The 59,907-nt window shown below is 44.6% G+C and overlaps 4 protein-coding genes across 11 annotated transcripts in view; all 4 read left to right on the forward strand.

The window, feature by feature from the left end:
• The window catches only part of LOC118231307 (tryptophan 2,3-dioxygenase A-like), a 4,767-nt gene extending 3,935 nt beyond the window's left edge, over positions 1 to 832 (forward strand). The window contains exons 11-12 of the mRNA XM_035425001.1: positions 1 to 64; positions 362 to 832. The exon at positions 1 to 64 is cut by the window's left edge and continues 27 nt beyond it. Coding sequence (XP_035280892.1) covers positions 1 to 64; positions 362 to 521 — 224 coding nt within the window. The 3' untranslated portion in view covers positions 522 to 832. The remainder of the gene's footprint in view (positions 65 to 361) is intronic.
• Positions 833 to 10,111: 9,279 nt separating this feature from the next.
• Positions 10,112 to 19,998, forward strand: svopl (SVOP-like). Its single transcript, XM_035425015.1, has 16 exons — positions 10,112 to 10,224; positions 10,933 to 11,067; positions 11,366 to 11,457; positions 12,274 to 12,372; positions 12,478 to 12,549; positions 12,783 to 12,907; positions 13,231 to 13,294; positions 13,809 to 13,934; positions 14,491 to 14,619; positions 14,712 to 14,785; positions 15,126 to 15,322; positions 16,245 to 16,356; positions 17,019 to 17,100; positions 17,635 to 17,724; positions 18,171 to 18,284; positions 18,844 to 19,998. Exons 2-16 carry the CDS (start codon positions 10,980 to 10,982, stop codon positions 18,853 to 18,855), a joined length of 1,476 nt encoding a protein of 491 aa, XP_035280906.1. The 5' UTR covers positions 10,112 to 10,224; positions 10,933 to 10,979; the 3' UTR covers positions 18,856 to 19,998.
• Positions 19,999 to 24,714: 4,716 nt separating this feature from the next.
• On the forward strand, positions 24,715 to 47,926 carry mical3b (microtubule associated monooxygenase, calponin and LIM domain containing 3b). Of its 8 annotated transcripts, none has more exons than XM_035425404.1 (26): positions 24,715 to 25,189; positions 32,511 to 32,843; positions 33,141 to 33,348; positions 33,690 to 33,806; positions 33,989 to 34,090; positions 34,411 to 34,566; positions 34,931 to 35,031; positions 35,514 to 35,771; positions 36,288 to 36,403; positions 36,858 to 36,984; positions 37,179 to 37,272; positions 37,601 to 37,748; positions 38,302 to 38,498; positions 38,582 to 38,694; positions 39,191 to 39,262; positions 39,504 to 39,677; positions 40,096 to 40,231; positions 40,317 to 40,367; positions 42,093 to 42,187; positions 42,485 to 42,569; positions 45,341 to 45,536; positions 45,903 to 46,090; positions 46,359 to 46,442; positions 46,627 to 46,667; positions 47,067 to 47,150; positions 47,861 to 47,926. In XM_035425404.1, exons 2-26 carry the CDS (start codon positions 32,574 to 32,576, stop codon positions 47,894 to 47,896), a joined length of 3,249 nt encoding a protein of 1,082 aa, XP_035281295.1. In that variant the 5' UTR covers positions 24,715 to 25,189; positions 32,511 to 32,573; the 3' UTR covers positions 47,897 to 47,926. The 8 variants fall into 8 exon arrangements, with proteins under 8 accessions (XP_035281295.1, XP_035281296.1, XP_035281291.1 ...); XM_035425400.1 differs by having other exon boundaries at positions 24,716 to 25,189; positions 42,485 to 42,581; XM_035425402.1 differs by having other exon boundaries at positions 24,716 to 25,189; positions 42,485 to 42,581; positions 45,906 to 46,090.
• Positions 47,927 to 48,019: 93 nt separating this feature from the next.
• On the forward strand, positions 48,020 to 59,378 carry LOC118232565 (protein-methionine sulfoxide oxidase mical3a-like). Its single transcript, XM_035427629.1, has 11 exons — positions 48,020 to 48,125; positions 48,518 to 48,600; positions 48,982 to 50,272; positions 50,555 to 50,646; positions 52,455 to 52,505; positions 53,707 to 53,952; positions 54,170 to 54,263; positions 55,795 to 55,845; positions 58,024 to 58,123; positions 58,247 to 58,320; positions 58,439 to 59,378. The coding sequence occupies exons 1-11, from the start codon at positions 48,020 to 48,022 to the stop codon at positions 58,621 to 58,623; spliced, it is 2,373 nt and encodes a 790-aa protein (XP_035283520.1). The 3' UTR covers positions 58,624 to 59,378.
• The last annotated feature ends 529 nt before the right edge of the window (positions 59,379 to 59,907 follow it).

Below are 59,907 nucleotides of genomic sequence, written 5' to 3' on the forward strand. Positions count from 1 at the left end.
TGATTGGCAGCAAAGCTGGAACTGGAGGATCATCTGGCTACCACTACCTGCGTTCCACTGTCAGGTATGGTGTTGTCTCTTTAAATATCCATTACTTTCTAACTCAAGTCTCCATTTGTTGTACACGCAAGTATGAAGGTGGCTATAGATTTGGTATCATCGCTTACAGTGTGGTAGTTAGTAAATGAAATTCTGAACAAGTTAACCAGTTAAAATATACAGTCAAGGTCATTTTCAAAATAAAAAAATACAAAAAAAATGCTAATAGAAATTTTAATAGATTTTTATGTTATAATGCCATAATTTTGACTTTTGAAATTCACTATATTGTTGTTCCCGCTTGGTTCTTTTTTTCCTGCAGTGACCGTTACAAGGTCTTTGTGGATTTGTTCAACCTGGCCACCTTCCTGGTGCCTCGTAAGTGGGTTCCTAAACTGAATCCCAACGTCCACACGTTCCTCTACACCGCTGAGTGTTGTGACAGCTCTTACTGCAGCAGTGAGGACTCTGACTCAAACTAGGACGCAATTGGCCAAAAACACTGATTCTTTCTTGCGGTCTCCTTTCAAAAAATAAATGCAAACACATAATGCATCTTCCCACGCATTTTACATGGAATATATGTAAATACTATTTATATAATGTATATGCAGCATTAAGTTGATCTGTGTGACTATGTAATTTATGTACATAGGCTGATTTATGATATAAATAGGCATCCTTGATTGATTTTTACTTTTGACATTTAGAAAATCTGCATGTTTAGCTAATGTATTTGTCTGTGTAAAATAATTAAAGTGCAAAATAAAGAGATTTCTGTATATGTTTTGTAGCTGGGGCTCCAGCTTGCATTAACTTGCATTGATATTCGTCAGCTTCTGCATGAAACCTAACTAATTAAACACCATTTTAATGCGCAAAAACAAGAATTCTTTTTTTCATAATCATTTGTGTTATAAATTAGAGCAGTTACAAAAAAAAAAACAACATTTACCTAAATTCATGAGATGAAATGTTGTGGCAATCGTGTTCATTTCTGTATATTGCTAATATTGTTTAAGATAATATGTGTCACTTGATAAAAAGGAAACCTACGTGCAGGTTTGCATGCCCGATGACATTTAGAGCTGTAGCTCCCTGCAGATTTAGTTAAATATAAATATTTAGTTTTGTATGCCATCTGTTCCAAGATATTATTGGGAACAGCTACCAACCTCCTCCAACATTGGACTGGTGACATTCTGTCGCCTCATCATCACATTTTGTTTTATTTGATTGCTCATATTCATCCTTTCCGAACAAAACAAAAATAATGGCTGGATAAAGAACAAACAACAACATGGGCCAAGAGGTCTGGAGGCAGCGCTAGTCAATCATGTACAGGGTTATCTTCCTCTCAACGGGTAAGGGAGGGTGTTTGGGTGGGGGGGGGGGGGCGACCATGTATACCCCGCAACATGCACTGTGTTAGGGTACAAATCTTTAGCCAAAGATTCTAGGTTTAACTTTTTAGTTATACCTAAATAGTTAAGTGGCAGGCTGGGTTAACTGGGTAAACTGGATGTCTGAACTTTTGCAGCTCATAAAAAATATATAGGGAAATATACAAATTGTTTCTGTTTAGATCTTTTAGATCTTGCTATTTATAAAAATTGATAATAATATAAATTTAACATATGATTTTAACATTCTCCAAAAAGTCCTCGTAGAATGTTTTGCAATATATTCCCTTTTAAGGGTTATTGCTTTTTGCTCTCTATGTAAGTCATTACTAACCACAGCACAAAGAACTTCCACAAATCACATGATGCCACTTCCTGACAATAAGCAATTTTGAAACCCTAAATTTGGAACTCATGGTGGGTGTAAAAACAGTTGTAGCTCTCCAAGGCTCATTTGCTGTGGTATTCAAAGGAAAGAAAACAGGGCTTTTTTGGGTCACTGGAGTTTTATCCGCAAGCGGAACTCCCTCAGTAAAACTACCCAGCTGTAAATGCATACACTTTCACTTAAATTCAGCAACAAATACAAGGCGCATAAACAGGATTGCTATCATGTTATTTCATATAAATTTCTATTATTACATTTTTCACAATTCTTCAAGTAGTCAAATTTTAAATAAATAAATAATGATCCAAAACAGGAACGAATATAACTACAATCATCCATTCTGGAAGCCAGTGCAATATTCCACTGTAATTCTGCAATGTCTATGTAACAAAAGACCAAGAATTATGGTTATGGCCTTGTAGTCTGGAGCCAACCAAGGCACAAACCTGATTGGCTACACAAACAACAGTGCTAAAGAAAAAACATTCTTCTAGGGGCCTAATGAGCACCAAGAATACCCCCACACTATTACACCACCTCCACCAGTCTGCACTGTTGACACAACACAGGATATATCCAGGATTCATGCTATTTACACCGAATTGGGACCCTACCTTCTGCATCTGATTAATCAGACCAGGCAACAGGCAACATTTTTCCGATCTTCAATCATCTGGTTTTGGTGATGATGTACCCATTGGTCTTGGCCAACATCCAATTATGTATAATTTGCATATGTTTTTTAGGTAAATGAGTAAAAGTTTGGTTCTTTGACTAGTCTCCCCCAAGCTAAGTAGGTAAATAGGAAAAGCACAGGATAACCTTTTGGGGGAAAGAAAAGTACATGCTCATTGATGAGTCTTTAAATTCTTGAAACAAAGTATCAATATGATTGCACCGCGAGCTGAAGCTAGTTACATTTTTTTGGCTTGTTTTTGTACTTATTTCAAAGGTGTGTTCAGGGAGTCCAGAGAGAGTGTTGAGGTATGTACACTCCCAAATGGTCATCTGAAACAAACAGTTGGACACCTATACTGAGACTCAATGCATTTTTGTCCTTAACAATAGCCACATTTTCCCATCTGTGCCAATGCTGACCTAGGTACAGCATACCAGAGCTTCCTGCTTTGCCAAGGTCACCTCAGGACTTTGGCAGTGCTTTAGTTTCACCTTTTGTCGGGTTGCCGACCCTCAAGCGTTTTGCATGAGTCACACACTTTGTGTAATGCTCTCATGCTGCCTAAACACATCTCACGCCAAATACAGAGACCGCAATGGAAAACAAAGCCGCTCCCTGATTAAACAAATTATTAGAGTTGCAAAGTGAGATTGGCCCATAAGAGAGAAAGACTTTGAATTGGCTAACAATTTTCAACGGCACACACCCACCCCCATCCTTTGGTCATGAACATGAACAAAGGTAGCGTTGGTATTTAACACTGCAGCAACGCTATGTCTTTAACAAATAAATGAATCAACTTTAATTAATGCCATTTCGCGGTAGGATGGAGTATGACATTAACGCCAAGCTTATGACAAATACGAGGGTTTTAGAGAGCTATTGGCACCTCCAGGGCACAAGCAAATGGATCACCAATCACAGGGCCTCAGGCACAAACCTACTCAAGCTTTTGGCTGGGCCTGGCTGGCCTGCCTGGACTGGGGTCTGTAACCATCCTGCTTTTCTCCATCCATTATTGATACCTGCTTATCCTGGGCAGGCTCGTGGGGGGGTGCTGGAGCCTATCCCTGTGTGCATTCAGAAAAAGGAAGGAATACACCCTGGACAGGCTCTTCACTCTAATCTCTTTCACCAATCTGACAGTCTATTAGTCCTCTGTCTTTCAACATAATTCAGCACTGCTTAATTAATTCATGATGAAACATCCCTGGAGTAGATTGCAGCATCCCCCAAAACTGTCTTGAAATAAGGAAGAGCTCAACAGTCTCGCACAATTAGTCAAGCCAGTAGTCTGGAAGTTATTTTTTGGCTCACCTACTTTTAAAATTCTAATGGAACCGACTAAGCAATTCACTATTGCTTTGAAAGTAGTTAGTGCACAATGCTGTCTGCTATCCTCATATGTGCATTTGCACGAATTCACAGACCTAGACCAAACTGCCATGCCATACAGTTGAGCAGAATTTTTTTCTGCTTTCTATTTGATTCTTTCTTTTAAGAATGATTTTTTGATTAAATCTATAGCTAAACAGGTTAACTTTCTCATTAGTATTAGCAGAGGTTGCAGTACTGTAATCCTTGTTAAAATTAAATGAATTAGAAGATTAATAAACTTACAAAGGCATACATAGGTCCACTAACTTGAATGTGCTTGTAAGTAATGTCTTCTGGAGAATAACAGTAAGCTATTTTAAATGTAAAAAATCAAGAACAAATAATTTGCTGATTGGATTTGCAGAATATTTATGGCAAACATTTAAGGATGCCATTTTTCATGTATCCACCAGAGAGCACTAAAAAACCACTAAAACTTGATGGAGTACATCAAGTTGACATGGAGTACATTTTTGCTGAGCACACTGTAACGTGTATTGTTTGTACACTTCATATGTGCATGCATGCATGTAAAGCATATGTATGTATATGCATATTAATGATGTTAACATTTTAAAATCTAACCCTAATGAAGATTTTACCAGCTGGTTTGTTAAGTGTACACATAACCACTTGGGGAAACAATTTTTTTCTCTCTCTCATATACTGGTACTAAGCAAATTAATTCAGTTATATAAACTGAATTGGACATTCATATAGCAAGAGTAAAAGTGAAAAAATAATAAAATAATAAATCTATAGGAACTATTTTTTTTAGCAGAACACATTTAACTGATTGTGAATGTGATAATAAAAATGCATACTGAATTCCTTTTGTTGTATGGCATGGATATTAAATCAACTTATTGATTACATTAATCATGTACATCAATTTCTATTTCATTAACTTGGTTCTCTTGAGTAAATATGGTAATCTGTTTGCTCTGCAAGTCTGCATATGTAGATAAATTCCTTTTGTAGCCTGTGTAATACAAGTCTTGTCTGTCTTGTAGGGAAGCAGAGGAGTTTTCATGTGTTATTTTCTTTATATAGGTAATTGAAATGCAATATCAACACAACACTCACTCACACAATAAGTTCCCGGTTATCACCCAAGCAATAAATTCCCGGTTATTAGTATGTCATACCACTAGGGCCCCTTTTGGCCATTTTGAGTACGTCAGCCCCACCTAATGCACAACAATAACAATAAGACATATAGTAATAGCAAACCATTCAAGCGGGAGGGAAACTGCAGCCAAATGTGATGCTGAATGTGAAACTATTTAATGTACTGCACTGTAGCATGTTATTTTTAGTGGCTGCAATAACCACAAGTGCACCAGGTGAATTCAAGGACCCCACTGCTTATTTTTTATGACTGCAGTTCTCAAAAAATCACCTAGAGGGCAATATTGGCAACAATATCCACACAAGGCACTCGTCCATCTATTACAGTTGTATGTGAGTCAATGGTGGGTCGTGGTGGATTTTTCTGAGCCAGGGGCTTTCAGTGAAGGTGCAGATCAGTTTCTTAAATATTCTTTTTTTTAAAAATATTATTATTTGGAAAACATCCTTTTTTTAACATTAAAAATAAATGTGTTTTGGTATGAATGTAATAGATTCTTGGGGCCCTATTTACTAAGCATTTTATTTACTAAGTATTTACTATGGCTGGTTATGTAAATGAGCACAGCCGAAGGGAGGTCATTTAAATGCACTGCCGGTATTTAAATCTCTTCCGCGTGGCAGGAAAGCATCATTGTAGCGCCGCTCCATCTCTGGTGAAGTCGGGTTTCTGCGCTGGTGTCAGGATCCACAGATGCAGTGGATAGGCACGGTCACCTTTAAATTTTAACAAGCCTCAATAGTAAAAAAAAAATTAAAATAAAAAAGATTCAAAACATAGTCTTAATAATTCAAGCTGTTTTATTCCATACCGGATAGCCAACCAACTCCAGAGTCACCATCTCTAAACTTTGATAATAGGCCTAAGTAACTGTTCGTAAGGATAAATGAAATGGGTTTTTAAATTATTTAAAATATTCTATCCTTTTGCAAACGTAGGGGAGACTCGCCATAAATGTAACGTTTAATTTATGTAATACAGTAAAATTTGCGGGAAAACTGTTTTGACCGAGCTAAGTAAAAAAATATGTTTCGGGAGTAATTTTCGGGTAGAAGGCTTTATTTTTATTTGCTATCAAATCATACATCATTTTAAAAAAGTTAACTGTCCTTGGAAAGTACTATGTTTCTGGGAGTGTATTCTAGAGGGAATTGGATGCTAGGTGCCCAAAAAACGTGATTGTCTGTATAACTGTAACAGTTATTACAGTTACAAGGTGCAGCGTTCCTTTTGCTGTGTTACATGTTTACAGAATGCCATCTAAAGACCAAAAGAGAGGATTGGTGCCGGTTGGTACCCAGGGCAGTCATGGACGGGGCTTCAGATTTGGAGCTAAAGCTACTTTATATATAGTGTCCTTTTGGGGGAAACTTAGGTATTGAAAATTGGGTTTAATATTTATGAAAGAAATAATTTTTACTAATCAACGTGTTTGACTTTTTGAGTTAGTTCAGAGTTTAATGTTAAATGTGTTCAGCTAATTTGCTTGCTGTGTTGAAATAGCCTCGTCTTCTGGATGCTTCAAGTGATTAATGGGAAAGAAACAGCAACCTGGTCACAGGCATGTTTAATAAACACACAGCTGATTGGTCCATCTGGTTGGCTATTTGCATTGTAAAAGCTTACCTGGATAAGAAACGAACAAAAGAACAGCTTATCTCATCTATTTGGATGTTACCACAACTCACGTCACAGTAAGCCAAGTTGCTTGTGCGTTAATGTTTACACAGTCTTTTTCCGTGAATAAAGCCCCATGCTTCAAAATCTGAGGATGCGGCTGGTTTCATGTTGCCATTAGAAATGTGTTTCATTGATTAACCTTACTGTGTGTAGAAAGTCAGTTGTATTAGTCTGTTGTATTTTTTCTACATTTACACCTTTGCATGCAGCTCAGCACGGCAACATGCACACATTACCTGCTGATGACCAATCCGCAGGATCCCAGCCAAAGGAACTAACCTCACTCTTACCGTTTCCCCTGGGAGCGTCATTTACATGCACACTAATGTATCTCAGTTGCCTTATTCAGGTGTGCTCCTCTACAGCGATTTTTCATCTCAAAATGTAATGGAATTCATGCCATCATCTGTGCATTGTTGAAAATACTGGCTCTCAATACATTCAATACAGTTAATATGCTTATCTCTATGGAGGGTTAAGGTGGTAGGTAATGCACATGGGACACAATTACTATATGTGCTAGTTGTGTGGGTGTCACACAGCCACCATGGTGACAGTGCTGTTATGCAGTAGGTGTTTGCAGAATAACATCTAGAATGCAAGCAGAAGAATTGGATTATCATGTTTTTACTTCAAATTAAATTTAAAAAACTGCCATTGAGCATTTCTGTTTAGGGTAAATAGTTGTTTTGTTTTGTTTGTTTTGTTTTGTTTTGTTTTTTGTTTTGTTTTGTTTTGTTTTGTTTTGTTTTGTTTTGTTTTGTTTTGTTTTGTTTTGTTTTGTTTTGTTTTGTTTTGTTTTGTTCTGTTCTGTTTTGTTTTGTACCCAAAATCCCATTCCTTGTGGTTTTACATGGATGACACTTAATGACTCTATTTTAAAAAACTGAACCTAAAATATCAGGTAACTGGATTTGGCAAGACAGAGAATTAGGCCTACACAGCAGACCAAGAGCCCAGGACTAAGCATACATTCTATCCCTCCCCCACCCTCTCCTGATGTTTCTAAATCATCTACCTGACTCCTCCTTGCTACCTGATACCACCTTGCTCTCTCCCACGAGCTGGCCCTCGAGGCCGTCTGTTTACGAGAGAAGCCTTCACAGGAACACAGAAGAGAGACCCATTGTCGCTGCCCTAATTCCTTCCAGACCTATCTCGAGTTACAAAAGTGAAATATTAAATCTTAGTATCTCCCCAACATGCATTCTGTTGTTAATAAAGCAAGCTTAAATCAGGCAGCTGTTTCATAGGTTACTTACTGTCTTAACGACTACTTGTATTTTTATTTATTTTTATTTTTCCATAGATTGCGTTGTTGCCGTTCTCGTTGTTAGTGTTAATCAGTTTAACCATCAGGGTCCAAGTTGAACTATGCGGTTGTTCCCTGTACTTGGACCGGTACTTCTCTCTAGGGATTTCGTCATACTTGTTCCTGGTTATGGTTATACACTTTGTTGTACGTCGCTCTGGATAAGAGCGTCTGCCAAATGCCTGTAATGTAATGTAATGTAAAACAAAGCAAGCTGGAAAGCCATTTATTCCAAAGTTTTGCAAGGGTGTATGTAATTCTAACACTCAAAATCCTGCCTTTGTTCAACCATTTTGCATTGTTGTGCAGTAAATCCCCAGCATTTGCACTGATTTCTCACTGAGACTCTCTTAGCTTAAGGAATGAGCCTGCCTTTAGAAACCGGATCAGTGTCATTGTTGCCATGATGTCAGCATATTTCTCTCCCAAACTGGGACACTACAGATTTTTCTGTGTATGAGACGGGTAAGATGTAAGTTCAGGGCACTCCTCTTTCATACATGCAACCACTCCCTTCTCTTTTCCTATCAAGCCACTGACTTCAGATCTATCCCGATCATCAGTGATATTGGTTTATTCATCAATAGCTAAAACGATGTACGGTGAATTCTTTATGGTGAATTCTGAATGGCCTCAGCAACTTGTGAAATGACATCTTCAGCAAATACCTCTGTTCACTGCAGCAGGCCCTGGGCACAGTGGCCATATGTTTGGGTGCTAGATACAGACTATGCATTAACATCATCACCATGTGTTTATGTCATCTAACTATAATACTCTTCTTAGAATAACCAGGCACAACAAGGTATATCCAAGAAATAGGCTTTATTTCTGCAAAAAGAGTTCGGTACCTACACATAAACAAGATGGATAAGCCCAAACCGAAGAAATATTAAGCATAATTATATGTCTGATTGGTACATGGTACATACAAAAACATAAAGTAAGATTTAACAAAGAAAATGATTGGCTGTGTCTAGCCATATAACACGAATACTGAATAAACACATGGTGAACTTTTAGTCTTAAACCTGAAATAATTGTTTAGTCTTTATCTATCAGTTGCTTTCAGAGCCCTGGGCAGCATGGCGTCATAGCAGTTCTTCCCTGGCATAATGGCAGGAGGAAGGATAAGGAGGAAGGCCAAGCTCACCAGTTTGGACTTCTAGAAATGTATAAGAGACAGAGAAAAAGACAACACACATACACACACACACACACGTACATGTAATATGTCTAACTTTTTGTTGTCCTTGGGAGGTTCGGGGCCTGGAGACAGAGGGGCCCTGTTGTAAGGCCTAGGAAATTAATGTTGCACAGACTTCTAGTTATGCTAAAGAAGGCCTAAGAATTTAGTGTTGTACAGGCTTCTAATTATGCTAGAGAAAACACTCCTCCCTTCATGTGTTTACATCATCTAACTTTAAAACTAAAATGAAGAATACTGATTCCTGCAAACATGTCCCACAAGAAATCTTGGAACTGTTATTTTCCCACTACATTGATTACCCCTGCTAACTTTTGTGCAGAAGTGAACAGGAAGTACAAATTTTGGACTCCAACTGGTGGGCATATTGCTTCATCTTTCATTTATATTTATTCAGCACTTTGGATTTATGTACGTATTTATGTATACATTTTGGTAGGAAGAGCCCCACTGAGACCAAGGTCTCATTCACAGGGGAAATGAAACACGGACAACAGGTACAGAGATAAGGTCAGAGACATGGACAAGGCTTATAAGGCTGAATAGATATTCATAGGTTATAATAATAATAATAATTATTATTATTATTATTATTATTATTGTTGTTGTTGTTGTTGTTGTTGTTTCTATTAAAAATATTAAAAGCATGAGCACTCATTAGTCACCCTTCAGTGATTCTATTAATAACACAGTGAAAAAACTCCATACATGTCCATGATCACCAAAGGAAAAATAGGCGTTTTCTAGTATTTCAGGAACCTTACATTAAAAAATGAAATGGATCAAACATAATAGGAGGGTTAAAAATAATTCCAGTCAGAATTTCAGGTTTTGCTCAACTGCTTTGAGCTTCACAATATGCACCACACCCCTTTAAGAACACTACTAACTTCCTGGTTGTGTACAGGTGCATATTACCTTGAACGGCTTGAAAATCAGTAACCTCTTTGCCATGCCTCAAATATACACGATTTAACGAACGGATTTTGGGTTACTTGGGAATGCCGGTAAGTTTGCGCTTTCTATAGGCTACTCGGAAATATAATTTAAATATTTCACGTTTGCGTTTGCATTTACGTAGGGTAAAATTAATTAATTAACACATTTAGTTTTGAATTGACTGTTAGAGTACATTTGAACCCTCTTTGACTCATATAAACTTTTCACAGTTAAATTAACTCTAAAATGTTACTGTCTTGCCTACAATTATCCAAAGTCACTAGGCTACAATGACAATTCGAAGGATTATGATAAATGCATAGAAAAAGGCAGAAAACACGTTATTAAAACGTAGATTTGTAGTCAACGTTTTCTTTATTAAAAGCGAACACAACGGCTCTTTGAATATGAATGTTTGTCACCACGAATCTATTCACGCGAAATGTCTGTATGTACTTTATCTTGTATGATAGATATTTCAGTGAGAACTGTAGGGCATAGCTTTTGCGATTTCATTTTTAATGCTAGCCTGCGTGGCAGGTTAAGCAACATACCGGTGCCTACATGTCCACCGTAACTTCCCTGTAATTAAATATTACATGTTGTTGACAATCGTAGCCTAGTATTACTGTTCAGTTGAGAAAAGACGGAAACGAGACAACTGAAGTTTTATTTAAGCATAAGGACGTATTTCTGCCAATAGATGTGGACCAGCAAACAGTTTAATATCGTTAAGTTGCGTGTTCATCGATGTGAAGTCAGGATGGATTTTGTAGCCTAGGCAACGGGACCACCTTTCAACGTGGACAGAGAGAGTTCCATCATGAAGGAGCAGCTCGTGAGCGCCATACATCTGCAGGAAGTAGAACTGGAATATGTCAACGAAAATGCAACACCTGAGGAGCCGAAAGGTGATATTAAAAAGGACCGTCGCTAGAGGGGTGAAAGGTGTTGACGATTCTAGGGTCCCACAATATTCTTTCACGGGCCCAGAGCTCCTAGCCACGCCCCTGATATTAAATATTATATTGTTACATTATACTGATGGCCAATATGAAATCCGAATTTAGCGAGTAATGTTAGTCCTTTGCTGAAATTAACATGCCAACTATTTTACGTTACAGTGTTTATTGAAAGATTATTTCCACATTGATTATAGTTTTAAAATGTCCTTCTTGTGTGTGTTTTTATTAATGGGTCACTTTTCAGAGCGTAAAACGTACAGCGTTGAAGAAGCAGTTGAGACCATTGGCTTTGGGTGGTTTCACGTTCTCCTCTTCGTCATCATGGGCAGCGCCAATGTAAGTGCGACAGCCCAGACTAGGCTAATTAAATAAACCGCAGTTAATCTCGAAAAATTTTATTAGGCCTACAAGTTTTAAAGTGTGAATCTGTGGTATCTTGCCATTGTTGCATATTACTGGCATACAGTTATATATTACAATTATGCATTAGTTATTGTTATAAAGTGCTTCTAAGTAAGTGGAGACGTCAGGTATAACACATCCTGTGTGAAACTCATGTATTGTGCCATTTTAAGGCTTAGTTGTTTTACTTAAGGAATTAGGCTTTCTGAAACCTGGGATCTGTGTAAAAGAACGTAATGCAGCTGTTGCTTAGTTTTTTTTCAACACTATCTGCTTTGTTACTTTGGTTCTGACAAAAAAGTGATTCCACATTTACACTCTAACAGGAAGTGCCTGGAATTCGTGTGCAGACCTACTGTACATACATACATGCGTGCGTGCGTGCGTGCGTGCGTGTGTGTGTGAGTAAGTGAGTGTACGTGTGTTTGCATGTGTTTGTGAGTGTACAAGATGTTTGCATAAGTCTGCTCTTACAGCATGAAGAGCTGTCTGATTGTGTATTGTGTGTATGTGTGTTGTATAGAATGTAAAGGCCTTTTGAGTGTGTGTATTTGTGTGCTTGATTGTGTGTGAGTTTTATAGGTTGTAGAGGCCCCTTGTGTGTGTGTGTGTGTGTGTGTTTTATTGTATGTGTCTGTTTTGTGTATTTGTGTGTTGTGTACAGTAGATTGCAGAGGCTATTTGAGTGTGCATATGTGACTATGTGTGTGTCTGAGTGTGAGGATTTGACTGTGTTTGTATCTTATATAGATTATAGAGGCCATGGAGATCATGCTACTGGCTGTGCTGTCACCAGAAATCCGTTGTGAATGGCGTCTGCAGGACTGGCAGGTGGCGCTGGTTTCCACGGTGAGAAATGTGTCCAATTGAAGCTCAGATACAGTGAGCTCCATAATGTTTGGAACAAAGAGTAGCCATAATAGTGAGCTGATTTGTGCTAGTTTATTCTTTTAGATGGTGTTCCTTGGGTTCATGGTCTGTGGGGCGTTCAGTGGATATATAGCTGACCGATATGGACGCTGGAAGGTTAGTGTTCCACTATTCACCTGTAATTCTTGTTTTATCCACTGGGTGTCAGTGTAGATCACAGACATGCATGGAAATGTGTTTCCTTACAGATATACTGTTTGAGGTGCACACTCTTCTGCCCGTCTGTGTGTACTCTAACAGAATGACATGAATAATATGAAATGCATGTCATACATTTTAAAAGAAAAGTTTTTTTTTAATTTTGCAATGTTGTCATTGATGTGGAACAGGTGGTGTTTGGCGGTTTTGTGTGGTCCGCGTACTTCTCCCTGCTCACTTCTTTCTCACCGTCCTATGGCTGGTTCATCTTCCTCCGCAGCATGGTTGGCTGTGGGATAGCTGGGGCCTCGCAAGGGTGAGAGTGTGTTAGCTGCACTGAACTGTTCATTGTTTAGCGGTCTTATCCTTACCCTTAGATTAGCCCAGTGCTAAGACCGTTTGCACTATCCTCAGGCTGTTAGCATTGCGATCAGGCTGTTGGACCAGCACTAAAACCATTAGCATTATGCTCAGGTCGTTAGAATTTTGCTCAGGCTGTTAGACCAGAGCTAAAACTGTTAGCACTGCACTGAAGCCATTAGCCTATTATACACCTTTATACATCCTTAGCCCACTTGGACTACATGATATTCCCCTTGGTACTGACATGTCCCTGAATAATTTCTCTTTTTCCTTCAGATATATTTTAAAAACAGAATTCATTCCTGCGAAGTATAGAGCTTATTTACTCCCACTGGCCTCGGTGAGTGAGAACAATCAGCATTGAAAGGCACAGATTTGTGTGTGTGTGTGTGTGTGTGTGTGTGTGTGTGTGTGTGTTTGTGTTAGTGTGTATGTGCGTAGGTATATGCCTCTTTGTGCATGTATGCATACGTACATGTATCTGTGTGTCTGTGGCTAGTTTGTGTATGTGTGTGTGTTTTTAGCTGTGCATGTTTGCATGGATATATGTTTGTGCGCTCTAGTGTGAGTGTGTGTATTAGTATGAGAGTAGATGTGCGTATGCTTAATTGTGTTACAGTGTGTTGCTCTGAATGTCGATAAGTCAATGAAGACTGCGAATATAAAGCATATCTCAATTTCTGAGATTTTTACTATATCTGTAATTAGATGTCATGTGGAGAGTATATAATGCGTCTTTTTTTTTGTGTGTCTTCGTTTTGAATTTTTTGAGGGCTGGATTATGGTTTATATAAGAGGTCAATGAGCAGTTGAAAGTAGCCGGGGCTTGTGGGTAACAGCCTGTCTCCTCACAGATCTTCTGGATGGCGGGCTCCATGCTGATCATCATCCTGGGCATGACCGTGGTGCCCGTCCTGGGCTGGCGGTGGATGATCCGGCTGTCAGTCCTCCCCAGCCTCATTCTCATCGTGCTCTTCCAGGTCTAACCGCTCAGGGACGCACTTGCACACATTTTTGCCTTTAAATTTGTTTAACCTTGTTGACCTTATTTTATCCTGAGAGCCCATAGGAGTAAAATTGCATTTTTAACAGAAACTGCAAATACGTACAACAACAAAAAAAAATACACAGAGAAGGATTCTGTCATTAGAACAGTGCACCTGATGATTTAAGACAATGACATTCCTCGGAGTGGTTTGTGCACTGATTTATTATTATTATTATTATTATTATTATTATTATTATTATTATCAATAACAATAATAGTACTACTCTGGCCTCTGAACTAGCATGTTTTTCCCAGGAGCACGTGGGTTCCCAAATTTAGGAGCATACTAATGTAGCCCAATTAGTAGGTGTGCTCTTAAATGATTTATTCTAGTTGGCACACATCAATTTTCAGGAGCAGGTGCTAGTACGACGATAGCACTGTAGAGCTCCGCTACTGCCAATAATAATAATAATAATAATAATAATAATAATAATAATCTAGTGGCCAGCAGCGATGTTTATGCCTGCGTCCGTCTGTCCCTCCAGTTCATCCCCGAGTCGGCCCGCTTCAACGTGTCGGCGGGGAACGTGGCGGGCGCGGTGGCGACGCTCCAGCGCATCGCCAAGATGAACCGCTCCTCCCTGCCGGAGGGGGACCTGGCGGAGCCCGTCCTGGTGCGCCATTAAAACTCCGCCGAGCGCCGAAGGCTTCCGCTGGCCGTTTGAGAACCTAGAACCTGATGTGTGCTCTCGCTGTTTGTTTGCAGAACGACAGGGGAAGCTTTTACGTTCTCGTGAGCTCCACGTTCAGAAGGACGTCGGTTCTCATGTGGTATTCATGGTATTCACCTGCTTTTTCCTCTACATAAACAAATGGCATTATGAAACTTTGCGTTTAACCTTTTGTAATGGGCAGCAGACAGTCCACCATCCTTTCATTCACCATACTTTTGCTTTAATCAGACTGGTAGTGCTGTATTGAGGCTGTATCTGAGCAGTGTAGACCGTAAATGCATTTTACAAACTAGAGTCAACTGAACTGATATTGGAAAGTGTTTATAACTAAATTACTAAAAAAAAAAAAACGACTTATTTTGAAAGTTAAAGACCTCAGCTGGTCTCGGTTTTTACGTGAAGTTTTTGTCAGCGTTTTGTTTAACCCGGTCCTCTGCTGGCCCAAGGTTCGTGGCATCCTTCGCCTACTACGGCTCCGTCCTGAGCAGCTCGGAGCTCCTGGAGAAGAACCTGCTGTGCATCAGGGACCCAGACCCGGAGCACCACGTCAAGCATGTCCAGGAGGGGGCGCGGTGCTACTGCATCCCGTTCGGCATGGCCGATTACCAGACCCTGCTCATCAGCTGCTTGGGAGAGGTGGCACGTGAGTAACAAGAACCACAAACCCACTGCATATTACTGCTGAGCCTAGTCAATACTGCTATTGCAACTGTTATTACATAAATACCACTTCTTATTACTGCTAAGGGCTGTCATAAAGCCTAGTCACTACTGTTGTTACATAAATACCACTGAGTATTACTGCTGAGGGCTGTCATTGAGCCTAGTCATTAATGTCATTACTACTGTTATTACATAAGTACCACTGCGTATTACTGCTGAGGGCTGTCATAAAGCCAAGTCATTACTGTCATTACTACAGTTAAAATACCACTGCTTATTGCTGCCGAGGACAGTCATTGAGCATAGTCATTACTGTTATTACCAGTGTTATTGCATAAATCCCACTGTCTGTTGTTATCGTTGTGGGCTGTGAGCTGTCATAGAGGGTTGTGAGCTGTCATAGAGCCTAGTCACATCAAGACTACCATAAAATATACTTGATTTTTATTTTTTTTTTTGGGGGGGGGGTGAGGTGAGGTTGGTGCCTCATTGTGTTTAGGGTTAGACAAGGTAGTGCTTAATTCATGGTCTTGTATTAACTCCTTATTGTGACAGTGCAGCCCCTACAGTATGCCACATGAGCGGCTGTAGGTTCGCCCAGAAAGGGAGGGGTATAGTCAACAGGATTGTCCTCGTCTCCTTGTGCACCAGCATTATGGTTGACCAGAGACCTGCAGTTTATCTGATGCCAGCTGCGCATGCTGTGCATTCCTCTGGTGCAGTGGCTGTGCAGCTCAGCTCGGAGTTTGAAACCATGAAAATAATTACTCCAGACAAACTGAGAGAATACAGGATTTCAATGATATTGAAGCAGAGCTTAAACAGCTATTTTGAATGGAGTTTCTGTTGTTTTGTACATGTGATCTGTGAACACAGAAGACTCTGTGATTTTCGTTTTGCAGTCATTCCACTGAACATAGCCTTACTGAACGTTGTGGGGCGGAAATACAGCTTGGTCATCTTACAGCTCAGCTCAGGGGTCTTCTTCATGCTGGTCAACATCTGCTCTACCATGTAAGCACTGCATCACCCACACAATGCTATTAACCGATTTGACAACAGTCTTCGTACTGACGGTAGAGTGTAATACAGGTGAACACCAGGCAAGCTGTGTCTGTACTGACAGTAGAGTGTAACGCAGGTGAACATCAGGCAGCCTGTGTCAGTACTGACAGTAGAGTGTAACGCAGGTGAACATCAGGCAGCCTGTGTCAGTACTGACAGTAGAGTGTAATACAGGTGAACAGCAGGCAGGCTGTGTCAATACTGACAGTAGAGTGTGATACAAGTGAACAGCAGGCAGGCTGTCTGTACTGACAGTAGAACGGAAGACTGTGTCAGTACTGACTTTAAAATGTGATACATGTGAATATCAGGCAGGCTGTGTCAGTACTGACAGTAGAGTGTAATTCAGGCGAACAACAGGCAACCTGTGTCAGTACTGGTGGGTAGGGGCAACATAGCTCAGGAGGTAAGAGCGGTTGTCTGGCAGTCGGAGGGTTGCTGGTTCGATCCCCGCTCTGGGCGTGCCAAAGTGTCCCTGAGCAAGACACCTAACCCCTAAATGCTCTGGTGAATGAGAGGCATCAATTGTAAAGCGCTTTGGATAAAAGCGCTATATAAATGCAGTCAATTTACCAATAAAGTACTGACGGAAGAGGCTTCCTCCTCCCCAGGTTTGGCTTCACAGTGCTGCTCTTCCTGATCCGGTCCCTGGTCTCCATGAATTTCAGTGTTGTTTATCTTTATACTGCGGAGGTGGGTGCCCAAGTGCAGTAGAGCTACCTGTGCACAGACACACTCAGAGTCCTTACCTCTGTACAGACCCACTCAGAGTCTTTACCTGTGCACAGACACACTCAGAGTCTTTACCTGTGCACAGACACACTCAGAGTCCTTACCTCTGTACAGACCCACTCAGAGTCTTTACCTGTGCACAGACACACTCAGAGTCTTTACCTGTGCACAGACACACTCAGAGTCCTTACCTCTGTACAGACCCACTCAGAGTCTTTACCTGTGCACAGACCCACTCAGAGTCTTTACCTGTGCACAGACACACTCAGAGTCCTTACCTGTGCACAGACACACTCAGAGTCCTTACCTCTGTACAGACCCAATCAGAGTCTTTACCTGTGCACAGACACACTCAGAGTCCTTACCTCTGTACAGACCCACTCAGAGTCTTTACCTGTGCACATACATACTCTTAGTCTTTACCTGCGTGCAGACACACTCAGAGCCTTTACCTGTGCACAGACACACATAGAGCTTTTCTCCTGACTTTTGCAGGTGTATCCCACTGCCGTGCGATCCATAGGACTGGGCGTCTGCACTTCCTTTAGCCGAATTGGGGGCATGATCGCACCTTTCATTGCTCAGGTATGCACATCTTTTCATTTCACCAACACATCTACACCTCGCCAATTCACCTCACTCCCGCTGAATACTGCTTCCAGAACACAACTACATCTCGCAGCTGCCGCCCATTAAATGCAGGCTACTTCCAAACACCCTGACCTGATGAAGCTCCCCAAGGATCGAAAAGTTGTCTGTTTCGCACAATGGAAGTATGTGGGTCGAAGCTACGGGAGTTGCGAGTTCTGCTTGTATTTACTTTCAAACAGCTGCCAAACCACTGCCTTCACAGGCTGCACTGCTGGAATGCACATCACAGAGTAGTTCTTTTAATTCCACGAAAAGACTTTTGAGTGCCTGTTTCATTCAGGGGGGTGTGTCTTTCTGTCTGATGCACATGTCTGCCGGGCATGTCTCGCAGTCTGATATGGGTAGGTCTGAGGGGCGTGTCTGATGGTTGTGTTTTCCAGGTGTTGATGTCCAGGTCAGTGCTGCTGGCCCTGTTGCCATTCTCCATATCCTGCTTCCTGTGTGCAGGAGGAGCCCTCCTGTTGCCCATAGAAACCAGAGGACGAGCCCTACTGGTAGGTCAAAGGCCAACACCCCAGCAGGAAAATGTGTGGGCTACAATCAGCATTTAGGCTTATCTTAGGTTGTTATTAACCTGCGGACACACAGGAAAAATTCAGAGCTGTGCTTATTTATTCCATGTGCATTTACTCCTATAGCAATGCATTTACACATATTGCAATGCATTTACACATATAGCAATGCATTTACTCCTATAACAATGCATTTATATATATAGCTGTGTTCCCTCCTATAGCAATGTCTCTACACATATAGCAATGCATTTCCTCCTACAGAAATGCATCTACAGATATAGCAATGGATTTAGTCCTATTGCAGTACATCTGCATATAGTAATGCATTTACTCTTATAGCCAGGCATTTACTCCTATTCCAGTGAATTTACACATAGCAATGTAATTAAGCCTACAGCAATTAACACCATGATACAAGGCTTGCAACTAAGATTTTGACTTCATGTGAGGCTTTTTAAAAATATTTTTTGTGTTTGTATGCTGGTGTGAATAGGTCTTGTCTTGGAGATAAATTTGCTTGTTATTTTTATTTTTCTAGCAAAGCTCATGACCCGAACCAAATCAACAAAGAGGACGGAATACTTCTTCAGCCATAAATACAGCATAATTGAAAGTTTATTAATTTAAGCAAAAGCATCCATTGTCTGAGCAGTTGGACATTTGTTTACAAGTGGAAACTGAACATCGAAGACGGACTTCACCTCAGAGGTCCTTGGCACTTTAATATTGGTGTTGGTGCACTGCATAGGAGGGTATATGTGTCCTGTAAGAATCCTGGAAGCTAACACAGGCTAACTGCAATTTCAAAAATTCACACGTGCCTGTTCTAGTTTTGATTTTATTGGCATGGAACTGCATGACTTCGAGCTGCATGTTCGCAGGAAGTGATGTCATGCCATGCCATAGTTTTCTTCAGTGTGCATATGAAACACAAAATATGAGGCATTATGCAGACATGAATGTGTGACAGGCTAACTATGAACCTTCTCTGCCTCTTTAAAGGGGTTATTGGAACAAAGGACCCAAGGCGTATGTACAACAATGCAACAGTGGGTTGCTTCACAGTCCCAATGGCAAGAACAAATCATTTGAAATAAAGAGAAATGCACAGAGAAATTAACATTCGGAATACCATACCTACTCAAATCGTAAAGAGAAATAAAAATTATTTTAAAAAAAAAGTGTACTCTGAGATGACTGATGAATGGTTGTGACTGATTAATATCATAAATGTGAAGATCATGTGATCTTGCATTTATGTATCTTTAATTATATTTTTATTTCCATGTTTTATGTATGTATATGTCTTTAAGCATCTATACATGCGCTGTATTTTATTCTGTTTTGTGTTCTTTGTGGACCCCTGAAAAAATTGCTGTAGCAGGTAATGGGGATGCGAACAAACAAACAAAAAAGGGTTATGCATTAATATACGCAAATGTAACCCATGGGTATGTTTAAACACACAACCATACATGGTGCTACTTGACCTCATCTATCTGTAAAAATGAAAGGTTTGAAACAAAATCTTGCAGAATATTCACAGTGTGATTTCATTGCTGTTTCTGATATCTTAGACAGTCAAGTCAACTTGGATGTGTACCAATGTGACTATACAACAAACTGTTCAAACTGGGATTTCTCAAAGATTTGATTTATTATTTGAAAATAATAAAATTAAATGGTATTCCTATGTTTTGGAAAGCAGACTATTATTGCAGTTATATTTTGAGGCTAGGATTGGACTACAGTTAAGGTTGGAGGAGTTAGGGTTAGATTACAGTTTGGGTTGGGGGTTAGGTCTAGAGTACAGTTTGGGTTTGGGGATTAGGGTCAGATTACAATTTGGGAGAGGAGGTTTACATTAGATTACAGTTTTGGTTGGGAGTTATGGTTAGATTACAGTTTGGGTTGGGGGTTTGGGTTGATTACAATTTGGGTTGGTGGGTTTGGATTAGATTACAGTTTGGATTGGGGGGTTAGGGATAAAGCGGGGTGTTGGCTGAGCCCATTTTGAAGAGGGACAGAGCGCACTAGCAGGGGGAGGAGCCAAAGGCCTCTCTCACAATGAGTGACAGATCTCTGATCTCCTCACTGCTCATAAGCTCTTTAACTCTGGCTCCTTTCCCCAGCATTTTTCAGCAGGCAGGATTATGCCGGTGTGTGACTTTGAACCCAACTGTGCTAGTGCAGCACTTACAATATGGCTGTCTAGTTGTGTTTTAATCAGTGGACAAGGTAAAACTGCATGGCTTTACACCTCGTGTACATTCTGTGGGATGTATTATACCTCTGTTTTTCATTTAGGTTGTTTATTTGCTTGCCTTCAAATACCTTCGACTATTATTCAATGTAATTTATATGAATTAATACTATAATCAGTTCCGCTTTATGATTACTCCTTTCTGGGGAAAAAATTAAGTCACAGAAGTTACTTTCTCACTTGAGTCAAAGGCAGAAGGTTGGTGATCCTGGTGTGTGTGTCATAATGCGCTCGGTGATGCTGGTAGGTACTGGCTGTTAACCCTCTGTTCCAGTGTCCAGGTCAGGGAGTTGAAAGAGATCCACAGGTGGTACCTCACCCCCAGGTAATAATCCTTCCTGTGTGTCTCGTTGGCCTGGCAGCACGAGGGTTAATCTGGCTTACAGAGGTAGGGGGAGGAGTCTCATATGACTAGGGAGGTCCTCCTTCTGATCTTAGAGAAAAGAAGGAGAGAGACAGAGAGAAGCATGGAGAAAAGAGTGAGGGGGGACAGATGGAGAGAAGCGGAGATGTCAGTGTTCTGCTGCAGCCCCTGGGCTGCAGACCTCCTTACGGCTCCTTGTTGCTTCGGTGAAAAGGGAGAACAGGTTGTGAGACAGCCATGAAAGACAAACACGAGTCCTCTGAGTAAGTAGCATTAACCTAACCCCAAACCTTAACCCATTCCCCTCTGTGTACTATGAAACAGACACACTGCGTGTGCATGTGTGTGTGTGTGTTTCTGTTAATGTCTGTGTGTGATGGTGTATGTCTGAGCATGTGTGTTGGCGGGTGTGTATGATAGTGTCAGCATGAAGGTGTATTTTGCTGTACACTACTGTGGCTGGATGAGTTATTTGCATTCTCTGGCTCTCTCAGCTCTACAGGTGTGCAGCAGGTTGTTTATAGGGCCTATAAGGAATGCTGCTACACAGAGAAAGTTTGTTATTGCTGGATGGTGAATTACTTTCCCAAGTTTTTCATGAGGCTGTAAGCAGAACCATTAAAACCATGTGACAGAGCAGAAAGCATGTGGGGCCCATAGTATGACACTGTGTGATTTTTACAGCGTGTCCTGCTTTGGACAGGTTTCAGTCATCCTCCTCCTAGTATCAGATGTTCCACATTCCTTTGCTGCGTTTTCCTTTATCTCCTCTGCCATGTTCACTAAGGAATGTAGATTCTCAAATGCTGAGGTCAGTAGCTGAAAACACTGAATATCTGGCTTGGTGCTGCTGCACTGGGTCACATGAAACCCTTGTAGTCTTCAGTGTTGTTGGATTGTGGCTGCTTACATTTTGGAGATCATGAGTAAATGAGTCAGACAAGGCAAAAAAAAAACCTGCTGTACTTGTTTTTGTTTGCCTTCCTTTACTGTGAAGTCAAAGAGCATCTGAGCCGGGCACAGGTGTTCTTTAATGAGCCAAGGCTTAAGCATCCCAATAAAGCCTGCAAGTCACATGGGCTAATGTCACACACACACACACACACACACACCGATAGTTGACAGCTGACCTCACAACACAAAGCAATGGGCCATGGGACCCACTCTTCGGAACCCACTCTTGGGACCCAACCCCTTGGACCCAACCCCTGGGAACAGAGACCCCTGTGAGCCAGGCTGTGACAATGGTGATATGAATTACATGCCTCCATTATATTCCAGAGTTGGCTGGAGGTGGGGGGGAGTTGTGGTCAATTTGTGCTGAATTCAAATGCCTCAACTTATTTGTTGCAAGTTTTATTAAATGCTTGGTGATCTGCATTGTCCCAAATAAGCTGGTAAAATCTGTAAAACATGACATTTGGCAAGATTTGCTCCCAGAAAAAAAATCATTGGATAAACAAAGCAAGTCAGACTTTGCTCCAGATCTGATGTAGTTCTGGATTTCATTCAAAGCAGCCAATCATCTTTGATCTACTCTTTGCATAAACAGATCCTACAGCATATATTTTCCTATTCAGTGGGCACTCTTCAACAAAAATTCAGATTGATGTTCAGTATGGTGTGATCCCTGCAGCATAACTTTCAGACACCATGTTCACTTTTAGAACAAGAATTTTATGGACAGGAGATGGAAGGGGTGCTCCTGTCATTCCCGGTCAGATAACCAATCAAGGCATGTGAAAAAAAATTTCACCACCCAACCAAAGTGGCCTATTCAGTTAGGAGTCTGAAGGTTTCTTGATTGTGTGTTGATTGCCCTTGAATTTAAATAATGTCATCCTCTTGGCATGGACTAGCACTGAGGTTTTCTCAACATCATGATGTGCAAAGAAAATACCGTAGGCCCAGAGTGCTGGAAGCTACTTCTGATGATATTAACATCAAACAGGTCACAACTGATCAGAATTATTGTCTGTATACTCAAGCCTCATCCGTCAAGGGTATGTTTCAAAAAAGGAATTTTTCTCTGTTTTTGGACCAACTACTTCTGAAATGATTCCAGCACACTTGAGTAAGATAATATATTAAAATATGCTTTTCTTATTTTTGCATAATGTTTTCTCGAGTTTGAAAAAGTACATCACTTTCATTGAACTTTTTCTATACACACTGGCCCATGATGGATATGATGTGCTCAGCATCACTGTCTGCTCTTTTATGAGGTCATAATGGGTCTGTAGCTGTGCTCATTATTTCAGCTTTTATGAGGTCATGACAGGTCTGCTCACTGTGTGGGACTGTTAATCACCTCAAAGGGGACTTCAGCCAATGAGACCATTCGAAACGCAGACAGCTGGCAGCTTCCATGTGTTTAATCACCCCTGCTAAACACAGGCTTACGCACACAGGGCTGCAAGCAAGCTTTCAATTCCTCACAGTGAGCTGAGTATACATGCATCAGCCATCGTTCCTGAAGTAGCCAATCAAAAATCTGTGTTGGGTTGCTATGGCCCTCCTGGGCTTACTGTGCCTTCCAGAACTTTGGGACTTGTTAGGGAATTTGCATTTGAGATCAAATGATGAATGTGAGACGAGAGTACAGACAACCAATTTTTCTTTCGTGGAATTTACATGATACGTTTTTTTTTTTTTTACCGAAACAGCTGTTTTTGTTGAGCGCCTTTTTAGTCCGATATCTACTCATCTTCATTGTTGATTATCTAGTTAGCAAAATCTGCTTTTTGGAAACTAAGTTCAACCACCCTTCCAGCCAGTTGGTTTGCTAGCTTGGGGTTTACACACCTGTAATTTCATAGGCTAGTTTTCCGGTCATGGAGAACATGGGTGGAAAAGTTTTTAAAAATTAAAAATGAATGATGCATTCCAGCTTCATTGTGTGTGCGCCCAGGTAGCACCAATGACTGCCTCTTCTTTGTGAGAAAGTATAAGGGTGGTACAGCCTTGGTTGCTTACCTTTCTGTGCTCAGCTACCAAATCACCTGAGCATTCACCCCCCAGTTCTCATGACAATGTGTGTTAGTCCACACTACTTCCTGCAAGGGTGAGAGGAGGAAAGGAGGAAAGGAGCGGGGGATGTACTCTGCATTCACCCTCCCTGTTGTGAACTGCACGTTGTCAGACAAATTGCGTACTGAAAAGGGGATGACATCATTCTCTGCTCCATCGTCAGGTGGTGGATATTTGTGCATTAAGAATGAGTTTTTAAATTTGCTTCATGCTATGTGTATTTGTGAGATATTATGAAACACAAATTCGATCAAGAAACACAAAGTCACGTGAGTGTGATTAAGGCTCTTTCCTGATGGATGCATGAAGGTCATGAGCTGCAGTAACAATGTCAGGTCCTGTTTTGATAGCCAATCACATCTCAGCTTGCTGCAACATGAGCATGTTATTTTCTCCCTCATTCCCTGTCCTCTGGTCCCTTTGTGGTACTCTACTTCAACATGTTATACAAAAGCAAGGATGTACAGAGACTACCTTGAGGAGAATATTTAAAGGATCAGAAAAGGTTGGATGTGGCTTGAATTTACAAAATGTCGTTTTTAACTGGTTAACAGAGATGCACTCCTTATTTGGCAAAGGTTGGTTGCGTCAGCGAATAATTATTTATTGATGTAACACCGGAGATAATGAGTACGACTTCAATGCACTGCAGTTACTACCGTATTTTGGTTTTACTGTACTGCCGCCTATTAGTACGTCACTGCTGTGGAACGCCTATAAATGCGTCACCACCATGGGAACCAATCAGATCAAAGTGTGCGAAAACACTGTGAATTTAGGAAAGGGTGCAACGTACATATAACAGTTAATTTCAAACATAATTTGACTGGTATATACTGGTTTAAAAAATTCGTGTGTGATTATGGTAGTTTACTTTATGATTTCAATGACTACTTACAGTTTGGAGCCTGCCAATTTCAACTGAGGTTATCGTGTTTTGTACGGTACCCCTTATATTCCAAAGAAATGCACCCTACCTTTGCCGTGTGAAGCTCGAAGCAACGCCTGTGGTATGAACACGCCTGTTGGAAACGGGACAGACCAAGGACTTGAAATAAGATGTATAAGGAATAACCTCACGACTGTCCATTTTCTACCGCCCTTTTCTCCAAAATGTGGACTCTGGTAAATGTGTCACAACGTGGATTATACTTTGTGGAATTTCAGTAAACACGGACGCTTTTCAGGACTAATTAATACATTTCAGGATTGACTCGGTAGAACCAGGTAAGGGTTGTCGGAATGTGAAGTCGTGTCAGTAAAGCGGTACGATTCTCTGTGGAAATACTCTCAAAGTTACATCCCCACTGGCAACTAGCGTTAGCTACCTTTCTAGCAACTTTTTTTAACGTTACTTTGGTAACATTACGTTAATCTATTCATATTTTGCAGTTGATGTCCAGAAATACACAGCTAAGGCGAGCCAGTTTGACATGCTATTAAAGGCACATGTTTGATGTTTCATAAATTGGATGTGTGACAGCACGGAGCTGTTTTGGCTCAATTAGCCTGAATGGTAACTGTGCTGCATCTGGGAATCTGCTGCAGATTTCTCTGCTGTATAAGTCCTAGTTACCTGCGTGTGTGTTTTAACGTGGTGTATTAGTCCGGTCTCAGGACTAGTGGCACGTTTCGTATAATTGCGAGTTGTAAAGCAACGATAGCAGTTTTGAAACGACAAGTTAGCATAATGTGTGGTACGTACGCTGTGGCCTGATTGTGTCAAAGTAAACAAGAACACTTTGCAAATCGCTGCTCTGCATACAATGATTGTGCGGTGTATGTGATCACTGCGTTCATTTCACTGCAGGAGGAGTTAAACACTGCAAAGCCCAGTCACGCTTTATAAGGAAATACTGCAGCATGCGGCTCCGCCGCCTTGCCCTTCATAAAATTTCATTTTGTTTTCTCTGAAATGCGTGTCATCTTCGGACCTCAGGCATATGCAAGATGATCCATACAGGAATCCTTCTGCTCTGTTTCATATGGTATGGACTGCAGTGAATAACAAGAAATTCTTTCCCCCACTTTACTTGTATAGAGACCTGTCGGTGCAGTATATATTATTCAAAATATTACTTCGCTACCTGTGTCTTGCCACCATCTTGTTTGACCTCTTTAGTTATGTCCAGCTGTGTTGGTTCACATTTTGATTAAAAAAATAATCTATTCATAGAGTAAGTTTATGGAGACATTTTATTGTACAACTTTTATTGCAAATTTAGCATTGCCATTGAGTAGAAACGGGAAATATAATTTAATGCTGAGTGTGCCTTTGATATGCTGTTGCATGCATTGTGCAGCTGAGTAGAATTGTTTTCCTTTTTGAGTGTTGACAGGTCCCTGGGAAACTCTTGGTAGGTCAGCTGACATCTGACAGCCATCTGTCGCTCGTATGCATACCTTTTTGATTATTATGCAGCAAGACTGGAAGCCTCTGCAGGCCCCTGGTTGGACCATTAAAACCTGTACAACTGCAGGCTCTGGAAACCTCCTAACCTCCAGATGAGATGTCTGATTTGTTGATTTGTTATTCATTCCTTTTGATCTGTTCTAAACCATTATGGGGGGGTTGAGGCCTGGCTATCTAGGGAAGTGTTTGGTTGAGGAGTGGGTGGAGATAGAGAGAGGGAGGGGGTCTCTGTGCTGACTCAGCAGGAACTCCTCTCATGATAAACTATGTGAATGGAAACAGAAGGAAGTCCTGTTCAGTCCAGTTTTCCAGGCATTAGGAGAGCACTTGAGCTGGGACACAGGAACTCCAGGATGGCTGGAGGGAACCTCTGGACATTAATAAAGGGAAGCAACACAAACAAGTACCAGCACCAAACCATCACACTGCCTCTCCACTATGGGGCATGCTACACTTAGGGCTGGGCGATATGGCTTAAAGGTTATATCGCAATATATTTTGAATTTTGGATGGTAACAATATATATCCGATATATTTATTTCTCCTAATTTTAACAGAACATGAGTGCAAAAAATGAAAATGAGTACAAGACTCAGGGCTAGTAACTGTTCCCTGGAGTTGACTGTAAGGTTATTATTTGTTAACCATTATTGTTTTCATGTAAAAGGGAAGCATACACCCTCATGTTTTTATTGGCCTATGAATGATAATGCCTGAAGTAGCAGCCACAAGGGTTAGCAAGCAGTGATGCAGTCGGTGTGAACATTATCTTTTCCGGGGCTCAACATTAGGGATTTTATCATCAGTGTTCTGTTAGCCCCAGGTACATTTCCACTAGCACAGCTGCCAAATGAAATACAACCACTTTTTAAAGGAGATTGTACATACAGTAGCGAAGTTTCAAGTTTCAGTAGCGAAAGGACGCAGCATCTTTGGACCGTAGAACATTTCAAAATCTGTGTTTTTACACCAATTCCCTGTGTTCTGTTAAAAATAACAATTTTGCCATATAGCCTACGTGCCATATACCATATACATGCCACCCTAAACATGAACCCACCCCCCCCGCCCCCAACAAAAAAAAAAGAGAAAAAAAAACACATCCACTTTCCTCCTCCGTCTGCACTGAGGTGCAGTGACACATTGAAGGCGGCTTTGTTTCCTCCTGTTGCTATAACGAGAGTCTTTTGGGAACATTCCGGAGCTGCTTTCACATTCGTGTCATTGCGTTCAGGGAGGGCCGTCTCTGCCGTGCCTCTCCAGCCAGTCTTTTCATGGGCAATTTCATATCAGCCTGTCGGAACGGGTTGTGTAAGAGTCGTGTCAGTGCCGTGTAAGAGCTGTTATTCAGGGGGAACTTGGGCGCCATAACATTCTTATGTCGAGAGAAGAGAACGGGGGGGGGGGTTGAAGAGGCCTAGGCTAATGCTCATAGCCAGACTGCTGTGTTTGAATAGGAAAGTGACACTTGCATGATACATGCATGTGCTGTTTGTAAGGCAATCCTCGGGGGTGAAATAAGGATTCTGGTAGCAGCTTATGAAATTACCATGTGTCAGCGTGCCTCACTCAGATGCCGGGTGGAAATGCATTCTTCAGACTTGCAGACTGCGTGACTTCCTGGCATTGTCAGATCCAGGGAAGGAATGTGTTTGGCAAGGTGCGGGTTGAGTAAAACGTGTTTGGTAGAACGCGTTGGGTAAATGCCACACAGGACGCACATGGCCCCACAAGCCCGAGCTTCAGTTCCTGTGATGAGCTTTTCCTGAACTGTAACTGGGTTTATTTTTTGAGTGGACTGTTATGCATGGCCTGTTATAAACCCTGTTAGGGATGGGCTAAACAGCTAAATAGTGCAAAAAAAAAAAAAAATGCATTTACACTACTTGGTTTTAACTGATGAGCATTATATTTATGTATAGTATATTATGTATTATGTATGTAGCCTATATATACATATACATATATATGTAGGCTATATGCACACACGCGCACAAGGGTTTCTCCAGCACTTTATAGGAGAGTTGGTATGACTGTCCTAAATTTCCACGCACCTCCCCTATCGTTGAGGGTAAAACACTGAAATTGGTACTTGCTCCTTTTCATTCAATTAAAAAAAATTAAAAAAATAGGCTTACAGGTAAATTTATGACTCAGCAACAACCTCCTGTTTCTTAAAGACTTTTAACATCGTTACCAATCACTAACCTAATCACACTAACCTAATCGCTAACCTATGTCTTTAACATAGCAGCACGTTGCCCCTGTACCATACTATCACGTAGCTAATTAGAGTGTCAAGGAATTAACATTTTGAAGATGATACAATAATACCCACCTAGCTAAATATTTTCCACTGGTGCCTTATCCTGAATAATTAATATTGAATACCACATGAGTTAAATAAACAAGAAATTAGCTAATTTTTTAGAGTCAACAAGTGGGGGGGGGGACTTTTCTATTTTAAAGGAGTAACTTAACATTGCTAACATAGGACAAAATGGGATTTTTGAATAACTCAGTCGATAGCACGTCGGCTGTCAGTTATCAGAGTACGTTAAATTAAAGAAGTGGCCTAAAATTGGTATTAAAGTAGGCCTAAGTTTTTCTGACCATTTTGCACAACCCCACTTCCTCAAATATGCCTTGGGTGGGACTAGCATCACGTAGGCCTATCCTGTTTCAGCTACAAGTCTTCACAACAAACTGATATTGTGGTTACCTAGTTCTAGTCATCAGATTAATTATTATAGCCCATTAAACATGCCAGTTGCAAGCCAGTTGCCTACTCTGAGAGAAGAGCCAGTGTTAGGCTATATAGAAACCTGACCCCATGGAAAACTGACCAGAGGGTCACTTTTCTATATAAATAAATGGCCCTGGGTCATTTTGCTAGTATAGAAAAGTGACCCCCTTATGGAAAAAATCAGCCCCCTCCCCACCGAAAGACTTAACCAGAACGGTAACCAGCTCCCTCTTGAACCTGTGTGGATTAAGCCATAGCCACAACCGTAGGCTTACGATTCATTTGTATCAAGAGCTTCAGTAGGGAGTCTGGAGCAGCAGCAGCCAGTAGCAGCCATGAGAGGAGGAAGAGGGTGATTATAGTGAGGAGGAATAGGGTGATGATGAGGAATAGGGTGATGATGGTGTGGAGGAAGAGGGTAATGATGGTGTGTAGGAAGAGGGTGATGATGATGAGGAGGAAGAGGCTAATGATTATGTTCTGTGGGGTCTAGAGGCTCCTGCTGGAAAGGGTGGCTCCAAAAAGAAATAGAGCAGAAAACTTGGTTTACAGAGGAGAGACAGCCCAGGCAAGGGGAAGTATCTGCATAGCAGGAGGGAGGGTGTTTTTCTAGAAGGAACACTGGTGTCTAATTATAAACCAGGCAGGATCTGATTATTAATAATGGAGCTGATCGTCTAGATTTCCTGTCAGCGCTGTCCAGGGAACTGCCTGCCTCCATTTGAACGCTTACAGTACACAAATAAAGTTTTTTGAAACTGCGTGTCCTTGGTCTCTGTGTTGAGCGAACATTTAATTTGGTTTTATGTAAGGTAACATTTATTTGGAGGCCACGCCCCCGCCTCTGGGACTGAGCGGAGTGAGTCAGGCAGACACAGACGCTTGCGGAGCTGGGACATCTATTTATACCTCAGCAGCCCAGCCCCGTTGTCAGGGGTAAAGTGACCTGGCCTGTTTTAAATTACCCTGAAAAACACTGCATCTCGCTGTCGGGAAAACTAACGTGGTTTAAATTTAAACCTGCACGTTCCGGTCGGTTTATAAAGAATTTTATTTTATCTGGACTTGAACACTGACTCGTTTATTGGTGAAATCTTTAATCGCAATTTCTTTTTTTATCCTGTTTCCGAGGTGGGTTTTTAGTTTCCTGTGGTGTGACCTCTGTTAGCACGAGAAAATAAACAAGCCCCGCCCCCCCAGAGCCCCACTTTTTATGGAAAAGATATTGCGCACACTGTGCAGCCGAGTTCTGATGCAAGTCCTCTTTTTGCCCGTTCTTCACAATCCTCATATTCAGTGAAGAATTCAAATGAACAAGCCCCTACTCATAGTCGCCTCTGTATTTGGCAATGCCTCGACATTCCATTACGTTACCTGACATTGGGAGGTTATGATACAGTTGTGTGTATGTGTGTTATAAGCACTTTGGGACAGGTAGGTTATAATGCAGGTGTGTGTGTGTTATGAGCACTATGGGACATGTAAGTTATGATACAGGTGTGTTTTATAAGCACTGGTAGGGTTAGATGACAGATACAGATATGTATGCTGGTGTGTTTTTTCACATCTAGTTCTTTTATGTGAACCAAAGTTTTAAGTTAACCAAAAAAATGCACCTTTTTTTGTGTTCACATTTTAAGCGGACTTGAAATAGGACTCCACTCTCTTTCTGGTCCTTTTAAACATTGATGAGCTCTCAGACCACTTGTTGTTCACACAAAAGCTCCTTTAGAACCCAGATCCCACTGCTGTAACATTGGATTATGGGCAGGGGTTGATGTTAGTGGTACGCAAAAAGATTGAAATGCTTGGCAATTTAATGTCCCAATGGAATGCATACCTAAAAATAGGCTGGCATTTGCACTGTTATGACATGAAATTGCTGTGTATTTTAGTCTTTTCTTTCTCTTAATGCATACTTGTGTACCACTTTGGCTAACCGCTGATTATGGGTAATTTTCTTCAAGATGGCCCCTGCAGATGTGTTTGTCATTTGGTTGCGCTACATTTTGAGGTAGCTGATGCAAGAAGAGCACAGTCACTGCTGCCGCGTAGAATCAGTGTCCGGGAAGTCTCAAGGTGTCCAGCAAATCGCAAAACAGACCGCAAAACAACCGCAAATGGACTGTGCTGAGACCGCCACCTGAGGCGGTCTGAGTTTGGTTTGTTTCAGAGGGGTCTGAGTTTGTCTGACGTGTTCACGTATGCACACAAACTGCTGAGTCGCTGGTCTGAGTCCGCTTATGAGGCTGAAACAGCTGAAACGTGTCCATCTAGTGTGTGTCCATCTAGAGTGTGAAGTAGGCTACATGGGTGGGGTCACATTACAGAGTTATGCAGCATGGTCAGTATTATTCACACTGTATATTCAAGTCTGCTACTGAGCCTGCTTCTGTAACACCGATATGCACACTCAATAGTGTGTATTTTATTGCTTTGTTTTCTTTTGCATCTTCACTTACTCTTGCTGGTGTATTTATTGACTCGCCTCAATTGCAGCAAAGTTTTATATGTGAATGGTCTACACTTGGCTTTTAGCCTATTTATTTACGTTCTTTTATATTTTGAATTCATACCATATGCTATGTGAAATTTTTCATGAAGTCTGAGTGTTTATACAGTAGGCCTTCAAATAACCTTGAAGGCTGGCACAGCTTATATTTACCTTTTTAATTTTAATTTAGGCCTTTGTTTGATGCTCTGAGATTTCATGCAGTTGCACTTCTGTTCTATTTCAGTTTAATACTTTATTTCAGTAAAAAAAAATTACCTCACTACATTGTTTCATGGTTCATGAGCACATTACAGGGCACATTAACATTGTTATGAAGGTCTCCGAAAATAAAGATTTTTAATAGTCTAGATTATTATGAAAACGAAGCAGGCTTCGGAGCTCTGCAGAAAATTTTCCAAGGAAGCTTTGAAGTATGAAGAATGGCATTTGGGCCAGCCTGGTCCTGTTCCAAACCAGCATTTATCATGCCTGCATCAGACTTCCTGTTTGCAGCTCATGGATATTAGAGAGTAGAGGCACATTTTCACCTACTCTCAGGCATTGATGGATATTTCCCAGACTGTTTATAGCTGTAAATATAGGCTAGGCCTTTTCATTTAAAAAAATTAGTTTCGATAAGGTTGTTTTGTCTGTTTGGCATTTCCTGTATCAGGCTCTGAAACATTCTGTGAACATGTTACTTGCATTTTTAAACGATCTTATTTTTATTAGTGTGGTATGCCTGGTTGTATTCGCAGGCTTTCATCAAAGCTGAAGCTTAAACTCATTGCTCGGAAACACACTACGCCACTCTGCAGGCCTGGTCTCACTCTCTCACTCCTTTTTCCCTGTTTATCTCTCACTCTCACTCTCTCTTTCCTGTTTTCCCTCACAGAATGAACATGTCAGAAGGGGAAAGTTAAGAGCGATTCAGATAGAAGGGTGATAGCGGAGGGGTATGGGGGATGGGGGCGTGGCCACTGGAGGAGGGAACCAATCCCACGTCCTGTTTGACCGCTTCACCCAGGCGACCACCTGTAAGGGCACGTTGAAGGCCTTTCAGGAGCTCTGTGACTTCCTGGACCTCCGGCCTACTGACTCCCGCATCTTCTACCACAAGCTCAAGTCTCGGCTCAACTACTGGAAGGCCAAGGCCCTGTGGGCCAAGCTAGACAAGAGGGCATGCCACAAGGAATACAAGAAAGGCCGCGCATGTGCCAACTCCAAGGTTTGTCCCGCAAGCCCACCAGAAGTAGCACACTCAAAAACTCCACCCACAGAACAGACACACTCAAAAACTCCACCCACAGAACCGACATACTGGAAAACTCCACGCACAGGACTGACACACTCAAAAACTCCACCCACAGAACCGACACATTCAAAAACTCCTCCCACAGAACCGACACATTCAAAAACTCCACCCACAGAACCGACACATTCAAAAGGTCCACCCACGGAACATACCGGAAGGTGTTGCACATTGCATATGGGCAGGCCCTATGGTTGTCGTTTCTGCCCGCAGTGTCTGATCATCGGGGCGGGGCCATGCGGGCTGCGTACGGCCATCGAGCTGGCCTTCCTGGGGGCCAAGGTGGTGCTGCTGGAGAAACGCGATGCCTTTTCCCGGAACAACGTGCTCCACCTCTGGCCCTTCACCATCCAGGACCTGCGCGGCCTCGGCGCCAAGAAGTTCTACGGGAAGTTCTGCGCTGGAGCCATCGACCACATCAGTGAGCGCTGCATGTCCTCACGTCATGTTCTGTACGGTTATTTGGGTGTGAGGTTAGCTTGTTTGGGGTCAGCAGTTGGGTTTGGGTGGGGTTTGGGTGGTGACGTGCTGTAGCCCCTCTCTCAGGGTCAGGGTGGGTTCAGGATGGGGTGGGGTTTGGGGTGTGGGTTCAGGATAGGGTTTGGTTTGGATGATGTCGTGATGTCACCCTTCTCTCAGGGTCAGGGTGGGTTCAGGATGGGGTGGGGTTTTGGGTGTGGGTTCAGGATGGGGTTTGGTTTGGGGTGTAGGTTCAGGATGGGGTTTGGTTCGGTGGATGACGTACTGCTTCCCCTCTCTCAGGTATTCGGCAGCTGCAGCTTATCCTGCTGAAGATGGCTTTGCTCTTGGGCATCGAGGTCCACGTTAATGTGGAGTTCAAGAAGCTGGTGGAGCCGCCTGAGGACCAGGAGAATGAGAGTAAGACCCCTGCCTCCGCCCACCTGCTGCAAGGAACCATGGGATTAGGGCTGGGGGACATCTGACACAAACATCTCTGGGGATTTATTTTTTTCCTCAATAATAATAATAATAATAATCACTCAGAGAATGAGCTGGTGTTCTTGTTACATGTCTTAGTGTTTTGGCTCTGTGTGTTTCAGGGATTGGGTGGCGGGCGGAAGTTCTTCCCCAGACGCATCCGGTCAATGAGTTCGAGTTTGACGTCATCATTGGAGCAGATGGCCGGAGGAACACTCTGCCAGGTGAGAGTAGAGCCATTCGAAACCAGATCAAACCGGATCAAACCAGATCCACAGTTGTGGAATTTTTCACACCACATCTCACTAAGGATGCCCCCCAAAATCCAGTTAAATGGGGACCGGTTCCAAGTGAGTCAAACCTGTATCAATAAGGTCTAACGTTACCGGTGCTGCTATCGGTACTGGAGAAATTAGGGAGAGAGATCTCCATAGCGCCAAAAAATTTCAAGGAATTTATAGAAATGTTGCAAACATTATCTTTCTCTGTCTGACCTCGTTTTGCTGAGATCGTGTTCTGACATCATTTCCGGTCCCTGCTCTAGGATTCCGCAGGAAGGAGTTCCGGGGCAAACTGGCCATCGCCATAACAGCCAACTTCATCAACCGGCACACCTCGGCCGAGGCCAAGGTGGAGGAGATCAGCGGCGTGGCCTTCATCTTCAACCAGAAGTTCTTCCAGGACCTGCGGGAAGCCACAGGTCTGTTACAACCATACTATTTACCGGATAATACCGCTTTACATATTATAACTTTACTATGAAAGGGCTGTTCCTGCTATATCATGTCATAACATTATTAGTTCTGAGCTGTTACTGCTATATTGTGTAAGAGCACTACTATTACACGTGTAACGTAAGGAATTCCAGTCTGGCCTGGATTCATTCATCCGTGGGATTGGCGGTCTGTGATTGTTGTTTGCCATTTCTGGCACTGTTGGTCCTATAAATGAGGTCACGTTAATTAATGTATTAGCTGAAGAATAGCGTGAGTGGCACTGCACGCCTGTGGGCATTTTGTAAATAAAATTCTTTCTCAAAATAACAAGTTTTTCTTGATTCCCAGGTGTCGACCTGGAGAACATTGTGTACTACAAGGATGACACGCACTACTTTGTGATGACGGCGAAGAAACAGAGCCTTCTAGAGAAGGGGGTCATCCTGCATGTGAGTGATCAGTCTCCATGGAGATGAGGTGGTGGAGGGGGCTCTCTGTCAACTTTATGAGAATCATAAAACAGTCCTCTCCCCCACAGCTATGAGCTGGGGTACAGCTGTCTATGTTCTTACCACAAACCTCTCTTCTGCTTCTGCCTGTTCACGTGCAACACATAGCAGATATTCACTTACATAATACGCTATACTCCATACTCCCACAGTTAGGCCAGTAGTCAACATCAGATATCATTCCTGTGGAAAGAATGCTGATTTCAGTAGAATGTTCACTGTAGATGTGCTGCATTATAAATGTGCTGCAATTTATATGTGCTTTAACTTAAATGTACTGTATTTTAAATGTGTAGGATTCTGGAGGCACTGCTAATGCCTCTCTGTCACCCCCTGCAGGACTCTGTAGAAATGAATACTTTTCTGTCACCCCCTGCAGGACTCCACAGAAACTGCTAATGCCTCTCTGTCGCCCCCTGCAGGACTACGGGGACACAGAGCGGCTGCTCTCGCGCGGGAACGTGGACCAGGCGGCCCTGCTCTCTTACGCCTGCGAGGCGGCCGACTTCTCCACCAACCACCAGCTGCCCTCGCTGGACTTCGCCATCAACCACTACGGCCAGCCGGACGTGGCCATGTTCGACTTCACCTGCATGTACGCCTCGGAGAACGCCGCCCTGGTGCGCCAGCGCAACGGACACCAGCTGCTGCTCACCCTGGTGGGGGACAGCCTGCTGGAGGTGAGAGAGGGGGCGGGAGAGGAGGAGGAGGAGGAGGAGGAAAGAGCGGTGACTGGAGAGGGGGAGGAGAAGGAGGAGGGGGAAGGAAGGGGGGGGGCGGGAGAGGAGGAGGAGGAGGAGGAGGGAAGGGGGGGAGAGAAGGGGAAGAGAGGTAGCAGGAGAGGAGGAGGAGGGAAGAGAAGGGGTGGGAGAGGAGGTGGAAGACGAGGAGGTGGAGGGAAGGGGGAGGGGGTTGTGAGTTTTTGGGGCGTTTTGGACGATTTTCTTGGGTGTAGGGCACCAGTGTAGTATAATGGGTTAAGGGACTGGTCTTGTAACCTAAAGGTCTCAGGTTTGATTCCTAAGTAGGACCCTACCATAGTTCCCTTGAGCAAGGTACTTAACCTGCATTGCTTCAGTATATATCCAGCTGTATAAATGGATGCAATGTAAACGCTATGTAAAAGTTGTTCAAGTTGCTCCGGATAAGAGCGTCTGCTAAATGCCTGTAATGTAATGTAATATGTCATCTTTCAGCCGTTTTGGCCCATGGGCACTGGGATTGCACGTGGGTTTCTGGCAGCGATGGACTCAGCCTGGATGGTGCGGAGCTGGGCACAGGGGAGGGGTGCGCTGGACGTCCTCTCTGAGAGGTGAGGCATTATCACACCGCATGCTCATAATAATATGGGGGAATCTATTCATACTGCACATTCCATAAGAATATTCATAAGTACGGCACATTTCAAACAAGCAGGTGCTGCCTGAGGTGCTTTACACTATTTGTGAAGCATTTGAAAAAATAAAATAAAATGAACTGTTATGTATAACCCTGTAGCATTACAACTGCAATGACATTACTGACCAGAGATTTAAGTAATGAAGTGTAAAGAGCAGTCATTGTTGGCCACTGTTTGGAAGACTGGTGAAAAGGCCTTCTCATGTCCCTGAGAGCTGTGGCAGGACTGCTCTGGTGTGTGGCTCTTGTCATTGGGGTCAAAGAATTAAGATTTAATGGGAAGCAAAATGTCAGTCGTGTGATTTCAGTCCTGAGGGCTGGGCGGGATCTGTGTGATTCATGACCTCGGGTCTCTCGTTTCCGGACAGAGAGAGCATTTACCGTCTGCTGCCCCAGACCACCCCGGAGAACATCAGCAAGAACTTCGGCCAGTACAGCCTGGACCCCACTACCCGCTACCCCAACATCAACCTCAGCATCCTCCGCCACAATCAGGTTTGTCTCCTTTCACCGCCAACCAATGAGTGCCTAGGGCTGTATCTGTATCCAATGAGCTAGGAGAGACTGACATATCAGGCTCTGCAAGCTAGCGATGAAGATGACAATGACGAGGATGTTAAATATAGTTATGGTAATAATGATGATGATGATAGTGTTGGGAAATTGACGTGTTTGCATCTTGTACGCAGGTGCGTCACCTCATAGACACAGGGGAGTCTGGGGATTTGCACGTTGACGTAGAAAATGCGGTCAACTCGTCAACATCCAAACTGACGCGACATGGTGAGCACCCTTTCTATTGGCTGTAGTGTGTGTGTCCATGAAAAGAGCCACTGGTCTCTGCGTTCATGGAAACATCTTCGCCATGAAACCTCGTGTTCATATTTCTAATAAGATTTAAAACTTCTTTATTAATGTTATGGTTTTCCTATTTGGAATCAGCGGTTTCCATACAAATGTTTACAACCATGGCAGTGCGGCAAGTTTTGCCGTTGCTGGTTTGATCATGTGACCAACAGTGGGCATTGTGATTGGTTAGACTGATGCAGTTAGACTGATGCAGATCGGTAAATGGCCCATTTGGCTCATCATGCCGTTCCGTGTTTCCCAGAATCCATTGTACGCTCCAGCAAGCTGCTGAGCTGGTGCCAGAAGCAGACGGAGGGCTACCGGCATGTCGCTGTAACCGATCTCACCATGTCCTGGAAGAGCGGTCTCGCACTATGTGCCATCATCCACCGCTTCCGCCCTGACCTCATGTGAGCCCCGCCCACACCAGAGTCACACCCACATCATAGCCTCGCCCACACCAGAGTCTCACCCACACCGTAGCCCCGCCCACACCAGTGTCACACCCACACCATAGCCCTGCCTAAACCAGAGTCACACCCACATCATAGCCCCGCCTAAACCAGAGTCACACCCACACCGTAGCCCTGCCTAAACCAGAGTCACACCCACACCATAGTCCCGCCCAAACCAGTCACACCCACATCATAGCCCCGCCTAAACCAGAGTCACACCCACACCATAGCCCCGCCCACACCAGAGTCACACCCACATCATAGCCCCGCCTAAACCAGAGTCACACCCACACCATAGCCCCGCCCAAACCAGAGTCACACCCACGCCATAGCCCCGCCCCCACCAGGACCAGGTCCGTACCAGGGTCCCGCAAAAACATGCTGGTGACGTGCTGATGTGTTCAGTGTCAGTGCTGATGTGCTGAGTGTCAGTGCTGATGTGTTCAGTGTCAGTGCTGATGTGCTGATTGTTAGTGCTGATTTGCTAGTATTTGGCTGTTCCTTGCAGAGACTTTGATTCCCTCAACGAGAAAGATGTGGAGAAGAACAACCAGTTGGCTTTCGACGTGTCCGAGCGAGAGTTCGGCATTTCGCCCATCCTGACAGGGAAGGAGATGTCCTCTGTTGCTGCGCCTGACAAGCTGTCCATGGTCATGTACCTCACACAGTTCTACGACATGTTCAAGGATATGGTGCCCACTAGTGGTGAGTGCTGGGAGTGCCCTCAGCATTGGCCCTCTCTCCTGCTCCTGAGCATAGTCAGAGTGCCCTTCTCTGTCTCTCTCTAGATAATCAAAACCTGAATCCTGAGGAAAAGGCGGCCTTCATCGCCAGCACCAAGTCACCCATCTCCTTCCTGAGCAGGCTTGGGCAAACCCTCTCCCGCAAGCGCAACCCTAAGGCAAGCTCACCACCCCTGTGCAGCCTCTGTTGGCCTCTAATTAGCACAACATGCTAACAGACTATCCAGAAAACAGGTTAAATTAGCACAACGTCCTAACGAGTTATCCAGCGAACAGGTTCTGTTAGCATAGCATGCTTACAGTGTAGCCGGTAGATATGCTCTATTAGCACAGCAGGCTAACAGTGGATTCAGCAAACAGGCTTTATTAGCTCAGCCGGCTAACAGAGTACCCAGAAAATGGGCTATATTTGCACAGCAGGCCAATAGAGTATCCAGTACGTGTGGTTTATTGGCACAGCAGGCTAACAGGGTATCCAGAGTAAACAAGCTCTGTTTACATTGTAGTGCTGTCATAGCTTTGTTTTAAAAGACACTATAAAACCTTTCCAGCGAAAATGGCAATAAAATATTGTATCATAATTATGCCCTCAATATTTTGAGTTCAGTTGAATTGAATTACAGGAAACTATATGTGTTCCTTTTCCTCCTGCAGGACCAGAAAGAGAAGGATGTTGATGGTGTGAGGAAGAGGAGGAAGACAAACCAGTCAGGCCAGTCTCAGGAAGTGAGAGAGCATGATCAAACTCAAATCAATCACTCAGTCAGAGCCCTGAATATCAAACACACACACAGAACAGTGATCAATCACTCAGTCAGAGCCCTGAATATCAAACATACATCCATAACACTGATCAATCACTCTGGCATTTTCAGGCTGTTGAGTTTGACTCCCTCTGGTGCTCAGCGATGTAATGAGATGAGCTCCACCTTTCCTTCTCCACCTTTTCCACCTTTCCTTCTCCCAGGAGGAAGTTCCACGCCGCGGCCGCGAGGACCAGCCGCCGCCGGTCTCCGCCCTAACCGAGCGGAGGGTGGAAGTGTCGGCCGATGCCAATCACAAGGTCAAATCTATGGCCAATCAGCTGCTGGCCAAGTTTGAGGAAAACGCCCCTGTCCCGCCCTCTGGACTCAAACGACAGGTACCCCGAAACACCGTGCTGGGGGGTACTCTTTGCCAAATGGTCCACCACCATTATTTCAGTTGGCATAAGGTGCATTTACTTGCGTGTATCTTTCTTCTGATGCCAAACATGCCGGCAGTGTATGGCCAAAAAGTTTGGTTCTTATGTGACTATACAAATCTTTTGCAGTCACAGTTCCAATGATGTTTGGCAGAGAATAAGGGCTTTCTTTGTGCAACCATTCTAAAGAGCCTGTAGGTATAACTGTGGTGTTTCATCACTGATTTTGTGTGGTTAACAGCCTCTGAGCAGAGCCAGAACGCTCCTTTCTAAGAGAGGAGCTGTGACTGAAGCGTGTTTTTTGTTTGCGGAACGTCCCGTTCTGAGGGAGAAGCCGTTTTTTTTTTGAGACGCGTCGTTTTTTCGAACCCCGCAGAACTCGGTGCGTAAGGAGTTCCCCCAGTGCGTCGGCGGGAGCGACGTGTGCTTCTTCTGCCAGCGGCGCGTGTACGTGATGGAGCGCCTGAGCGCCGAGGGCAAGTTCTTCCACCGCAGCTGCTTCAAGTGCGACCACTGCGGCACCACCCTCCGGCTCTCCTCCTACGCCTTCGATGTGTGCGACGGTGAGTGTGTGTGTGTGTGTGTGAGAGTGTGACTACTGCGGCACCACCCTCCGGCTCTCCTCCTACGCCTTCGACGTGCAGGACGGTGAGTGTGTGTGTGTGTGTGTGAGAGTGTGACTACTGCGGCACCACCCTCCGGCTCTCCTCCTACGCCTTCGACGTGCAGGACGGTGAGTGTGTGTGTGTGTGTGTGTGTGTGTGAGAGTGTGTGTGTGTGTGTGTGTGTGTGTGTGTGTGAGAGTGTGACTACTGCGGCACCACCCTCCGGCTCTCCTCCTACGCCTTCGACGTGTGCGACGGTGAGTGTGTGTGTGTGTGTGTGTGTGTGTGTGTGTGTGTGTGAGAGTGTGACTACTGCGGCACCACCCTCCGGCTCTCCTCCTACGCCTTCGACGTGCAGGACGGTGAGTGTGTGTGTGTGTGTGTGTGTGTGTGTGTGAGAGTGTGACTACTGCGGCACCACCCTCCGGCTCTCCTCCTACGCCTTCGACGTGCAGGACGGTGAGTGTGTGTGTGTGTGTGTGTGTGTGTGAGAGTGCGACCACTGCGGCACCACCCTCCGGCTCTCCTCCTACGCCTTCGACGTGCAGGACGGTGAGTGTGTGTGTGTGTGTGTGTGTGTGTGTGTGTGTGTGTGAGAGTGTGACTACTGCGGCACCACCCTCCGGCTCTCCTCCTACGCCTTCGACGTGCAGGACGGTGAGTGTGTGTGTGTGTGTGAGAGTGTGACTACTGCGGCACCACCCTCCGGCTCTCCTCCTACGCCTTCGACGTGCAGGACGGTGAGTGTGTGTGTGTGTGTGTGTGTGTGTGTGTGAGAGTGTGACTACTGCGGCACCACCCTCCGGCTCTCCTCCTACGCCTTCGACGTGCAGGACGGTGAGTGTGTGTGTGTGTGTGTGTGTGTGTGTGAGAGTGTGACTACTGCGGCACCACCCTCCGGCTCTCCTCCTACGCCTTCGACGTGCAGGACGGTGAGTGTGTGTGTGTGTGTGTGTGTGTGTGTGTGTGTGTGTGTGTGTGTGTGTGTGACTACTGCGGCACCACCCTCCGGCTCTCCTCCTACGCCTTCGACGTGCAGGACGGTGAGTGTGTGTGTGTGTGTGTGTGTGTGTGTGTGTGTGTGTGTGTGTGTGTGTGTGTGTGACTACTGCGGCACCACCCTCCGGCTCTCCTCCTACGCCTTCGACGTGCAGGACGGTGAGTCAGTAGAGCCAATCAGCATTCAGCCATCGCTATATCTGTATGACATCGGAGTGACGTATGCCCAGTAACTTATAAACCCATAATGTATATCTGTGAGTAAGAATACCAACATAAATGACAATTACAATAAGTAACCAGCATAAATGACTGCTTTTTAGTTACTGTTCCATTGGTGTCTCGCTCCCCGTTTGATGTTTGTAACTTGTTTGTCAACTGTATTGTTGTGTACCTTTGTGTTTTCTGTCAGGACCCCTTGCAAAAGAGATTTCTATGTCTTCCTGGTTAAATAAATTAATAAAATAAGAAATGAATTGTAAATCAGTGACCCTCCCTGTAAGGAAAAATGGCTGCCAGCCTGGAATCTGGCACAGGATAGAGGGATGTTGTGCGACTTATGCTTCTTCCAAATCAGCTCTGTGCTCTGAACTGCTGTAAAAGCAACTTGAGTGACTGGGAGTGTCCTAATAGTTCACCTGAGCTGATTGTAACAGTAACTGGCTTCTGATTGGTCCATTCCTCACAATGGAGAGGTGTTCTGGCTTGGGTCCTGGTGGAGGGACTGGAGATATTGTAGGTGAGCAGGACAGTCCTTTTGTTTTCTCAGGGAAGTTTTACTGCAAGCCTCACTACTGCTACCGACAGTCTGGCCACACCCAGCGGAAGAGACCCGCCCCCACTGTGGCTCCTCCCACCGCTAAGGTACCAACCCAGTCAGCACTCACTCCTGCTTCAGCTCTCATTCTGACTCAGTTAGAACATGAGAGGAGTGATTGCTAATGGACACCAAATGCTCTGCGTGTATGTAGTCTAAGATTAAAGCAGTTTCTTACTGGTTTTGTCTTTGGATATGGTCCCTGTTCTCACATTTGAACACTGCTATTTTATTCAAAGTGGATTTATTTTTATGTGAGAGTTATGTGTAGGTAAGGTCCTCGTTGATATGCTTTATCTGTGACAGTTGTGTGCAGGTAAGGTCCTTATTTGTCCCCCCCCCAGGAGAACCAGGCCCCCATTCCCAGCCCTGTGGATGTTCCAGTACAGGCAGTGGTGGGTGTGCCTCCAGCAGAGCGTTGGCCCTCAGGTACCCCCACAGGTACCATCGTGCACTCCCTGCACCGTGCATTATCCTGGACCTGCCAGCAGGTGGTGCTGCACCCTTTCGACTCTCCCTTCCTGTGTACATACTGCCTGTACCTCTTCTCCTGTTTCACTCTGAACATGCTCCTCAGCTTCCTGTAACTGGCCAGCACTAACCCTGTCTGTGATGCGTGTGTGCGTGTTTGCTTGTGTGTGTGTGCGTGTGCGTGCGTGTACGTGTTTGTGCTAGTATGAGTAACACCCTCTGAGCTGCTGTTGTCCTGTAATGTGACTCTTGTTAGTCTGTTCCTTTTGAGTTTCTCTCTCCTGAGGATGCAGCCTTCTGGAGTCTTTGACAGCCAATCGGAGGCCCTGAAGGAGCCTTTCCCATTCTCATTGGGCTATGTTTTAAAAACAGCCTTGCCAATGGCTGAAGATCGTTGCATCCTCTTCTCTTGTGTGCCCTGAATCTCCCTGAAACTGAACCTGTTGGAGTATGAGGAGCGGAGAGAAACGCTTTCTGCACATAACAATGGCATGCGTGTTTAAACCTTAAATAATACGTTCAATGTTCTATTAGCTCTTAGGAGTCCTGGTGTCATTGTGCTTCTACCTCACGGACTTACTGAATGTGAACTGTGAAAGCTCTGTTTGCTTGGCTGCACTTTTGTAGAAGGTCAGACTCTAACCTTAAACTGTAGTAGCTTGTGACTTTGTGAACTTACCCTCTTGAATCTGAACTGCTCCCTCTTAACAGCCGCTGCTTGTATCGGTGCTTGTTATTGGTCCTCTGTGAGCTTTACCTTTCCCCCCTCCAATCAGAGCAGCTCACTCGTAACAGCTGGTATATTTATATCGGTGTTATTGCATCCCTAGTGTCTGTCCTTCTTTCAGTCTCTTCCTCTATCGCTCTATCCCTATATCTCTCCGTCACTAATGCCTTAGATAGCACCACCTCTGCAGATTTCAGTAGTTGTCATCAGGTCTGTGCATGGGGTTAGTAGTAGGTGAGGTCATTGAAATAACTAATAGAACTTATTATTAATCACTAGATTTATGTGATAAATGGCCTCTTTAAAAATGTAAACTGATCATTTACAGCATGCGATGCATGTATATTCTCACTTATAAAGCTCTTAGGCTCCAGCTATATGTCTACGTAAGATAATAGATGCTATAGGTTGTTTTAATGCCGAGCTCAGCTTCTTAATGTGCTGTAATCAGCTGCATGTCCTCTCGTGCATCAGAAACGTAGGAAGGTAGGCAGGCCTTACAAACCTGCACTGTCTGAAAGTACTGCTTCAGGAAGAGTATGCGGTTTTAAATGAGCTGAATTGGCCTCTTCCCTGGTTAGAGCCAGAGGTGATGATATTTTTTGTTCAATGTCCGCATCAGTAGGTGGCAATTTGGAGCAATGGGCAGAAAGTTTTTTTTTTTTTGTCCTGTTCATGCACCCGTACACAAACCCCCTGCATGTCTCCTGGGCACGTCCCTGTTCCCAGAGTACACCTGTATTCTTTTTGGGAGGGTAGAATTGGTCTTTAAGACTCCTTGGTGATGCCTGGACATTTCTCTTTTTGGGAAGTGAATACTATATTCTGATTTGTCTTTAATAAGAAGACTCTTTGTAAATTGGAACTGCACGTTGTTAAATAATGGGTTACTTCCTCTCTTCACGCTCGGTCTGTGTAGAGGCTATTTGAATGAATCTCTTCAAGAGTTGCTTCTTTGGATGGGACAAAGGCAAGGCATGAAAGTGTGTCTTAATGTGTACAATTTTAGTGTTATTTTAAATAAAATCATTTCTGTGCGATACTGGTGAAAATGCTTCAAATATTTCAATAAATTTTAAAGAGACATCTAACGGTGTGATTTTATCTTTGGAATACCTGGACACTGCATTCATAAATTCACCAGATTTGCGCACATTTGCACTACATTGTTTCTAATATTGTTGTTTTCTGAGGCTTGTAATTGTCCAGGAGTCATTTACAGTTGATGCTGTTTGCTGGAAACACTTTGAATGGCACCAAATTAATCAACTATGAATAAATGTGAAGTTTTTTTACAGTAAGTCTTGAGGTACTGTTTGTCAGTGAGGGAGCAGCCCCAAAGTATAATTGCAGCCATATACTGTAGTTGAATAATTACAGCCTTGTACTAGAATAATAGAATAGAGTAATAGTCATAGAATAATTAAGGTCATATACAGTTGTAGAATAATTGCATTCATATACTGTTGTATAATAATCACATCCATATACTGCTGTATAATTACAGCTACATACCGTTGTATTATAATTACAGCCTTAATGTGGAAAAACCTGTAGAATTTTTTTTGTCACTGTACATAAAGTGATGATGGAAACCGAAATCTTTATGATGTATAAAGTAAATTGAAGGAACTGTATGAATGAAATGTCCTGTTTATTCTTGCAGGCAATATTAGCAGTCTGTGCTGCTGTGGGCTGTACTCCAAGGAATATGTTGTCAGTGCTGTAGCGGTCAGGGCTATAGGAGAGTTTGAGTGGTCAGCACTTTGGTGATCAGGGATATAAAAGAGTTTGAGTGGTCAGTGCTGTAGGGGAGTTTTTAGTGGTCAGTGCTGTAGGAAATGAGAGCAGTCAGGGTTGTAGGAGTCTGAATGGTCAGTGCTGCACTGGTCAGTGCTTTATGTTAGCTGGAGAGTGAGGGCTATAGCGGAGGGTTCAGGTTCTACTGTCACCCCGCCTCAGTGTGTCTGTTCTCTTCCCCGCCCCCTCGGCGCCGCCCTAGTGGTGGAGGAGAACGGGCTGCAGGAGCCCAGCCTGGCCAAGCGGCTGCGGGGCACGCCGGAGCGCATCGAGCTGGACAACTACCGCGTCTCCCTGGAGCAGCAGGAGGTGCTGGAGGAGGTGCCCGAGGAGACGCTGGCCGAGCACAACCTGAGCAGCGCGCCGGACAAGCCAGCCAGCGTGGAGGGGGGGTCCAGGTGGGTTCGGCGGGTGCCAGGGGCGTGGTGCGAGGGCGTAGTAGTGGTATGATTTAAGAGTATAGCAGGGGGGTTTATTTGGTGTGGCAGGGGTATGGTCTAATGATGTAACGGGGTGTGGTGTCAGGGTGTAGCAAATGTGTGGTTCAAGGGTATGGCGGGGGTTTAAGGGTGTGGCAGGGGTGTGATTTAAAGGTGTGGCAGGGGCGTGGTTTAAGGGTGTGGCAGGGGTGTGGTGTAAGGGTTGACAGGCATGGTTTAATGGTGTGACAGGGGTGTGGTTTAAGAATGTGGCAGGGGTGTAGCAGGGGCGTGGTGTAAGGGTGTGGCAGGGGCGGGGTTTAATGTACCGCTGGTTTTCCACAGCAGCTCAGAGTCTGAAGAGGAGGGGGAGGGGTGCGCTCCTTCTGACCTTGGGGGCGTGGGCTGGAAGGAGGCAGTGGCACTGCACACCAAACTAAGGGGCGAGGTTGTAACTGGCGAGGGTGAGGCCAACTGCCTGGAGGAGGATGATGATGAGGAAGATGATGAGGAACAGGAGGAATCCAGTGATGGTAAGCACAGATTTTGTATCCATGGCGATGAGTGTGTAGCTTCTACAGCATAGAAGGCTGACAACCCTGGGTCACTCACTCACACACACAATCTCAGTTCACCCCCAGTACACACATGAGATTTTCACAGTTTGTCTGTTTTCCCTCCAATTCCACTCTGCTCTGCCTATACTCTACTCCTCCTGTTCCTGCTGCTCACTATTCCTCTGTTCTCCGATGTCTCTGTCGTGTGGGTTATTATTGGGGCCGTGTCTCCCCCTGCTGGTAGAGGGGGAGTACTGCCCCTGGGAGAGAGAGCGTCAGTCAGGCCTATGCCTCCAGGAGCTGTCAGATGAAGAAGGAGCAGACTCAGGTACAGGTGCCCTGTTCTCTCAGGTAGTTATGTTTCTACTGCTTCCTGCTGTGTTTCTCTTTCACTAAACAGCTAGTGAGGAAATCCGGCATGAAAGAGCATGTTAACGTGTTCTGTTCATTAAAATCTTGGTTTTGTTGCTCTGAAATTCCTAACATATGGTATTTGTGCTGCCGTATTGCAGCATGTGAAGTCCCGCACGGCCTGCTGGGAAATCGGCTCACAGTAAGAAAGCAGATATTTTATCTGTAAGCAGGAGCAAAAACACATTTAGGAATTATAAATTCATCATTTTAAAGAACATTTTAGAATCTGTGTAAAACAATGGAGAATTATGTCATTTGTATTGCAGAATATTTATCTTTTATTGGTATTGTTTTTATGATCTGAGCTCTAATAACAGTAAGCTTGTGTCAGTAGTGAGCTCCTAACTTGTTCCAGCGTTAAAGCATGGCTGCATGCTCTCCCCTTCAGGGAAAACCTGGTCTATTTTCTCTGAATCTCACATTTGAATTCTACTTTGCCTCCTTACCTCTTGCTCTCTCTCTCCTTCTTTTTCCCTCTTTTTCTCTGTGTCTCTCTCTGACACACACGCACACACACACACACACGCACACACCTCAGCCAAGACACTGTACATTCAGGAAACCCTCCGGGCGACAGGTCCCCTTCCCGTTCAGGTGGCCCTGTGGCCCTCCCTGTCCTCAGGTAACCCACCTGGGGGGCGTGACCGTGTGACGTGACTCCGCCCTGCTCGCTTACCAGCCCCTCCCATAACATTTCATCATCTTGCTTCGGTTGTTGCATTGTGTTGTTAGTGTCTCACCTCCCAGGTGTGTGTGTGTGTGTGTGTGTGTGTGTGTGTGTGTGTGTGTGTGTGTGTTTTTTGTTTTTTTTGTTTTTTGCACTGATATGGTTGATGTACCATAATGGCGGGCGTGGTTCTACATGGGGGAAGCCCTTGCGTCACATCTGCATTTCCCGTTTCTGTAAAGTCGCGAGGCGTTGAAAGCCGTGACATTTCGACCGTTGGATTCACTTCTGTTCTGGCCAGTCCTGTGAAGCGGGCATAGCAGGACTGCGTATGCTTAGTTCTTTAACTCTGATTGGTTATCAGTCGGCTGAATGCAAGCCACATCCATTTGCAACTGTTAAAATTGATACAGTGTGTGCATGCATCTTAAACCTGTCATTACCACTCGTCTGCTGTCTGTAATCTTTCAGATTGTTTTGCTGTGTGTATGTCGATCACTGTGAGTTAGGCATTGCCATCTACCAAGTGTGGTAGTTTATGTAATGCCGTAGGCCCGAACTGCTGTGTGTATTGTACATTATTTATCAGAATGGCTTGGTCTGGCTGATGAGTGCAATGCATGAGTGCAAGTGCCATTTACTGAATCCACCCTCTCTGACCCCAGAGCTCTGTGAGGAAGAGGAAGATGATGAGGAAGTAGGCAACCAATGTGGTGCTGAGCTCCAACAAGGTGTGTGTGTGTGTGAGCATGGGGCCCATCCACACACTGGAATAGTGCCTTAACACGATGAGCCACCCAGCAGCTCTGTAATATGTGATTAATATGTATGAAATATGTTTCCACGCAGAGAATGTTGCCTCTGGCGCAGAAGCTCAAAGCTCTAACGCCACTAAGTTGCCACCTGCAATTGGGGGGAAGGGAAGGCCAGGTATGAGCCCTGCCCTTTTACGCCCTACAGGCCACAAACAGTACTACAGCAGAGCCAGTGACTATTTTACACCCTACAGGCCACAAACAGTACTACAGCAGAGCCAGTGACTATTTTACACCCTACAGGCCACAAACAGTACTACAGCAGAGCCAGTGACTGTTTTACACCCTACAGGCCACAAACAGTACTACAGCAGAGTCCGTGACTATTTTACGCCCTACAGGCCACACACAGTACTACAGTAAAGCCAGTGACTATTTTACACCCTTCAGACCACGCACAGCAATACAGAAGACCCCGTGAGTGTTTCACACTTGACAGGCCACATGCCTGTGATAACTGCAGACTGGTTTCAGTGCCTGTAACAAATGGGTCATTCTTCCTTTCAGTACACTCCACCGTCAGTCCCCGACAGTCGGTTGAGGAGAACGTGAAGCCGCCTGTCAGCGATGTCCTGAAACCAGGAGCACAGGTCTGTACAGCAGGGCGGGTTTTGTTTGATTTTCTCCCTGTGATGCTACATGTTCCATACCGCGAAAACTGCTTGATTTTTCCACGTCAGTTGGTGCTTATAAACTGTACGGAGTTTATATCCCATTGAGAAACTTGGCATGTGATTTACAATAAAACAGCTTCACGGTCCAAGTTTCTGATTGAATTCTGATCCGTTTTAACCCTTTAAGGTGTAAGATCACAAATATCGGATTAGAATGTTCCCTGAACATTCTAATGCTGATGTAATAATCACTAACTGGTAATTGAAAGCAATGAAGTTCTAGAACACTGATTTAGAGGTCCTTTAACGGACAGAGAAGCATCAGAAGCTTGAGTAATTGTGGATTTTTGTTTTCAGACCTCCTTGACGTCTCCATATCCCTTCCTGCTAAAATCTCCTGTGGCGCCATTTTTCCCCGAGCCTTTTGTGCCGGACGAAGTAAAACCGCAGAGAACCTCTCAAAAGCCGGACGCCGGCAGCACCTGTACCCCCGCACCCCTGGAGTCTCCCTCCCCCATCTGGACCCAGCCGTCGCCCGCTGCCACCTCCACGCCCCGGCCCGAGCTTGCCGAACCTACCACGCCCGCCACGGACGCCAAGGCGGAGACCAGGAAGAGTCTGGTACCTGGAGGAAGAGGGGAAACAGGCCCCACCCAGCCCCAGAGCAGGGGGGCCAAACCAGGGGCCCCAGGCAGCAGCTCGACCACTTGCCGAAACGGCACCCCCAGAAAAGAAGGCCGCGCCCCTGATCCCGGCCTGCTGACCCCGCCCTCCACCCCGCCCCCGGCCCCGCCAGACGAGGAGCCCGCCACCTTCCTGTCAGGGAAGCGGGAGGTCCCCCGAGAGGCGGAGCCCGAGGCCACGCCCGAACCCGCGGAACCCCAGCCGGAGGCGCGCATGTCCTTCCTCGAAAGCGTGGACGAGATCCCCTTCGCCGACGACGAGGAGGAGGAGGAAGACGGGGAAGAGGAGGAGGAGGATTCCCGCAAAAAGCTTACGCTGCGCGCCAATGACCAAGCGTTCTTTAGCCCGCCCTCCCTCCACACCTCGGATAGCCGCGAGACCCGGGGCGTGGCCGGGGGCGTGGCCTCTGGCGTGACCGGGGCGGCGGCCAAGGGCGTGGCGGAGGAGCGCATCCGCGCGTGGGGGCAGTCGGTGAAGAGCCAGGCCCTGCGCGACGCCGTGGAGCAACAGCTACGCAAGATGAAGGAAGCCGACGCCCCCAAGCGCGAACCCGCCACGGTGCCCTGGAGCCTCTCCTCCGAGGATTCTGGGAAAGGCAAAGCCGCGCCGGTGGCCGGCTCGCCGGCGAGGGAGACGCGGAAACAGGCGGGGGCGTCGCCAGAGAGGGTGGTCCCTGCCCCGGGGGGTGGGCGGAGCCTGGGAGGGTCGGCGGACTCCTCGGGCAGCTCGGCGGGGGGCAAGAACGAAAAACGCTCCGCCCTCTTTCCCCCGCACAAAAGCAAGGAGAAGAAGGGGAAGGCGGAGCCGGGGGAAACCCCGCCCAAAAACAGCTCTGTCTGGAAGGCCGTCTTCTCAGGTTACCGGAAAGACAGGAAGAAAAATGACCAATCAGACTGCGGCTTAGCCTCCGTTAATGAGACCACCGACTTGGCCAATGACAGCTCGCTGCTCGGCCAGTCCTCAGGTGAGCTTCGATGTCGCACGCCCCACGCATGCAGTGAATGCAGCAGTTGTGTGTGAGTGTGTCTGACTGTAGCACTGCATGTGCTTGTGTGTGTGTTACGGACTCTAACACTGCAAATGTGTGTGTGTGTGAGTGTGTATGTGAGTGTGTGTGACTCTAACGCTGCAGGTGTGTGTGAGTGTGTCTGACACTAAGCTGTAGGTGTTGTGTGTTACGGACTCAAATGCTGCTCTGTGTGTCCGTGTCTAAGTGTGCAACCGTGTGTGTGTTTCTCTGGTGTAGACCTGGTCTTGCAGAAGAACGTGTGTGTGTCGGAAGACTCTGATCCTTCCTGCGACGATGTGCTGGAAAGCTCCTCCCCGTCAAACGCCGATGTGAGTAAAACACACGCACGCCCACACGCGTACACACTCGTGATTACATTACATTAGAGACATTTAGCAGACGCTATTATCCAGAGTGACTGACACAGCTTTTGCATTTTTGCATAGTATTTACTTATACATACAACTGGATGTTTACTGAAGCACTTCATTAAGCACCACACACACTCACACACACACATGCGTACACACAGATCACTCCACACACACGCACACACGTGTACACACTCGTGATTACATTACATTAGAGACATTTAGCAGATGCTATTATCCAGAGTGACTTACACAGCTTTTGCATTTTTGCATAGTATTTACTTATACATACAACTGGATGTTTACTGAAGCACTTCATTAAGTACCACACACACACATGCGTACACACAGATCACCCCACACGCACATGCGTACACACAGATCACTCCACCCAATCTATGCTGTGTCCATTATAGATCGAACGTTTATTTCTTTACGCCCAGTTTTACATTTTTTAAAGACTTTTCCAACTAATGATTATCTGTCCCTCACTTAAAAACTCCTTTCATGTTTCATGCATATCCTCCATCATGTTCTTAAGCCCAGTTCTCACCTATTGTGAACTGTCCTATTTAAAATTGTATCTCTTGCAAAGGTTTTGATAAAAGCTGTTTCTAATGTATTAATGATTGTTCATTTACTTCTGTCTCTGACCATCTGTCAGACATTCGCAAGGAGACACCATTTAAACTACATCTCCCGACTAACAAGCACATAAAGCTCTATTAATATACATAACAAATTGTAGTCTGTTACTGAAAGCACTATGAGTTGACTGTAAAATTAGGCAATAATATGCATATAATGGTACAGTGGTACAGGTGTGTCACACAGGTATATCCGGCTGCTTCTGAGCAGTCTTGGTGTGGTGATTCAGCTGTAGTAAGCATTTGCCTCAAGGCTTCTGAAGGTGAACACCAGTTAATGCGTTTATGTTTGACGTGTTCACGTGTACTGTTATCACAGCAAACAGTACCATGTAAGAACTGACCTCGGTCCACGTCTTCCCAACCTATCACTCCACACTGCCCCTTTTCAGTGACGTTCAGCTGTGTGTGAGTACTGGCTCAACATAGCACATCACGTAAAACATACCAAGCACAGCTTTTTGACTGGAGATCCCCTTTCACAGAAGCACTGCAGTCAGAAAGACCAGCAGGATATGTTTAAGATGCATGCGGTTTCCCTGTGAGCTTTACGCATAATAGTCCACAGGTTTGGCTTAAATTCCCATAGGAAAGTAATGCAGTCTTACTTTCATTGAGTGCACTGCAATGCTCTTACTGTGTGGCCATGTTTGCAATTCATGTTTTCATCACTAAAGGCTTAAGATAGCAACTGTTAATTATTTATTGATATAAATTATTGAATTATATAATTAATATGAACTCATCTAATGGGGTCATGACGATAATTGATACTGTAGCCCCTGTTGGAGCAGTTTAAGCATTTCTATAATTAAATGTATACATTTGCACACTCACTCTTTATGTTTCTGATTGGGTGTGACTGTAAATTTGTACACTGACCCTGTCTGTTTCTGATTGGGTGTAGCTGTAAATTTGTTCACTCAACCTGTATGTTTCTGATTGGGTGTGACTGTAAATTTGTAAACTCACCCTGTATGTTCCTGAGTATATGTAAATTTGTGTCCTGTTGCATTATGGTATTGACCTCTGTGAGACTCCTTAGATTTTCTTGTGTGGCAAAATGTTGCATCGCCTCGTTTAATCTAACCGTCTCTGTTTTGTTTTTGTCTTCCCAAGTCTGTGTACGTTCCTCACGCGTTGGCGTTCAGGAGAGTGTACGGCGTGAAGGTAGTGTGTGCAGAAGCTCCGCCAGGCACCTAACCTTTTCTGTCCCTCTCTTTGCATGGCCTGCCTCAAATGCATGCCATGGCACCACAGCGCCCCCTGCTGCTGCTGTCTGCCACTGCCCCCTGTCATGCCACACCGCAGCCACAAGCACACACACGCTCATAGCTGTTTCTGCTGTAACAGCTGTTACTGAATCTGCTTCGCAAACATTTCAGCTTCACCTGAAAGTAAGGGGAGGGCAACGACCCTGCACCTTGGTGCACTGCACTTATGGGGACCTGCAGTGCACTTGTGGGTACCTGCATTACCACACAGTATGACCAGCTCAGCTGCTATGCTATATTCACACTTTCCTCACACACACCTTATTTTTTCATTTATTGTGTGTAAGTACTCATGTGCTAGAAATAGAGGAACACACAGTATATGTGAGAATTGTGTAATTGTTCTGCAATGTACGGTGTGCTTTTTAGGATAAATCATTTTCTCTGTACATTTTCATCCCAGTCCCATTTATGGACTTAGAGCTGACACCCATGGTGTGATTTGTTCAGCTGTCTGCAGATGGATTTTCTTTGAGTTCTATTATTTTGTCCCAGTGTCATATTTTGTTTCCAGTTCATTGGAAATTTGTGTTTTGTTTTGTGATCTTTAATTGTAATTGTGATGTGAATGAGCGTGCTCAATGGTGTTGACATTACCTTATTAGCCTATGTGTGATAGAGCACGCTCTGTGGGCCTGTTATATGAGAATAGCCTGTCAGTGTGATACACCATGTATAGTGGTGCTGTTACAGTACCACTATACCACTATTAGCGTAGCAGTCGCTGGTGCTGTTGTATTAGCATAGTTCTCAGTGGCGCTCTTGTATTAGGGTGGCACTCACTGGTGCTGTTGTATTGGCACAGTGCTCAGTGGTGCTGTTGTATTAGCATAGCTCTCAGTGGCGCTATTATATTAGCATAGTGCGCAGTGGTGCTCTTGTATTAGCGCAGCGCTCACTGGTGCTGTTGTATTAGCATAGCGCTCAGTGGTGCTGTTGTATTAGCATAGCGCTCAGTGGTGCTGTTGTATTAGCATAGCTCTCAGTGGTGCTGTTGTATTAGCGTAGCTCTCGGTCAGATGTGATGTCCTGGGCTCAGAGCTGTTTTGCTGATTAGCCTCTCACTGGAGGCCGGTCTCTCATTTTCTCCCTCCCAGAGAAAGGCCGTGAGAAAAAAAAAGCGGGGCGCGTTGCCGGCGAGTTCGCGGGAGTCTTCGTGCCCCACGGAGGTGGTCGGAGTGCTGGTGGCTGTCAACGAACCCTCTAGTCTAAGTTACTCTGAAACGATATTTCAGAAAGCGTACACCGAGGAAGAGCTGAACGCCAAACTGACGCGGAGAGTGCAGAAGGCCGCCCGGCAACAGGCCAAACGGGAGGAGCTCAAGAGGCTGCACAGGGCCCAGGTGAGCAGCCAATCGGAGAACACCTAGGCCAAATCAGTCTGTCCTGTTTATCCAAAATGGCACCCAGTCCTTACAATATGTATATATACTGTATATATATGTGTGTGTGTGTGTGTGTATTATATACTGTTAAACTTAAATAAACTGGTCTGTGGTAATAGCCTGTATGGAAAATGCATCACCTTGGGTAACAGGTAGCACTCTGGTCTCTCCTTAGATAATCCAGAGGCAGCTGGAGCAGGTGGAGGAGAAGCAGAAACATCTGGAGGAGAAGGGCGTGGCCGTAGAGAAGGCACTGCGTGGGGAAGCAGGTACCCTCTCTCTCTCTCTCTTTCTCTCTGTCTGTACCCTATTTGGGGTTGTGTACCCTGTGTTTGAGGTTACTGTACCCTGTGTTTCAGGTTGCTGTACCCTGTGTTTGAGGTTACTGTACCCTGTGTTTGGGGTTAGTGTATCCTGTGTTTGGGGATAGTGTACCCTGTATTTGGGATAAGTGTACTATGCCCCACAGTGGAGAGGCAGTATGATGATTTTGGTGCTGGTACTTGTTAGTGTCGCTTCCATTTATTAATCTCCAGAGAATCCCTATGGCCTCTCTCCATTTCCGTGTCCCAGCTCAAGTGCTCTCCTACTGCCCGGAAACCTGGACTGAACAGGGCTGCCTCCTGTTTCCGTTCATAGTTTAATCTTGAGAGTTCCTGCTGAGTCAGCACACGGACCCCATCCCTGTCTCTCTCTCTCTCTGTGTCTGTCTCTCATTTTCATTCTCTCTCTCACTCTCCCTCTCTATCTGCCTCTCTCTTCAACAGGGCTTTCTCCCTCCCCTTCTCTCATCTTTCTCTCCTCCTCTCTCCCCCTCTTACACACACTTCCCTGTCTTTGCTTTCTCTTTTCTCTCTCACATCAGGAATAGGAAAGCATATCTATGACTGTAACCATGACAGCCCTGGTGAAGAATGAGTGACTTATTGTCAGTATAATTACACTGGGTGCACACAAGCTTCAGAGACCCAGCGGTATGTCCGCTGTGGGAGAGAGCAGACTCCGGAAGAGAAGTTTAGCCCTTATTTATGCCCTATTCTATTGAGTATAATGGGGGAGAGAAAGCACTTCAGTTTGGACAGCGGCTCTGCAGATCAACAGATTGATTTTATAGCATTTATTCACAATTATAAGTCATAAATGTCTGTGGTTGCATGCCCCATGGGAATGAGTTCTAACTATAAATAAGGTTAAACGTAATTTTAAAATAGTAAAAATCTGATCATTTGTGTCTGTTCAACTTCTGGAAGTGTAACGTCACTGTTAAACTCACTTTGAAGCTACTTGGGGTGAATTTTCTTTAGACTACGAGTCCCTTGATGCCCTTGGGCCAGGGAGGAGGCTGCTCTTGTATCTGTGCACACTGTGCTAGCATAACACATAAAGAATGTGTGCGTAGCTGTCACACAAAGTGCACATATCACAGCAGGGTGCTAGCACACAGGGCCCTAAAGTCTGCTGTTTCCAGTACAGTCGTGTGCAATTGCAGAATTATATGTTCCTTTCCAAACACGCGTTCTGACTTTTGCCACGGGCTAAGCACTATGGGGCCAGTGCGGGATTCATAAACTGCCTATTTCATGGGCTGCTGTGGGAATTTGATCTTGAACACAAACTGTATTGCTGCTATAGCTTTAGCAGCGTACAGCTATAGCCTCTCACTCAGCGAGCGTGCATGCGCCTGTATAAAGGAACATCATCTTCTTCTTCTTCCCTCTGCATGGCCGCGTTTCTATCCAGGCTGTTCTTTCCAGTGTGCTGCTCTATGCGGTGACTCAGTCTCGTATATCCTCATTGTAGACTATTGGGGAGACTCTAAATACAGTGAAATCTTCGACTTGCATCTGGGCGGTATGTACCTCGGGCCTGTTGCTCCCAGCTACCGAGTGGCTAAACCCCACCTCCGCCACGCATGGCTTGTGCCACTGCCGTTCCTCGGGACTGGTTACCCGAAAATAAAAGTTACAAAGACAACGTGGTTTGAAACTACTAGTGGCACGTATGCACAGCAAAGGGTGGGCTTGATTAAAAACTGTTTGTGTTCTTGATGGCATGCAGTATAGCTGATCCCATGCTGTGGTGCTAATAGAATGCAGTAGAATTGATCACGTACAGTAGAGCTGATTGCATTGCTCAAGAGCTGGTCCCGTTCAGTGAAGCTGATCACATGCTGCATAGCTGATTGCGTGCGGTAGAGCTGATTGCATGCAGTAGATCCAGGTCTCAGAGAACTGCAGCTGATGTGGTATTTGACCTCTGAACTTCCCCTACATGCCCGATGGCATTGACCCCTGTGTGTAAGCATGGCGCTCTCTGTCTCTGGGGCATACCCCCTTCCTCACAGGTCAGCGGTGACCCCGAGTGGGTGTGGTGTGATGAGTGTGGTCATTGAAATGATGCAAAGCTGTGTCGTAGACGCTTGGCTCGGACGGAAGATTGCATGGACCAGGACCTTGTAGAATTCGGCTCCTCGAAGCCCCCACAGTCTAAACGTCCACACGGATGTTAATGATATTGAATATCACAGTCATTTTATAACCGTCCAAATCTCTGCAGTATTGCACCACTGACTTTAAATTCCCTCCAAAAGATTTTCTGTTGGGATTTGATTCTCTGGATTGGTTGCTGGATTGTCCACAGTGTAGGGGGGCAGGGCTTTGTGCAGTGCTTTCTGGGTAAGTGGAGATGCGGAGGCCGTCTTGTCGGAGCGTGTAACCGGTGTGCGCGTGTGAAGGTGTGCTTCCTCAGGGCAGCCCTCCCATGGCTGAGGAATCTTCAGTGTGGTTGGACGCATGCGATTGGTCAGCAGTGAGGTGACATCGCCAGGGTGGGGGTCCTCTGGACACACCCACTCTCAAAGGCATGGCACGGTAGCTAGGCATGTTAGCGCCTGAGCATGCTGGAGCCTGCGGGGGGCGCTGTGTGATGTAGGGCTACAGCCGGCCCTGTAGGGTTGCTCTGTCCGGCTCCTTCCCCCAGATTGCTCAGTTGCTTCTTAGCAACTGATTTGGTGTGTGACCATTTCTGATTATCCCCAAAGCTGCTCTGTTTCATCCCACATGCCTATAATTCCACTCTCCTGAGAGTTATTTCAAGTCTTTTGGTCTTATTTTATTTCTGCTTTACATAGAGAACACTCAGTTCCTACCTGTATACCTCATTTCCTTGGTTTGTCACACAGGTGCTTAAGATGTGAATTGAGACTTCAAAGCTTTGGCTATTAGATTGAAAAGCTGCTTTAAACTGTTATTTTCTGAATGATTATTTTCAGTTCCTGTGTACTGGCAGTCTTTAGTCATTATTACAGTAACTTAATATAGCTCTAACTTAATATAGCTTTAACTTAATATAGCTCTTTCCATAGTCTCACACTATACTATACTTTAGTCCTGCCTATGCAGTGTTGGAATCACACACCCACACACACACAGTACATGGGGTTCTGTCTCACACACACACAAACACATACAGTCTGTACTTGGAGATTTCTCACATGCATGCACACACACACACACACGTGCATACATACTATACACATGCACACACACAAACACACACACACATGCGCGCGCACACACACACACACACACACACACACACGCATGCGAACATGCACCATGCACACACACTATGCACACACACTATGCATGGGGATCACACGCTCAAATATGTGTGGGAGACTCCAGTCCACACTGGGGGGAAATCAAAGGACTTTGCATGTTGTTGGGCTGCATGTGTTTGCTGCCTTGTTTCAGCTGTCAGGATCCATCCAAATCAAATCCGGCCAAAACATGTAGCCCAGAGACTACAGATGCAAATGAGCCTTTCTGGCAAACTCTGGAACATTTACAGAAATTGTATTAATGTGCATTTTGTTCCTGTCAAATAAACTAATGAAGATTAAAATCTCTGTGTGGTTTTCTGCATGCCGTCCAGTTTCTGAGTGTCAACCGGATTGCCAAGGCCCATGTAGTCCCTCTGTCCTCTCTCTTTCTTTCTCTCCCTCATGTTCCCTTGTTCTTTTCCAAGGCATGGGAAAGGAGGATGACCCGCGGCTGATGCAGGAGTGGTTCACTCTGGTTCAGGAGAAGAACTCGCTGGTGCGCTACGAGTCTGAGCTGATGATATTGTGAGTGTGACGTCCTTTCCCTCTTAAATCTGCTTCCAACTTTCATGCTAGGAGCATAGTAATAATAATAATAATAATAATAATAATAATAATAATAATAACAACTGTTTTGTCCTGTTTCAGTGCACGAGAGCTGGAGCTGGAGGATCGGCAGAGTCGTTTACAGCAGGAACTGAGGGAGCGCATGGCTGTGGATGGTGATTATTATACTAATAATAATAATTATTATTATTATTAGTAGTAGTAGTAGTATCTCTCTCCACTCACATTGCATGACCACGGCCTCTATCTCCACCCTCCCTTTGCGGGCCCCAGACCACCTGAAGACGGAGGCGGAGCTGGTGGAGGAGAAGCGGATCCTGAGCGAGATGCTGGAGGTGGTGGAGCAGCGCGACGCGCTGGTGGCCCTGCTGGAGGAGCAGCGGCTCAGGGAGAAGGCCGAGGACGAGGACCTGGAGGCCGTCATGCTGTCCAAGGGCCACTGCCTCACCTGGGCCTGAGGCCTGCACCGCCCAGCCCCCGCCCCTCCGGACCAGGCCACGCCCCCACTCCCGCCCCCCTTTCTCACCCTGTGCTGCCTTTTATTCTCCAAACTGAGAGTTTACATGCTGCCTACGCTCTGAGCAAGAGCACCGGAAACACCGCTTCCCTCAGGAAGTCTTCAGGAAGTTGTGTTGGCTTTTTTAGTCTTACTATTACAGTTTTTATATTGTTTTTATCTTCATAGCTTGGTGGAACGGGATGAAGGTTAAAGTCCTGCTGATATTGGGTAAATGTGCACCGGGCCTGTTTTATATATAAAAGTTAAGGAAACGGCAGCAAGTCCATTTCAAATGAGTGACTTGTTAGCCAATGAGGAGGAGGTACACATGTCTTTGAGGCACAGAGCCCCTTTTTTTAACGTTTTTTTTAAACGTTTTACACAAAGGCTGTGAGCATTAAGTGTCTTGAATGAAGAGAAGCTCACAGTGGGAATGTTTTTGGACTAAATTCCCTTCTCCCAAATCTTACATATCTTCATCACAATGGCTGTTTAGCTGCTCTCATTCAAGATTGTGTGTATGGTAGTCTTAAGAGTGGAAGTGCATCGCTGACTAGGAGCTGTGTGACCATTATTTATTGATGTGTGAAAAGAAAGTGTGTATGCAAAAAAAACTGTTATATTGCAGATTGTTCTTTGAGGTGCTTAATGTACCCAGATTGCACAGAGATGTTGGATGAATGGGCAATAAAGCAATGCAGTTGTTATTTTTAACCAGGATGCTCTGTGTCCTTGCAAATTAAGGTTCTCCCCACAGGCCACACAGGACTACAGGAGAGCCAGGGACTGTTTTACATCCTACTGGGCACAGATGCAAAACAGTCTTTATTCTGGTTGACTAACTGGCTAAATGAATTGCTTGACGGTTGGGTGTGAGGCAGTGAAACCGTGCGATGATCGGGAGACCGCAAAGTAGATAGCCAGTTAAATTCCCATCTTCCGCCCCCAGGACCCACTGACCTAGAGGACCCACTAGGAATGGTAGAGTTTCACTGTATTTTTACTTATACATCTCTTATTTTACTCGTAATATAATTCTGAAATATTATGTGTACTTGATAAAAGGAATTACCCCATAGTGGATAATTATGATTAGCAGGGTGGAAACTATTGTCTTTTAAATGCAGGTTGTTCCTTACATGCTCCTTCGTAAGGTCCCTGATTAGTGGGACAGGGGAGAGGCTCACCTAGAGCCTAGTATTCTAGTGCCTAGTATGCAAAAATATGAAACAATTGCACTCAA

This window comes from Anguilla anguilla, chromosome 7 (assembly GCF_013347855.1).
Source record: "Anguilla anguilla isolate fAngAng1 chromosome 7, fAngAng1.pri, whole genome shotgun sequence".
Classification (NCBI taxonomy): Eukaryota; Metazoa; Chordata; class Actinopteri; order Anguilliformes; family Anguillidae; genus Anguilla; species Anguilla anguilla.

What these genes read in the sequence shown, in the direction of transcription:
- LOC118232565 (XM_035427629.1), top strand. Translation starts at nt 48,020, where the DNA reads ATGTATGAAATATGTTTCCACGCAGAGAATGTTGCCTCTGGCGCAGAA. An exon ending in GCTGCTCGGCCAGTCCTCAG is followed by an intron (nt 50,273 to 50,554) that starts GTGAGCTTCGAT and finishes TCTCTGGTGTAG; the next exon opens with ACCTGGTCTTGCAGAAGAAC. An exon ending in GGAGCGCATGGCTGTGGATG is followed by an intron (nt 58,321 to 58,438) that starts GTGATTATTATA and finishes TGCGGGCCCCAG; the next exon opens with ACCACCTGAAGACGGAGGCG.
- svopl (XM_035425015.1), top strand. Translation starts at nt 10,980, where the DNA reads ATGAAGGAGCAGCTCGTGAGCGCCATACATCTGCAGGAAGTAGAACTG. An exon ending in ATTTACTCCCACTGGCCTCG is followed by an intron (nt 13,295 to 13,808) that starts GTGAGTGAGAAC and finishes GTCTCCTCACAG; the next exon opens with ATCTTCTGGATGGCGGGCTC. An exon ending in TTTATCTTTATACTGCGGAG is followed by an intron (nt 17,101 to 17,634) that starts GTGGGTGCCCAA and finishes TGACTTTTGCAG; the next exon opens with GTGTATCCCACTGCCGTGCG.
- mical3b (XM_035425401.1), top strand. Translation starts at nt 32,574, where the DNA reads ATGGGGGATGGGGGCGTGGCCACTGGAGGAGGGAACCAATCCCACGTC. An exon ending in CGCTTCCGCCCTGACCTCAT is followed by an intron (nt 37,749 to 38,301) that starts GTGAGCCCCGCC and finishes TGTTCCTTGCAG; the next exon opens with AGACTTTGATTCCCTCAACG. An exon ending in AGCGTGGAGGGGGGGTCCAG is followed by an intron (nt 45,537 to 45,902) that starts GTGGGTTCGGCG and finishes GGTTTTCCACAG; the next exon opens with CAGCTCAGAGTCTGAAGAGG.